The sequence below is a fragment of the Mesoplodon bidens genome (genome assembly GCF_964165515.1).
Source record: "Mesoplodon bidens genome assembly, chromosome: 1".
Lineage (NCBI taxonomy): Eukaryota > Metazoa > Chordata > Mammalia > Artiodactyla > Ziphiidae > Mesoplodon > Mesoplodon bidens.
In genome coordinates this window covers 229990023-230062111 of record NC_138176.1, presented here as the reverse complement: position 1 = coordinate 230062111, position 72089 = coordinate 229990023, and the positions used below count along the sequence as shown (strand labels likewise).

Here is a 72089-nt window from a genome sequence, read left to right as displayed (position 1 = left end):
CAATGAGGGATCACCTCACACCTGTTAGAATCGGCATCATCAGAAAATCTACAGCCAACAAACTCTGGGGAGGGTGTGGACAAAAGGAACCCTCTTCCACTATTGGTGGGAATGTAAATTGATACAGTGTCTATGGACAACAGTATGGAGTTTCGTTAAAAAAACTTGAAATAGAATTACCATATGATCCGGCAATCCTACTTCTGGGCATATACCAGAGAAAACCATAAATCAAAAAGGCACATTCACCACAATGGTCATTGCAGCTCTATTTACAATAGCCAGGTAATGGAAGCAACCTAAATACCCACAGACAGACGAATGGATAAAGATGTGGTACATATATAAAATGGAATATTACTCAGCCATAAGAAGGAATGAAACTGGGTCATTTGTAGAGACGTCGATGGATCTAGAGACTGTCATACAGAATGAAGTAAGTCAGAAAGAGAAAAACAAATATTGTATATTAATGCATATATGTGTCACCTAGACTAATGGTACAGATGAACTGGTTTGCAGGGAAGAAATAGAGACACAGAGGTAGAGAACAAACGTATGGACACCAAGTGTGGGAAGCCATGGGGTGGTGGTGGTGGGATGAGTCGGGAGATTGGGATTGACCTGTATACATGTATATGCATAAAATACATAACTAATAATAACCTGCTCTATAAAGTAATAAAATAATTTCAGAATTTCAAAAAATAAAATTTAACAATAAAACAGAAAAAGTTCTTCCCTTCACACAGATGTATTTATATGAATAAATTATTTCCATGCTTATATCAATAAATACACAAAAGAGGAATAAAATCTAACTTGAACCAGAAAGGGAAAAAAAAACCTAAACCCAACAGTTATACAGAGGAAAACACTATCAGGACACTTGCTCCAGCGGTAAACAATTCTGAAATTGGTCAGAGGTGGGGAATCATCTCCCATACAGCCAGCAACCCACCCCCCACGCAAGGAGCGTCCTCATTGCAAAGCTTGTGGACCGTGCCGAGGCATCTGTGAGTAAACGTGAGCAGAACCCCAGGCCAGCTGCTGCTGAACTGTTCCCACCCTTCCCAGGTAAAACACCTTAATATGTAGAAGGACTTGAAAGCCTAGTGGATGGGCCATGGAGCCACACCAGTGACAGCACGCAGGCCAGCATGGTGAGTGCAGGCCAGCCATGATGGTCCTGGCCCTGGGCGCTCTTCTGAAAGCTTTCCGTTGCCCTGCCTGAGAAACCCGTCCTGTCCCGGCCCCCACTGCTTTTTTCCTTCCTCACTTCTGTCCGCAGAGAAATTCCAGAGGAAGGTATGGGTGACACATCCTCTGCTTTACAGGTGGCAGCCTGGCAACCCCTGCAGAAAGTCCAGCAGAGCCCCACTCACAACGGGCCACCCACAAACCCACAGACCCTCACTCCCTCCCACCAGCACAGACTCGACACTGCTGACGGGGCAGAGAATATGGCATCAGGCACAGCTTCAGGGGCTCTTGCTGCCTGGAGCGCTGTTTATATTGACCTCAACCCAGCCACACCTGCGGAGTTCTGGCAGGCAGGGTCAGGCTGCCAGGTCAGCCAATCCTCACCCCTCAGGAGCTCACATTGCAGAAAATGGACCTTCCTTAATGGGCCAGTTCCAAGGAACAGATGTGGGCTCCTGAGATTCAGCATAGACCAGGGGCTGCAGCTGCGGCTTGTTTTCTAATCATTTTATCTGACCCATGAGTGGGAGACAACTTCAAGAAGACCCTCTCCTAATGAGAGGAACCCAGGTGTCAGGGAGAGGAGGGGTGATGGGTGGAGACAGAGGCCTGGTGCCCCGGCTGCAGTGGATGTGTCTGGAAGACAAAGCAGAGAGAGGCCACACAGAGTGATACCCAGGGTCACAGACCTGTCAGAGCTGCTGTTTCTTAGTTCAAGTCCTGCTCTGAGGTGCTTTGTGTCAGCTGTGAGCGACAGTTGAGCTGTGCGTTCTCTGCAAGGTGGGCTATATGCACGGTTCCTGTGTGCCCATCCCTGCTGGGGTACCTGCCTTGGGGAGCTCCATATCCTGGGAAGGGCCTGACTGTGAGAGCCCCATGGGCTGCTAGGTAGTTTCACAGGTGAGCTCCTTAACCTGGGAGTGGCCTGGCCATGAAAGCCCTGTTGGCTGCTGGGGACCTGCCCAGGTGAGCTCCATATCCTGGGATTGCCCTGACCATGAGAGCCTCGTGGGCTGCTGGGGACCTGGTAAAGGATATCAGGACAGTCAGTGAAGCCACCGAAGATATACATCCAGTAGTTCTTAATTCCTACACCCTGTTGGTCATTCTACCATCCACCAGGACACGGTATTCTGTATTAGACTTCAATAATGCCTTCTTCTGTATTCCATTAGTCCCAGAGTCACAAGAAATTTTGGCTTGTGAGTGGCAGGACTCAACATATAACAAAAACAATAGTGCTGGGCCATCCTGCCCCAAGGGTTCAAAAATTCCCACACCATCTTTGGGGAAACGTTAGCTAAAGACCTAAAAGTTCTATCTCTGTAAAAGGGAACCCTCCTTCAATATGCAGATGACATTCTGATCGCCAGCCCTACTAAGGACGCCTCTGAGCTACCTAGCCAAGAAAGGATAGAAGGTGTCCAAGATGAAGGCTCAAAGATCCCAGGCTAAGGTGACCTGCCTGGGCTTCATTCTCACAGATGTTCGGAGAAGCCCATCCCAGGAAAGGGAACAAGCCATTTGCAGCCTTACCTCTTCTAAAACTAGAAGACAGCTTAGGGGCTCCTGGGGAGGCCGAGATTTGCTACATCTGGATCCCTAACTACAGTCTAATAGCTGGGCCTCTATATGAAACACTGACACGAAAAGATGATGATCCTTTTGAATAGAATCCAGAAGCAGCCTTTCAAGAATGGAAAGAGCAGTTAATTCAGACCCTTGCCCTGGAACTCCCTAATTTAGCTAAACCCTTTGACCTTTACATTCCCAGTCAAAGGTGAATCGCCCTTGGAGCCTTAGTGCAAAAACTGGGACCACTTGAAATGGAGCAACACAAGAATGCCCTTCAGGTAGTATAAACTATGGTCACCAAGGGCTTTGCCTGCCGCCCCATCAGGCCAGGATGCTGGGGGTATCTAAACACCTGGAAATCAGCAGCCCTCAAGGCCAGCTCCCTCCTAAGGGAAAAGGACCCCAATGTGGTGATCCTAACCACCCATCATGCCTTGAAGTTGCAGGGGTCGCTCCGTTGACACACTGACCTCGAGTGAGGAGGCCCTCCAACTCCAACCTCCTGAGAGACAAACGGGGGCAATGGGCCCCCATGACGACTTGTGTGACCATCACTTGACCTGGAGTTTCTCTCAGAAAACAACAAGAGTGTGCCCCGAAAGAGCAGACTACTACTTGCAGGACTTACTGCACCCAGAGGGGAGCTAATAAGCTTGGCGGGGGAACCGTATATCAGGCTTTCACCACAGAAAAGCCTACAGACACCGTGGTGACGGTGGCCAATAAGACCGGCTGGACTCCTGTCTACTTCAAAAGGCCGTTGACTCAGTGGCCGTCATGGTCCTGGATCACCACCAACGCTGGACTGTCTGGGAGTTCAGCGGGCAGGACTCTGACGCCTGTTGTTCTTTGTACATTAATTCAGGGGCCTAATTGAAGAAAGCACAGACTACTCGTCAGAGCATCTAGGCTGGCAGAAACTGTCAGCCTAAGGTGGCCGAACAAATATAGGGCGGGGTAAAACCTGCCCCCCACAGCGTCTCTGTGCATCGCTTTCCTGGACCCTTAAAGGTCATTAGAATCTATAACACTTCCAATGCTGGTGCTCAGGCGGATGAGCAGTGAGGCAGGAGGCCTGGGGACAATCAACGTCACCTGGAGGCTTCTGGGGAGAAGTTCTGCCCCTCCCCCCCAGGTATGAGGACTCCCAACTCAGCATGAAGCAGTTACAGAAGAGGGGTCTGCACCCTCAGCACCCCAAGAATGAGGAACGGGACAAAAAGAAGAGGAGGTGTTTGTCTCCGGCAAAGCCCATTAAAAATTCCTGAGAGATAAAAATAGAATCTGGACAATAAAATAAAGTCTAACCATTTTTTCCTTTGTGCTTTGCCTAATTTCACGTGCTCCTAGGGTTCCACATGCAGAGGTCCCACACCCAGCACTTCAGACCCGATTTCCTAGTGCAAAATGGCTGGGTCGACACCTCAGCTCGTGGGGCCCCATGCAGACTCCGTGACATAGAGCCTGAGCTGCAGCCAACCCGGCCCTCGAGAGCTCCGTCCCCTCCCTCCCGCTGACGCTTCCGGGATCCCTACACAGCAGGCCAGCCCACAGCCCGTGGGGGAGTGCACGCTCTCACCTCTCCATTCTCTTTGCAAAATATAAAGTTTCCTTTGTTTCTGAACCAAACTCAGTCTTGATCTGTTGGCTCCAATGATATTGGGCAGGGGGACCCTTGCTGGGGCCCACTCTGGAGGATCAGTAACAGAAATTGAGAAAATTGTAACTTCAATGAACAGATGTGTGAGCCAAACTGTAATTAACATAGAGCAGTGTATAAGGCTCGGGTAACATAAGATGTTTCTAAGACTTCCATTTGATATTTCCATCACTTTATTATAAGCAAGTTCAGTGAAGACGTTTGTCTTATTTGTCAGGTCAACATTAGAGAAATGAAGTGATTTCTTTCCAAGGATGTACATCTAATACACTTGGCTGAAACTTCAGTCTTGTTTTGAGTGCTTTTCCATTGAGAATTATAACTCTCTTTCAGCTCCCCCATTTCTGAGAAGTATAAAATCTTATAATTTATTATTACCAAAGGGGAAAGATGGGAGGAGGGATAAATTAACAGTTTGGGATTAACACATACACACTGCTATGTATAAAATAGATCATCAACAAGGAACTACTGTATAGCACAGGGAACTACGCTCAATATTTCACAATAACCTATAAGGGGAAATAATCTGAAAAAGAATAGATATTTTTTATTGACATCATCTATCAACGACAGATAAAATGTAACCTAAGGGAAGCCGATGGTGAGCGCTTCTGACCCTGAAGACTTCAGTCATCTAAAGTTCGGACTCTGCCTACTTCCCAAGGCCCTTAATGAACACACGTGTAGTCGTAGCTTAAAAATTCCCCAGTTTGGGGATCGGGGAGGCACTGATTTGGAAAAATCCCTGGTGTTCTCCTTACATGCACGGGACCCTTCCTACAGCTAAAACATGCCTGTCACACGCAGAGGATGGTACACCATTTGATCAGGAAGAGTTTGGAAAAGGCACCTCATCTCCTCATCTCCTGGTGCTCGGGTTCACCCCTCCAGCATCTTTCCTAACAATCTCCTCACTTGGGGATGTCAGCACCGTCAACATCCTGTTGCGCACAGTTTAGGATTTGTCCAGAGGATGAAGCGGAAGGACGAGAAACAATGAGAGACAAGTCCTAGGTGCTTGGACAGGCACATGTCACTCTAATTTCCAATCAGGAAGACGAATTCACCAAAGGCTAGGATTGCCCATGGAAACAGAATAGGGCTAGAGGAAATCCCACTGTTTTGTGGCCAGTTTCCAAAAACACTAGTTGAAAAAATGGAACTCAGGAGCACTAAAATTCACGAAACTGCAGAGTTGTAAATATCTATCGTCAAAAAATGTCTTGAGGTAAGTCACAGAAAAGGACTTGTAAGCAAGGGAGAATGGAAGGAAACGGATTTGAAGAGGTAGAAACGACTCACCATTAAAGCACAAGCAAAGTGGTTGAACACTGCCAACGATGCAGCTGGCCAAAGAGGGCGTATGCATTTTTTCTGAATATATTCAAGGAAAGGGCATACACCCTTTTTAGCCAACCAAACAGGTGGGCACTGGAAATCAATATTACAAAATGTATCATTTCCCATTAATCAGAAGAGCCATCATCATAAAGTGTAGACACCAGAAATTCAGGACAGGGCGAGGAGAAAAGGGAGCCCTGTGAGGCTGATAGTGGAAATGTAAATGGCCAGTGGCCACTCTGGAGAAGTGTACTGTGTTTACTAAAACATCTGAAAAATGAGCTACAGAGCATAGGGCACTTGCACTCATGGGCGTATATCTTGGGAAAAACAAAAATCGACAGGACACAGGCACACCAACGTTTACCACCTCTCTGTTACAAAGAGCCTCCACTTGGATATAACCTAAATGTCCCTGGAAGGATAAAATGGATAAAAAAGATGTGGTACTTATGTAGAGTGGAATATTACTCAGCCGGAAATCAATGAAATAAGGCCATTTGCAACAACTCTGGAGGAGTTATGTACGATCATTCTAAGTGACATAAGTCAGAAAGAAAAAGACACATATCATAAGATGTCACTTAAAGGTGGAATCAGAAATGGTTACACATGAAATAAATTACAAAACAGAAACAGAGTAAAATATGTAGAAAACACACATAAGGCTGCTAAAGGGGAAAGGCGGGGAGGGGTGAGGCATTATCCAGGAGGTTGAAATTAGGAAAGATACCATTCCAAGTACCAAGTTGGTAATCGACAAGGCCTACACGTACCTCAAAGAACTGCACTCAGCACACTCAAGTCACCGGAAAATACTATATACGACTGGTAAGAATCTGAAAAAGAACTTATTGATGTCTCTCAGTATGTGAATCAAGTGGATGTACAGCAGCAAAAAACAGAGCTTTGAAAATCAGCTGTAACCAGTATAATAATAAATTTTAAAAAAAGACAGAGAAAAATTCTTACAAATTTTGCTCAAGGGCTATGATGCAACATGGATTGAACACATCTAGACCCACAGCAGGATGAGATATAAGGCTGGAAACTATTCACGCTAAGAGATATTAGTGAGGTTGGGTGAGGAAATGCAGACCTTTTCAAGTAATACTGCCTGGTACCCAATCCATGGGTCCCAAATCTGCAGGCTCAAGGGAATCTTCCTACAGAGAAAACATGCATGGGAAACCCAGAGGACTGTACACTGTGTGATCGGGAAAGATGTGTAAAATGCACCTCATTTTTGATCTCCTGGTGCTCGGGTTCGCCATTCCAGCCACGTTACTAAAAATCTCCCAACTTGGAGAATCAGCGCCTTTAACCTCCTGTTTCACACAGTTTGCAATTTGTGTGGAGGATGAAAGGGAAGAGGGGGAACCATTGAGAGACTAGCTGTAGGAGTTTTGACAGGCACATGTCACTCTAATTTCCCATCAGGAAGAAAAATTAACCAAAGGCTCAGCCTGCCTCCCCGGAACCAGAATAGGGCCTGAAGCAATCGTGCAAATTTGCAGCCAGCTCACAAAAAAGAGAGTTGATAAATGGAGCTCAGGGGCAGTGCAATTCACAAACCTGAAGAGTTATAAATGATAACTAACGTCCAAACATATGTTGAGGTAAGGCAACAAAGAGGATCTGAATAGAAGGCAGAATTGCAGGAAACAGATTTCAACAAGTAGATTGCAATCGCCTTTAAAGCACATGAAAAGCAGCAGAACTTCGACAATGATGCACTTGGACAAAAAGGGCGTATGCGTTTTTTCCTGAATATATTCAGGAAAAAACGCATATGCACTTTTTGGCCAACCAAGCAAGCGGGTAATGCAAATCCGCAGAACAAAGAAGTCTCACTTCCCACTGGTCAAAAGGGCCATCCGAAAAAATTGTAAAAACAAGAAATGCAGGACAGACCATGGAGAACAGGGAGCATTGTTATGCTGATGGGCGGGGTATAAATTTCCAAGAGCCACTCTGGAGAAGTGTATGCTGTTTCCTAAAACATCTAAAAAACAGAGCTACAGAACATAGGGCGCTTCCACTCACGGGCATATAACTTGTGAAGACTAAAAATCAAAAAGAAACAGGTACCCCAAAGTTTAGGGCTCCTCTGTTTACAAGAACCTCGACTTCGGTACACCTTAAATATCCCAGGAAAGAGAAAAATGGATAAAGAAGTTGTGGTACTTTTGTACAACAGAATATCACTCAGACATGAAATCAATGTCGTAAGACCAGTAGCAGCATAATGAGTGGATTTAGGTACAATGATTCTAAGTGAAATAAGTCACACAGAAAAAGAAACTTATCATAAGATATCACTTATAGAGGGAATGTAAACATCGCTACACATGAACTGAATTACAAAACAGAACAGAGTCACACATTTAGAAAACACACTTATGCCTGCTTAAGGGGAAAGGTGAGGTGGGGTGATGCATAAAACAAGACTTTGAAATTAGCACAGATACCTATCTATAAACCAAATATGTAATAGAAAAGACCTACTCCTTGCTCAGTGAACTGGACTCAACACTCCCTATTCACTGCCGAGGAATATATATGACTAGTAAGAATCTTAAAACCTATGTATTGATATGTCACCGTAGGTGAATCAAGTGTGTGTAGAGTGGCATAAACACAGCAGTGAAACTCAGGTAAATGCCATTATAAAAATAAATATCAAACACAAAACACAAAGACAGTGAAAGAGAAAGAAATTCTTACAAAATTCGTTCAGGGGCTGTGATGCAACCCAGAATTACCACATCCACATCCACAGCTATATGAGACATAAGGCTGAACACTCTTGGGGCTGAGAGGATTGGTGTGGTTGGGTGAGCAAAGGCAGACCCTTTAAAGTAATTCTGAGTGCTACCCACTCCATGGGTCCCAACTCCTCAGGCTCAAGGGAATCTTCCTACAGTTAAAAGATGCATGGGAAACCCAGTGGATGGTACACCGTGTGATCTCGAAAGGTTTCTAAAATGCAATTCATTTTTCATCAACTGGTGCTCCAGTTCGCCATTTCAGCCACTTTACTAACAACCTCCTCACATGGAGAATCAGCACCTTTAACGTCCTGTTTCACACAGTTTCCAATTTGTGCGGAGGATGAATGGGAAGAAGGGGAACCAATTAGAGACTAGCTGTAGGAGTTTGGACGGGCACATGTCACTCTAATTTCCCATCAGGAAGAAGAATTAACCAAATGCTCAGCCTGCCTCCCCTGAACCAAAATAGGTCCTGAAGCAATCCTGCGGTTTTGCAGGCAGCTCAGTATAAAGCGAGATGAAAAATGAAGCTCAGGGGCAAGGCGATTCACAAACCTGCTGAATTACAAAAGACAACTATCGTCCAAAAATATATTGAGGTAAGGCAATGAAGAGGATATGAAAGCAAGGCAGAATTGCAAGAAAAATATTTCAAGAGGTAGATTAGGGTCGCCTTTAAAGCACATGAAAAGCGGCAGGACTTCGACAATGATGCAGTTGGCCAAAAAGGGTATATGCGTTTTTTCCTGAATATATTCAGGAAAAATCACATACTCCGTTTTGGACCAGCCAAGCAAGCGGGCCATGCAAATCTGCACTGCTAAGAAGTTTCACTTCCCAACGCTCACAAGGGTCATCTGATAAAGGTGTAAAAACCAGAAGGGCAGGACAGGCCATGGAGAGTAGTGAGCCCTTTTACGCTGATGGGCGGGATGTAAATTGCCAACAGCCACTCTGCATAAGTGTATGGTGTTTCCTAAAACATCTAAGAAACAGAACGACAGAGCCTAGGGCACTTCCACTCAGGGCTGTATAACTTGGGAAAATTAAAAATCAACAAGACACAGCCACCCCAAAGTTTAGGGCTGCTCTGTTTACAAGAACCTCGACTTCGGTACACTTTAAATATCCCAGGAAAGAAAAAAAAGGATAAAGAAGTTGTGGTACTTATGTAGAATGTAATGTCACTCAGCCATAAAATCAATGTCATAAGGCCAGTAGCAGCATAATGAGTGGATTTTGGTATGAAGTTTCTAAGTGAAATACGTCACACAGAAAAAGAAACTTATTGTAAGATATCACTTATAGAGGGAATATAAACATGGCTACACATGAACTGAATTACAAAAGAGAAAAGAGTTACACATTTAGGAAACACACTTATGCCTGCTTAAGGGGAAAGGTGATGTAGGGTGATGCATAAAACCAGAGTTTGAAATTAGCACAGAAACCATTTCAAAAACCAAATATGTAATAGACAAGACCTACTCCTTGCTCAGTGAACTGGACAGAACACCACCTATTCACCGAAGACGAATATATCTGACAAGTAAGAATCTTAAAACCTATGTATTTATATGTCTCCATAAAGGAATCAAGTGTATGTAGAGCAGCATAAACACAGCAGTGAAAACCACTGAAACTCTATTATAAAAATAAATTTCAAAAACAAAACACTAAGACAGTGAAAGAGTGAGAAATTCTTACAAAATTCGTTCAGGGGCTGTGATGCAACCTGGATTGACAACATCTACACCCAGAGCTGGATGAGACATAAGGCTGGACACTTGGGGCTGAGAGGATTGGTGAGGTAGGGAGAGCAAATGCAGACCATTTAAAGCAATATTGCGTGATATCCATTCCAGGGGTCCCAACTCTCCAGGTTTAAGGGAATCTTCCTACAGCTAAAAAATGAACAGGTAAACCAGAGGATGGTACACCATGTGGTCGGAAAAGGTTTCTAAAGTTCACCTCGTTTTTCCACTTCTGCTGTTCGTGTTGGCCATTCCAGCCGCTTTACTAACAATCCTAACCCATACACTAACACATATCCAAACACGTACACATACACTAACCCTTTGTCATAGTGTAACCTGTACCCTAAATCGAACCCATTCCCTAACCCTAACACTAACCCTAACGCTAAACCCTAACCCTAACCCTAGGACTATTCCTAACCCTAACCCTAACACTAACACTAACACTAAACCTAAACCCTAACCATAAACCTAACACTAACACTAAACCTAGACCCTAACCCTAACCCTAACCTTAACACTAACCCTATACTTAACCCTAAATCCTGACCCTAAGCCTAACCCTAAACCCTAACCCTATCCCTAACCCGTACCCTACGCCTTACCCTGAACCGTACCCTAATCCTAACACGTACACTAACACCAACCCGTGCCCTAACACATACCCTGACCCTAACACGCTATTGTACCCTCACCTGTACGCTAAAACTTACCCGTTCGCTAAACCTAACCCTAACCCTAATGCTACATCTTACCCTAACCCTAAACCTAACCTTAAACCTAACCCTAACCTTAACCCTACTCCTTACCCTAACACATACACTAATCCTAAAGCGTACACTAACACTAACCCCTACCCTAACACGTACCCTGACACTAGCATGTTTCCATAGCCTCATCAGTACCCTAAACCTTACCATTTGCTAACCATAACCTTAACCCTAAACTTAACCCTAACCCTAACCCTACACCTTACCCTAACCCGTACCCTAATCCTAACCCATACACTAAGACTAACCCGTGACCTAACACGTACCCTGACCCTAACACGTTTCTGTACCCTCACCTGTACCCTAAACCTTACCCTTTTGCTAACACTAACCCTAACCCTAAACCTAATCCTAAACCTAACCTTACACCTTACCCTAACCTGTACCCTAATCCTAACCCATACACTAACACTAACCTGTGCCATAACACATACCCTGACCCTAACAGTTTTCCGTACCCTCACCTGTACCATAAACCTGAGGAAACCGTGGTAATGAAGCATTGCCAGTGGAATTTTTGCCTTATTCAAAGTGACCGAAGAGTTTCCAAAGTGGATTCAACCCAATGTGTGAAGATTCTGAGATGTAGCATACAACAGACTCCCCCATGGCCTTCAGAGAGCAGCTCGTAGGATACACATTTTACACATCCTTCACTGTAGGCCATGCTACTGTGCTCAGTGTGGTGAGTGCTGGTTTCAAGTGCCTCTTGTTAATATGCCTTTTTGTGTCCTTAAGGGCGCCCCACGTACTTGACTTCCATTAGATCATCCACCTAAGGAGAGGGCTCGGCACGTAGAATTCCCTGCAGTTCCCAGAAAGCAAGCCCTACTCTCTGTGTAAGAGACAGGTCTCCCCAGGTAACACTAAAGACTCGGCCTTTCAAATGATTCCACCAGTGGTCACCATTCCCAATGAAAGCTGCCCTCGGCAAAACTCCTTTGAGCAATGCCAGGGCTCCACACAGAGTGGGAATTTCTCCTTCTGTAACATTACCTTTTTCTCACCTGCCAGGAAGCAAGTCCCTTCAGATGGCATTTCAAAAAGGCTTTCTGCCTCACGAATAAAAGTCCTTCCCCTTGGCAGTTAGAATGCTTTTTCCTGTCATTCTCAGTTAAATTCCACAGGGAGGAGGGTGTTCAGCTTAAGCTATAAAATCAGCAGAGACCAAAGCCCTATACATAAAGCTCTTTCTTGAGCCAAGCACGAAGTCCCTCTCCACTGAGATCGTTGTCTTCTCAACCATCCTCCTTCAGTCTAGGAAATCTCACATATATTTTACCAGTTGGATAACAGCCTTTCATGCAAACTAAAGGAATTTGCGTCTACTCACCCTAGGAAAGTAAACTGAGTGCTTCTCGTCTTTAGGCTGAAGATGAAGTGTATTTCAGAGCTCTGCAACATTTCACCCACCCATCCTGCTTCCTCTGGTGGGGACTCCATGACAGAGACAGTACACCGTGAGTGAAATCCCGTTTGTCTCCATGTGACAGGACAACAAAATTTACTGTTCCGGAAAGGTGCCTTTTTACATAGAGGAAACATTGTGTAGCCAACACAGGCTTGCACCTCCTACCTGAAGGCAGCTTTGAACTAAGGAGAGGAGACCATTGTAGTGCCGGCTTGCCGGGCGAATAGTAGCCTGTTCCATTGTGACTGAGGAGTCTCACATTCCGAATCAATACAGTGTGTGAAATTTCTAAAATCGAGAGTGCCTCCGAATCACCCATGACCTAAGGAGAGCATCTCGCAGGATACACATTTCACAGAGTGTTTGCTTCTACCGGGTACGTGAAGATGAGTGCATTTTTCAAGTGGCTCTTCACGTCTTGCTTGGACTGTCGATTTAACAGAGCTCTCCAGGTACTTGACCTCTACATGGTCATCCCCCAAAAGATAGAGTGCTGATCCTAGACTTTCTCTGCAATAGAGTGTATGCAAGCCAGAATTCTAGCATTATTCCAAAGTGCCCAAAATGTTTCAATGGCTGAAACGATACAATGTGTGAAATTTCTGAAATCTCGTTTGCATCAGACTCCCACTTGGCCTTCGGAGTGCAGCTCGTAGGACACTCATTTCACACAGTCATCACTCTAGAGGATTCTACCTTTTACGCTGAGATGAGTGCTTCTTCTTATTTTCCAGGTTTTCCCTTTAACAGTGGTCCCCATGCACTTGCCTTACATTTGATCCTCCACCTAAGGCGATAGCTCTGCACCTAGACTTTCCCTGCAGTATCCAGTAAGCAAGTCCTAGCCTCCATGTACGAGAGACAGGTCTAACCAGGCAAGATTAAACTTGTCCTTGCAAATGCTTCCACCAAACGGTCAACGTTCACAATGAAAGCTACCCTCGGCAAAACTCCTCTGAGAACCCCCAGGATTCCACGATCAGTGTGAATTTCTCCTTTTGTAATATTATCTTTTTCTCAGCCATCTGGAAGAGAAGGCCCTTCATATAGCATTGAAGAAAGATTTTCTCCTTCTGAAAGGAAGGTATTTCTTTGTGGCAGTTTGAAGTTTTTTCCCTACCATTCTAAGTTAAATACCACCGGGAGGAGGGTGTTCAGGTTAGGCCCTAGAAGCAGCAGCGACCAAAGCCCTATGCCTACAGCTCTCCTAGCGTGATCCACGCATGATAGTCCATCTCCACAGAGGTTGGTGTCTTCTCAACCATCCTTCTTTTGGCTTGAAAACTCACATATATTTTACCAGTAGGACACCAGCCTTTCAAACAAAGTAAAATGCATTTTTCTGTAGTTACCCTAGGAAATTAAGCTGAGCGCTTTTTGTCATTCGGCTGAAATGAAGAGTGTTGTAGAACTCTACAGCCATTCTCACACACTGCTCCCTCTGTGGATGACTCTTTGACAGAGACTCTCTGACAGAGACAGTACACAGTGCCTGTATTTCCCTTCTTCTCAATTTGAAAAGACAAAAAATATTTTCTGGTCGAAATACAGATCTTTTCAGGCAGTGGAAGCACTTTCTAGCTGACTCACCCTTGCTCCTCTTACAGATATAAACTAACGTGAGGAAACCGTTATTGTGTAGGTCTGCCAGAGGAATTGTAGCCTTATTCCAAAGTAAGCAAAGAGTTTCAAAAGGTGAATGAATACAATGTGTGAAGTTTCTGAGATCTAGCATGCATCAGACTTACCCATGGCCTTTGGAGAACAGCTCATAGGATACACATTTCACACAGCCTTCACTCTAGACGATTCTATCATGTACGCTGAGATGAGTGCATTTTAAAGTGCCTCTTCTTAATTTGCCAGGTTGTCCCTTTAACAGGGCTCCCCATGCACTTGACTTTCATTTCATCATCCACCTAAGGAGAGGTATCTGCACCTAGTCTTTCCCTGCAGTACCTAGTAAGCAAGCCCTTCTCTCCGTGTAAGAGAGACAGGTCTAACCAGGTAACACTAAGGATTCGGCCTTTCAAATACTTCCGCTAAACTGTCAACGTTTGCAATGAAAGCTGCCATTGGTAAAACTCCCCTGGGCACTGCCTGGTCTCCATGCACACTGCGAATTTTTCCTTCTGTAACATTACCTTTTTCTCACCCACCTGGAACACAAGGCCCTTCACATAGCATTGCAGAAAGGCTTTCTGCTTCAGAAAGGAAACTACTTCTCTTTGGCTGGTTGTACGCTTTTCCCTCTCATTCTCAGTTAAACACCACAGGGAGAAGGGTGTTCAGTTTAGGTCATAGAAGCAGCAGATATATAAGTCTTACACCCACAGCTTTTCTCTCATTATCCAAGTGTGAAAGTGCGTCTCCACAGAGGTCAATGTCTTCTCAACCATCCTCTTTGTGGCTAGGTATACTCACATATGTTTTACCAGTAGGACACCAGCCTTTCATACACACTTAAAGGCATTCGTCTCTAGACACACTAGGAAACCAAGGTGAGCCCTTCTCGTCATTCGGCTGAAGACGAAGAGTATTTCAGAGCTCTGCAAACATTCTCACACCCTGCTTCCTCTGGTGGGGACTCTTTGACAGAGACTGTACACTGTGAATGAAATTCCTTTTGTCTCAGTTGGAGATGACAAAAATATTTACTGGTTGGAATGTGGGCCTTTTAATAGTGGAAACACTTCCTAGGCAATTCAGGCTTGCACTTCTTACTTGAAGGCAACTATAAACTAAGCTGAGGAAACCTTTGTAGTGCAGGCTGTGAGACGAATAGTAACCTGTTTCCAGTGTGACTGAAGAGTTTCACGTGGTGAATCAATACAATGTATGAAATTTCTGATATCTAGCATGCATCTGAATACCCATGGCCTAAAGAGAGCAGCTCGCAGGATGCAGATTTCACACAGTAATTGCATGTACCAGCTACCCTAAGATGAGTGCATTTTTCAAGTGACTCCTCTTATCTTGCTTGGCTATCCCTTTAACAGGGCTCCCCATGCACTTGACTTCCATTTGATCATCCACCTAAGGAAAGGTCTCTGCACCTAGACCTTCTCTGCTATATACAGTAAGTACGCCCTACTCTCCGTGGAGGAGAAACAGGTCTAACCCGGTAACACAAAGCCTCTTCCTACGAATTGTTTTCACAAACGGTTTCACTTGCCATTTCATACCGCCCTTGGCAACGCTCAGCTGAAGATCACCAGACCTCTAATTGCAGTGGGTATTCCATCCTTCCTAATATTACTCTTCACTGAAACGTCCGTGCCTGGCCTTGGTACACATGGATGTGAAGAAAGGCCTTGTACATAAGAAAGGAACTGTTTCTGCTAGGAGGGGTGAAAACTTGTGTCTTAACCATTCTTGGTCAAACACCTTATGGAGAAGCATTTCAACTGTAGCCCATATAAGTCTCGAAAAGACCAGTCCTTCCCCAATGCTTTCATCTCTCGGTCACTGGCCTAAGGTCAGTCTCCCAGTCTTCGGTATGTTCTCCCATTCCTCCTAGTAGCTTGCAAAACTCCGTATGTTTTACCCAGTAGGATGCAAGCCTTGCAACAGTCTTAAAGACATTCACTTCTAGTTACCCTAGGGAATTAACCTAAGTCTGTCTCTTCATTTAGCTGAAGATGCAAGAATATTGCCGAGCTCAGGAACAATTCACGAAGTCCTACTTCATTGGGGGATGATTTTTCTGTTTTGTTTTGTTTTGTTTTTTTACAGAGAAGGTACATCATGCCTGAAATTCCTTTCCTCTCACTTTCAGAAGACACATAGGATTACTGCACAGAACACAAGCCTTTTCAGGCAGTGGAAGTGTTTTATCTCCCAGTCACATTTGCATCTCTTAGCTGGATGCAGTTGTAAACTAACACGGGGAAAAAAATCACACTGTAGGTACTTGTTTGAATTACAACTTCTGAGTTCGAATTATGAGGAATCATGCTTCTCTTGCTGTATTCATGTATGTCTGCTTAACAGCCCAAAAGAATACATACTGCTATATTTGACTAAAGATGGCCAGTGTAGTTCATCATGTTTGTCTTTCTTCAAGATTCTGATATTCACCTTCTATAAGCTTCTTGCTGTTCTTCTCCCACAAATCGGCCCTGGTATTGATTGGTAAGTGCACTTGAATCTGGGCTCTTTCTCCTATCCTCTGACAACATAGGTATTCAATGTTTAATGCAAGTATAATCTTTATCAATTGACACCCAGAGGGATTTGCTTTTGTAGCATACTTCTCAAGATGTTAGACACATGCTGTATGTTTTCAACCAGCGCTGCCTGTGAGTTCAAGATCAATTTTCTCTAACTGCCAGTCAAAAGACATTAACAATTTGCCTGTTCTTGTGAAGGCAGGGAAATTTTGAAGAGTCACTTTTCATTTCCTTCTTGATCTGGAAGTGGAGCTTCTCACTCCCCTCCTTGCCTCTCAGATAGAACAGTGTTAGCCTCCATATTCATAGACCATTTCCTCTGCTTAAAATTCTTTCTTATCTTCTAAATCCATTAATCAACTTGAATTCACTTTCTCTGTGAAAACTCTTTAGAACCTCCAGGAAGAATTTTTCTCTCTTGAGAGCTTCTTATTTTGTATTCCTATAGAGAAATTCTCACAGTGTACAGTCATTATGTGTTTACTCAGCCTTCTAGCTCTCTCTAGTCTACAGGATCCCCAGGCAGGGACGTAGTCTTCTTTACCTTGGAACTCACCAAATCTGACCCAAAATGTTATGGGTATACTTACTTATTGAATGAATGAATGAAGGCAAAGTTTGGAAATGAAAAGAGTAGTAAACTCAAAAAAGGTTGCTAGGCAAATACTTCTGTGATCAAATACATATTAGAAAAGTGAAATATAGGGAAAATGTTACATAAGCTACTGAAATTTTGTCTGTTGGAGTGTTTTCATTTTCTTAGGTGAGTATCCATGAACTTTTATAGGAATGTTTCAAAAATTATTTTTCAGCTTTAAATGCTATTTGTTTATTCTTGATTTCATTCATTCATTCAGCAGTTATTTATTGCAAACTATACATCAGAAAACATCATGTTATTAATTCAGGTTTATATAATGTCATTATTAACATATTATTATACTGAAGCTACCTGAAAATATTAATAAAGTGCATGATATTCTGCGCCTTAACATAATAGTGGAAAGACATTGTGCTTTAGGGCTTGTAAGAAATTAACTAGTTCAGGTTAACTGTCTTATTTACTACAGCTATGTATGATATAGCTTTTATATCCTGTATTAATTATTTTGAATGAAGTTAAAAATATAAATCTAGTGGGTTCTGTAAAAAAAGATAGACTCTTTCCTTAAAGGCTCTTTTTATTAATATCTTTTTGAATTGTATTTTCTTAAGCCATATCTAAGTGAAAACTATATTAGCCAAATGGATGAAAAAAATGAACAGAGCATTTTGAATGAATATAAGTATTTCAACATAAGCAAATTAGTACTCACATATAAGGAAACTGTGGACATTGTCCTTTCTTTGTAGACACAGGTACTATGATGGAATCATATTTGTTGATTAATAACTTATATGGGTCAGAAAGTTAACAGTAAGTGGTGAATGAAAAACCTTTGCTGCAGACATCCAAAAATGTTTGAAAACATCAAAGTTAAGCAAATGTTGATCAAAATGAGTTTTTCAAACAAGGACAAGTTGAGCATAAACTGAACATGGTATTTAAAAAATTGCACTGCACATATTGTTAAAAGCATAGGTTGTTTTTTACACTAAATTTCGTATTTCTTGTTATGCACATTTGGTTTCTCAACACATTGATTTACTAAACTTATATCTCAATGTGATTTGTTTATGAATAATTGTTGAACAAGTGAAAATAAATTTCAGAGTCAGGGGAAAAATACCGGCAACAAGTTTAATTACTTGTCATTGAATAATAACTGCATTCAGACAATTTAGGATTGAGCTTCTTCTAAATTAAAAAAAAAGTAGAAATCCTTGTTATTTTAAAGTCTTTAAAGAAAAGTCTTTGTTTATTTGTTTAAGGATTACCTATGCTAATTAAGTGATGTTGATTTTGGTTACCTTATCAGCACACAGTCCTCTGCCTATTAGATCATTTTGTGGACTGGTTTGATTTTAGCCAGATTATCCACTGAGTACATATACAAAGCGGGGAACTTTACATTAAAGAAACACTCGGAATGGGTTTTCAGCTGTGTCGACAAGGGGTGACTTCTATCCAGGCCCTTTGTGGCTGAGTTGCACAAAGAGAGTATCTAACATTGACAGAATGCAATCCCAGGCACTCTTCCAAATATTCCATCTGCATGATTTCATTCAATACTGACAGCAACGCTCTTAAGTTGGCTATTAATATTATTATCTTTATTTATTTATTTTACAAAAGAGGAAACTGGGGTGTCCAGACGTTAACTTGCACGACGTCACATGGACAGAGGGAGGTGCACCAGGATTCAAACGCGCAGTTGGACTCCTGAGCCTGCAAACGTCTCTATCTTGCTATTCTGACCCGTCTGTCAGTGCACTAGTCCGTTAGTGCACTACCTCGATTCACAGAACTTCATGTCTCTAACAACTGTGGCAAAACGATGGATGTGCTTTGTGCGGCTGAAGATCTTAACGCCACTGACAAGCGCCAGCTCTCAGCGCGCAGGTGGGAGCTGGACAGGTCCTGTCTCCTAGGTAATGACTGAAGCACAGGCGGCCGATAAAGCACCCTTCTCCCCAGACCCAGAAGGCTGATGTCATTTCCTTCGTCTGGGCGGTTGCACCAGTGACACGGAGGGCTGTAGGGCGGTGTTAGGTACCCGAGAGACCTGCGGCGCCGTATGTCACTTCCTCCCGGAGACGCTGTTTCCTAGCAACTGCTTCCCACCTCCGTTCTTAGTACCGCCTCCTCGCTCACTGCAGAGTTGGTCTCTGAGAGCAGCCAGGCGCAGGCCCAGGAGACGGGCCAACAGCTGGTTCCTCCGGTCGCGGGGAGACATCCGCAGGAATGCAGTGAGTACAGAACGCGGGACTTGCGGGTTGTGGAGAATCGGGGCGGAGGCGGCGCTCGGCTGTGCACCGACCTGGCTGGTGGCGGGTGCTTGGTTGGCCACGCGGGGCAGAGCGGGCAGGGACAGGGCGCCACCTGGCCGGGTCGGAGCAGTCCACCGCCCCGCGCTGCTGAGGGCGGCGGGGAGAGTGAGCAGCCTCCTCCTGGAGCACTGGAAACGTCCACAGGACCATTTAACAGAGATTTTAATGCAGTCCATCGCAGAAGCTTCTTTTTGTTTTATCTAATAGTATTTCAACACTTGTGAGAGGGAAGAGTGGCTGGAAAAATATCACTATTTACGATCTTTTTCTTTCCCAGCACTGTATGTAAACTTAAAAAAAAAATGGTTATGTTCTTAGTTATGTACACTAAGTCCCCTACCTATGAACCTTCAAATTGCGAACTTTAAAAGATGCGAACCTGCATTCTCATGTCCAATCACGTACGTTAGTTCATGTGTATGGTGTACACTGTCACGTGTGTGCGTCCTCTACAAGTGGTTGTGCTTTTGTGTACTTTACAGTACTTTATAGGGCACAGTAGTTCGGTATCTTTATTTCAAGCCCAGGATCCCCGGGAGCAAGAGGGTAGATAGAATTGAAGGCAGCCAGGAAGGAGAACATGTGCCATCAAAGTCAGGCGTGAGTGAAATTGCAGCTCGCCCTCCGTCTCCTATTGCTGACAATCCTTCAGCTCTACCGTCTCCCTCCTCCTCTCCCTCGTCCAGTCAGTAACTCTTCTTGCCTGTTCACTTGATGCCGGCCCCCGTATGCTAGTTGTTGTACTGTACTACTGTTGGGTACCTAAGCTAAATTTGTTGGACTTACGAACAAATTGGACTTACAAACACAATCTTAGAATGGAACTCACTGGTATGTAGGGGACTTCTGTACTTCAGAGGCCCCCAACCCCAGGCCGCAGACCGCTGTTAGGAACGACGAACTGGACCGCACAGCAGTGGGTGAACGGCGGGCGAGTGAGCGAAGCTTCATCTGCCGACCCCTATCGCTCCCCATCGCTTGCATTACCGCCCGAACAATTCCCCCCACCCACCATCTGTGGAAAAATTTTCTTCCACGAAACTGGTCCCTGGTGCCAAAAGAATTAGGGAACGTTGCTGTACTTTATGCTGACAATCGTCTTCTTTGTAGCCTTTTAAATAAGTATGGCTGTTTTGTAGGCTATATTATACTTTTTGAATGGAAGAGAGGTGAAAAAGTTTCTATTTCAATTGGCAACAACCTATTGCACTCATTATTTAAATGAGTGCAATAATTGTAAAACTTATTTAGGATAATAAAATAGTTGTAGAAATATTTTTGGATAACTTCAGTTTGAATTTTATTTTTCTGAAAACAAGTTTGTTGGTAGAATTTGCTTTTTCTTTACAAGAACTCTGTTTATTATTCTGCTACTTAAAAGTGAAGATATAACTCAATGTTCATATGATGCTTTTCTGGTTTTAGTTTGGCTTTGGGGTCAGGGAGGGAGTACTAAGTGTAGTAATGGAAATTCTCAAGCATGAAAAAAAGTCTGATTTGTTTTTTATATATTTCAGCCACCATCAGAGGTTGAATTATCCCTATCATTTGTTAGCCATTTTATAAAATTAGAGAATTAAAATAAACACTATGTCTGATGAAGTTTTTAGCACAACTTTGGCATATACAAAGAGTCCAAAACTCACCAAAAGAACTACTTTCCAGGTAAAGTATTTTTATTTTGAATGATTTTACCAGGTAAACACTGTATTAGGAATATTGGACTTGAAAGTGCTTCCATTCAATACAACAGTCCTATGTAAAGCTGGAGTAAATCTATGTTTCTTTTGAAATTTTGTAGATGATTGTATTTGGGCTCCAGTATTACCAACTCTTCTGTGTGGCTTTAAGACTACCAAACTAAACTCAATACTAGGTTCTTACTATATTAAAAAAGTTAAATTAGCTTTTAAAAGTTGAATAGCAGCTTCTAATTGCCATTTTCATATAAAAATTGTTTTTTTTTTCCCCTGGTGTAACATTATAACATTTAGGCTTTCTCTGTCCAGTCACTACAATTTTGAACTCAGCCTCTAAATTTGCAGTATTGATTACATCTGTTAACAGCAATATGCTGAAAAAAAAGATCATAAAGAATACCAGTTTCTTCCATAATGCCAAATTATAATGAACCCTGTCTAAATTGAGTCCTTCAATTAATTTGCTTGGTGTTGTCTGTCTTCTTTAATTTAACCCAAAGCTCCATGAGGAAAGGAATTGTCTGTGATGCTCTGCATTGAGTCTTAGGGTTGGGTGCATGGCATAAGGTAGGCTTTCAGTGAATATCTGTTAAATGAATGAAACTTAAGTTTTAAGGCAGTTATTAATCAAGCATTATTTGTTTAAAGAATGAATTCAATATATGAGACCTCCACATTTGGGTAGAAATTGATTTTAATTATTTCATTTCAGGATGAACTAATAAAAGCAATTACAGCTCGCTCAGCCAGACAAAGAAGTTCTGAATACTCAGATGACTTTGACAGTGATGAGATTGGTATGTGTGAACATGGGAAAGTAAACACTTCTTTTCTTTTTGCTTCTTTAGTTAGGTTTAGCCCAACTCTGCAAAAAAATCACTATGTTGAAATAATACTTATGAACTCACAGGTTTTATATCTCCAACTTTTTTCTTTTTTCTTTTTTTTTTTTTTTTTTTTTGCGGTATGTGGGCATTTCACTGTTGTGGCCTCTCTCGTTGTGGAGCACAGGCTCCGGATGCACGGGCTCAGTGATCATAGCTCACGGACCCTGCTGCTCCGCAGCTGGTGAGATCTTCCCAGACCGGGGCATGAACCCGTGTCCTCTGCATCAGCAGGCGAACTCTCAAACACTGTGGCAGCAGGGAAGCCCTCCAACTTTTTAATGAGTAAAAAGCCACTCTTAATTTTAAAGAAGTTGTATGATTGTCCTTGGTTTTCTTCTGAATGTGTGTATGAAAATAAAATTTAACTGACAGCAGATTTGCTTGTTAGTGGTAAACCACATTGGAGATAACAAGTTCATCTTTAAGGTCAACCCTATAAGGTAATAAGTAGGGCCCATAGAACTAAACTTTGTGCACGTTAGGATCACTTTTATAATGCTTTTTTATAAATCAAGGGTTTTTTGGCTGTGAAAGGGAATCAGTTTAAAAAACCCAGTATATCAGTACTGTATGGTTAATTTGGTTTCTTTTGATTATGTAAAATATTAATATTTTACATTTCAGGATAAACATACAAAATTCTAAACTCGAAATTCAGTGTTTTATACTTTCAGTGAATAACTCTCAATGTTCTCTGTAAAAGTAATCAGAACAATAGTTAAATCATTGCTTTATAGTTCAGTTAGCATTCTTTATTATTCTTCTCATAGTAAAATCTAATACTGTGGTATGGATGGAATTGCAGTTCCAAAATTTTTATGAAAAAACATTACTAGCAAATTCTTCCATTTACAAATATTATTGATTTTATGAAGTTTTTGAAAAAAATAGAAAAGATTTAGAGTCCAAAATCTAATTTAAATGTCCATGGCTGATTATTACTTTGAAGAACTTTTGAAGGACTTTTCTCAGAGCAAGCATAGTGCTTGGCTTGACAAACTATTCATACTCAATAAGTATGTTTTGAATAAATTAATGAAACTGAAATTTTTATTTTACAAATGCCAGTAAAACCTGCCAAAGTTAGCTGTTTTGTAGGGCTGCAAATCTATTCACAGTTGTAAATTCATTTCCAGTCTTTAAGGTAATCTTTTTGATTGATGTAATCTTCAAAACTTTAAAATATACTATTGAAAATATTTTTTCTCTTCTATTTTTCAGTTTCCTTAGGTGACTTTTCTGACACCTCAGTAGATGAAAATTCAGTTAAGAAAAGGATTAATGATTTTCATATATCAGATGATGAAGAAAAGAATTCTCCAAAACTGTCTTTTTTGAAAACCAAGAAATCAATGAAGGATGTGAGGAAAGATGAGCCAGTCGTCTCTATCAAAAACGGTGAGATGGCACCTGATGGTGGTAAAGGCATGATTGTAAATCCCTTATCTGAATCTCAAAATAAACAACAAGAAACTGAAAAAGAGAAAATTAAAATGGCAACGAAACCTAAAATTCTTCCAATCAAAAGCGCATCTTCAGGTAATTTGTTAGGTTACTGTAATTGCATTTCTTGAAAATTTATTTTAAGGTAATCAGTCACAAAATACTTTTATATGGTAGCTAAGAGATTCTTTTAAATTTTTATTTATTTATTTATTATTTATATTTGGCTGCGTTGGGTCTTCGTTGCCGCTCACTGGCTTTCTCTAGTTGTGGAGAGCGGGGGTTACTCTTCATTGCAGTGCACGGGCTTCTCATTGTGGTGGCTTCTCTTGTTGTGGAGCATGCGGGCTTTAGTAGTTGTGCTGCATGGGTTCAGTAGCTGTGGCTCACGGGTTCTAGAGCACAGGCTCAGTAGTTGTGGTGCATGTGATTAGTTGCTCCGTGGCATGTGGGATCTTCCCAGACCAGGGAAAGAACCCGTGTCCCCCACACTGGCAGGCGGATTCTTAACCACTGCTTATGGTGGCTAGTAGATATTTAAGAAAAAAAATCAGACTTAACTTTTCAATTTTACCGATATAAATAAAAATAATAGAACCATAGAGGAAAACCATAATTCTGATGTCCAGGTGTACATTCAGTATTGTTTCTCTGCTACTGCCTGATAGCTGGCCAAAGTACCTTCAGTCATCCACAGCTGTGGCTCCAAAGCTCCTGGGTTCAGCCTTGCTTAGGCCTGTGAGCTCCAATTTTGTTTTTAGCAGTGGAACTACAATGGAATCTTTTCTAATCCATCTCACGCTCCACACATCAGGATTATAGCAACATTGGAGCTAGTCCTTAAAACAATCATTTCCATACAGCCATTTGCCAGAATATTTTTGGCATTTGTATATTTGAAGGGGGTAGTGGGGGGAGGTGTTGTTGCTGTCATTGTTTAAGCCTCCAGACTTTCCTTAAGAAAAGAGAATCTCCATTTGGTTTCTCTGTTCCCCAGGAAAATCCACTAAAACTCAATTTTCTGTGAGGATGTTCCTGGTGTGATTACAGTAGTTTCTCCACAGTTCTACTGAGCTCTGTGCATAGTGCAGCAGAGATGGAGTGAAGCAGGCACCAACTGCTGTGACATCCCCTGGGCTGTCATGCAGAAACAAGGGCATAGAAGTTTAAGGATTTGGAGTCTTCCAGTCTTTTTCTGTTCTATAGAAAAAAAAAATAGTAGTTGATGCTAACCTTCACAAAAACCTCTTTCCTCCATATCGTCATTAAATATGGTGCTGGTAAGTATTTCATACTTTATGTAATAGCACTGGTAACCTTAGGCAGAGCTATAGTTCAGACACTCCTTTTTCCACCCCCACAATTCCATCCACTTTCAAATGAGGAGAAGATATGAGCAAGCAGGGATACTAGGGGAAAAGCTACTGCAAGTTAATTATGTGTGACCTCAGCCGTAGGGTAAGTCTCACTGTCTTCATGGGGGGGTATGGGGAGGAAACCTGCTCTCCTTTCCTACAGAATTGTTTTAAGAATCTACTGAAGTATGTCTCAAACTATAAACTTCTACAAAAGTGTAAGCACAAGGCCTAATGAAACAGAATTAACTTGCTAAAATGTACCTTCCCAGTGTACTGAGTAAAATCAAAAACGGGGAGAAGGGAAATGTAATGAAACAGTGAATAATCCATTACATCACCATTTCCCAAAGTATGTTCCACAGTTTGTTCATTGGTATTGAGGGGAAAACATAGAGTTATAAGAATTTTAAACCAATTTCTTTATGAACTTCTTGGAAGTGTTAATAAAGACATATGCACGGTGAATCTTCAAGAAAGAGTATGCAGTGTTTCCTAGTCTTAGTTGAGTTTAAAAACCTATTTTTATGGATTACGTTTATTCTATTTGTCCTGATTCTAAAAAGCTTTTCATTAGGTTAATAAGAAAATGTGAGCATATTATAGAAGCTAAAAATTAGTCTGATATAGATAGAAGTATATAATTAGAACTTTATGGTAGATAATCAGCAATAATCCACCCATTTAATACCTTTTTTAAAACCTGTGAGAAATTAAAATGAATGGAGATATACTGTATTTTGACCACAAGATAGCTCAGGATTCTAAATGTGCAATACTGTATTTTTAAACAATCATTAACCATTTGCAATTCAGTATATGTAGGATAAAAAAAATTACCAAAACAAGTAATCATTTACATTTGATTGTAAAATAAAACATTTTGATAATGTATAGATGTATTTTTTTTTCTGAAAATTTGATGATGCTTCTGGAAGTGGAATTTTGGTATAAAATATATTAAAATCATTATTCCTAGGTTATTCAAGTTGAAGAAAAAAGTTGAGGTTGCTGGTTAGTGCCTGGCATGTAGAATTCATTAAATATTTGAATGTATAAATGAATAAATGAATAATTCATTCATTAAAGAAGGAAAGTGGTTAATGAACTTGGCTTTATCCTCTAAATTTTTAGACTTTTTTTTTCTTATAGAGTTTAGAACTTAATATTTTTAATGTGATGAGATATTGCTGAGTATCACTTAATCCTTTATAAAAATATTAGAACCTGAAATTTTCCTTTGTTCTTGCTTGTCTTCTGTAACTAGTACAATAATCAAACTCTTTCACTTTTATCAGGTAATGGTCACATTGGTAGTGATTGTAGAAAGTAATTTTTACAGGTTATGCTGTTTTTATTTTAACTTTAAAGCAGGAGAACCTTGATTCCATTAGCATTGGAGTCTGGGTGCTCCTGCTTTAATCCCACAAACTAGAGTTTATGACTATGGGCACAAGACCTCTTTGTTCCTCATTTTATTTACCTGTGAAATGGAGACAATAGTTGAACCACCACTAGGGGTTTGAGGCAATTAAATTGAGTTCATGTATTTGAAGTGCTTAGAGCAATCTTGGCATAAATTAAGTACTCTATAAATGCTTTTACTATTCATTTTATTATTCAGCATTTGTTCATAAGCAGATCATTTTATTTATCCCACATATTTATTGTGGGTACGATATGTTTCACTGTTACACGCACTGTGATAGTAGCTATCACTGCGGCATTACAAACACCTAGTACCAATCCTCCAATACTGTCTTAGTCCGTTCGGTCTGCTGTAACTGAATACCACAGACTGGGTAGATTATAACCAACAGAAACCTGTTTCTTACAGTTCTGGAGGCTGGAAGTCTGAAATCACAGGGCTCACATGGTTGGATAGGGCCCTCTTCCGGGTTTCAGGCTTCTCATTGTATCTTTTTGTGATGGAAAGGGCAAAGGAACTTTGTAGAGCATTGTTTTAAGGGAATTAATCCCATTCATGAAGATTCTACCCTCATGACTTAATCACCTCCAAAGGCCTCACTTCCTAACACGTCACTTTTGGGGTTAAGATTTCAACATAAGAATTGGGTGGGGACACATACATTCAGACCATAGCAAAGACTTTACAATTTGGTGGGAAGGTGTATAAAAGGTATAGTAAGAACACAGGAAAGTGAGCATCTAAATTTACCTGAGAGCATTAGGGAAGGCTTCCTAGAGGAGCTGATGTTAATAGATATAACTGACAAATAATAGTACCTGTAGTCAGGACTGTCAGATGCAAATGACTCAATTCAAACATCAGTGGAAAGAGTTTATCTCTATGTTGAGCATGGATGTCAGAAGTCCTTGCTTTAGGTGTGATTAAGTGTAGAGAATCGGTATTTCTATATCATCAGGATTCTCTCTTTTTACTTTTGTCCTCCCTCCCTGACCCTCTCATTCTCTCCTCCTGCACTGTCACTGCCCCATTTACTCCATCCCCTGGTCCATTTTTCTGTCATTTGGTTTCTTTGTCTCAGACAGCCCTTCACTTGGCAGCAGAGAATGCCACTAGCGGTCTCTAAATCACATCCTTCTAGCTCCATGGCCTTAAAGGCACGTCCACCAACTCCAAGTAGAAAAATCCTTACCTCCTGACTGCCTGCTGTGGTCAGGGGAAATGAAGTTTCTGTGATAAGCTGCACAGGAAGGAGGGGGCTGCATCACGTGCCCATCATTCTCACTGAGGTATGGAGGAGATATTTATTAACCCACCAGAATCACATGGATAGAAAGGAGGAGAGGATACCCAAAAAGAAAACAGGAGTGTTGGACAAACCAGAACAGGAAATGTCTATATAATCATTGATATTCATTGAGCACTTCCCATGTGTCAGACACTGTGTTGTGTGCTTTGTATGTATTATCTTACTCAAGTCCCATGAGCACTTTAGCAAATCTCAGCTAATTCTACCTATAGGAAAACTGGAGTGTGTGACAGTTATCTGATTCGTGTAAGTTTACAATGCTAATAAGTGTCAGAGCAGGATTCAAATATGAAATATCAGAAATAGGCAACCCATACAGAGAGTGGGTAGAATGGTGGTTATGAGGGGCTGGAGGGAGAGAGAAATGGGAGTTGCTAGTCAACAGATGTAAAGTTTCAGTTATGCAAGATGAATAAATTCTAGAGCTCTGCTTTATGGCATTGTGCCTTTAGCTAAAAATACTGTAATGTGCACTTGAAAATTTGTTAAGAGGGTGGACCTCCTATTAAGTGTTCTTACAATAAAAAAATGACTCAAAACCAGGCATTACACAATATTCTGCTAAAACTGAGGTTCCAAAGACAGGCAAACATTTGTCAGGAGGAGAAAGAGGAAGTGGACATCCTAGGCAGAGGGAGAGCTTGGCTGGCAAGCTCTGGTGGCAGGAGGGATGTGGCACAGCTGCAGAAGGACAGTGAGCCCAGCATTTCAGGACAGATTACTAAGAGGGTGTGTCAGTGATAAGGCAGCACAGGTAGCCAGGGACAAAACCATGAAACATTTTATATTGTTCAGAGGCAATGAGCTTTTTATTCTGTAAGACTGGCTGATGGGGAGCCACTGAAAAATTTTGTGGAGAGGAGTGGTGACCTGATTTGTGTTTTATAAATATCACTGAGGCAGTAATCTATGCAAGAGTAGATGAGGAACTGAGAGTGGGGATGTAGAAAGTGGGATAAATGAGAGAGAAATTTAGCAAGTAGAATGGATAGGGTATTGTGATTCTTTGGATTTTGTGGGAGGAATCTAGGATGACTCTTGGATCTTGGATTGGACATTTGACCAGAGTTTAGGACACACATAAAATTGGCAATGAAACATTTATAGCAGTTCCAATTACGTATGTTTGTAGAATCTTCTAGCAGGATTTATAACTCCACTTATAGATAAAAAGGATAAAGGTATTCATTAGTTCAGTTTTGAAGTTTCATCAGAAAAATACATTGGTAGAACAATGGAGAGATGGATATGTATAACAGGTAAACTTTAGGGAAAAGTTCATGTAAAATGTTTCTTATCATGTTTTGAGGGCTGGAAGTATACCAGCATTAGACTGTTGTTTTAAACTTAGAAGTAATGAAATAGTAACTGAGATATTTTAATAACTGCTGGAGAGGTTTTATGGACTCAGAGAACAGCAGCCCACAAGTTACCCAGTTGTCTGTTCCTCCTTCCAGGGACATTTAGCTCTTCTATTCCCTGTACTGACATCATCTTTATACTTGTAACAGCGCTTACCTTTGTCTTATAATTTTATTTGTTTAGAATCGTCTCCTTTCCCAACCTCTAAATTCCTTGGACAGGGCCATTGCCAGTGTCTTGATTCTGAGGTCCATTAATGTGAGTGATGTGTATGGGGCCTGACAGCAGATACTCAATAAAGGTTTGATGGATGAACTGCCTCATTTTATAAAGGCTGAAACTCAGGCAGTTTGGTTTTGTTCGTTAAAAAAAAATCTTTTTTTTAATACCATGAGAGTTGATGAGTTAACTACTCACAAAAGAGAAGTATATTAGTTACTTCCAGGATGACAGCCATTAAAAAAAATTTATTTGGTTATGAACTATCGCCTCCTTGTACTTTCTGGAGTTCTGTGTAGAGAAGGGTGTGGGCTTCTTCTAGACTCTCCAGGATAGAAAGCCAAGGTGCTTGGGCACAGGAGGGAAGTGTGATGGCACCTGCGGTGTAGGAGAAGCCATGGTCATCTAAAAAAATGTATTTTTTAGTGTATTAAATTGTATTTAATGTATTAAAATATTGTACTTTTCTGCAGAAAATAACAGCAGCCTTGAAGCAGACAACCACTTTAAGCCTTCACCTCAGCCAAGGAGCATGTTGAGAAAGCACAGCCACAGGGAGGAGAAAGACAGGCTAGGAGAAGACAAAGACACTGCCCTCCATGAAGAGTTAGAGGCACATTCTGCGCCATCGTGCCTCCCAAGGCTGAATGGCAGACAACCAGAAGCTGAGGAAAATGTATTCTCTGAAAACCTTGACCCTGAGGTTTGCACTACTGCTAAACTGTGTTTCTAATTCAGGTTTTTGCATCTGATTATGAGAGAAAGAATATTTGTGTGTGCGCGTGCATGTGTGTATGTTTTACACGATTTCTTCAGCAATTGATAAGGAAATACTTTTGTTTTTAAAAATATATTATATTTTATTGGATCTAAAACTCAATTGTAAGACATAGCAAAAATACAGCATTATTTTATGTACTGCTAAGAAAGAAGAAAACTGCTAAACTGTAACATACGATGCATCCAATTTCAGACAAAGTAAAATGTGAAAAAAACTGTTGCCTTTTTGAATCTATGCAACACTTTAATTGCAAGAGTTTTTATTTACATATCTTTGAATTATATAATTTATGGCCAGCATCATTTTATTCATTTGGTTTTAATCACTCAACAAATGTATACTGGGTGTTCACGGAACAGTCCTATATTTTTGGGGATATACCAGAAGGGATGTAGATATGATCCTTCAGGACTTCATCAGGAGTTTACTGTGTATTGTTATTAGGGAAGAACACTTGGCCGCCCGTCTTTACATTTCACTATAGTTAGAGAAGTTCCACCTCACATTTCAGAAGGGATAAGTATGGGAAGAACATTCCTCCTCAACAATCTGCTTGAGCAGATCAGAGAAAAGGAACTAAACAGTACTGGCTAAGCTTCTTTCTTCTGCTCCTGACTCCTCTGTGCTACTGATGTGAGAAAAGATCTGCTCCCTGGGAGGTGGTACAAAAGCAGACAGAGGAAGTCCTTTGTATCACAACTAAACAGATTAAACTCTCCAATTCAGGTCAGAAGTATGAGCACAGTAGGCTCTGATTCCACTCATCCTGTAGGCTAGCTTTACCAGAAAAGCTGGCAATTTGATATAAATTTGCCTGACTTCAATGTGCTATGTCTTAATTTGTTCTGAAAATCAGGTGAAGAGGGGGTGTTATCAAAACCAAACAATTATTTTATGTTTAATAAATTCATCTGGCCAAGTGGACACTGTGTTAGTTCACTGTAGCTGCTGTAACAAATTGCCACAAACTAGATGACTTAAAATAACAGAAGTTCTCTCAGTTCTGGAGGTCAGAAGTCCAATATCAGGGTGTGGACAGGGCCATATTCCCTCTGAAGGCTCTAGGGAAGAACACTTCTTTGCTTCTTCCAGCTTCTGGTGGTTGTCAGAAATCTTTGGTAGTCCTTGGCTTGTAGCTGCACCACTCCAGTCCTTGCCTCCATCAACCCATGGTCTTCTTCCCTGGGTCTCTGTGTCTCCCCTCATTTTTCTCTAAAAAAAGACACCAGTCATTTGATTTAGGGTCCTCCCTACTCCAGGAGGTTCTCATCTTAACTAATTCCATCTGCAAACACCTTATTTTCAAATAAGATCACGTTCGGAGATTTGGGATAGACATGAATTTTGAGGGAACACTCTTCAAACTGATAGTGATACCTAACTTTAATTGCTCTTTGTGATGTATTCTATATCCCTTGATTAAAGAAAAAGGTATTCCTAAAGTTTTTAAAGTAACATTATATTATGACAGAAAATTTAATTGAAAAATATCTACCCGTAATCCCACCACCTAATAACAACTATATTCATTATTCTTACTCCCCTTTTGGGCTGTTTTCCTATACTTGTTTTTATATTTGTCATCTTAACATTCACAATGTTTTGTATCATGCTTTTTTGTTTAATCTCTTAACATTAGGTCATGAAGTGTTTCCATGTTGCTGGGTGATCTTGAGACTATGTTCACCTTAATGACTATAACATAGCCCATATTGTAGAGATATTATCTTGGTTGGGTATATTAGATACTTCTGGTTTTAATAGTCTAAATTTTCCTTATTCCTCATTATAAAATTTTCCTGACCATGCTCTGAATCTTCTTTAAACCCACATTTTCAGGGATTTCCCATTTATTTTGTGTCCAACCCTTCTCTCTCCTATGTCTATAATCTTTGGCTCTGGAAGAGTCTATTTTCATCCACATTCAACTATGCTGAAGCCTCTCTAACTTTGTATAAGCTTTCACATGACACTGTACCTCTCTCCCTATTGCCTTACCTTCCTGCAAATGTCACAGCTGGGTATCAAAAGGGTGACATTTTCTTTCTCTCTACAACCTCACTTCCCACCTTTCCTTTGTGTGTGCGTGTGTGTGTGTGTGTGTGTGTATGATGATATATATCTATGTTTATATGTTAAATTAACTCATTATTCCTGGGATAAAATCTAGTCAATCATGGTAGACCATTTTTGTGTGGGATTTGATTTTTTAATATTTTGTTAAGATTTCTACATCAATATTTATGGAAGTTGTCTATAATTTTTTCCTTATAATGTTGTTATCAGGTGTGAGTATCATATGAATTGGGGAGTGTCTCTTCCTCCTTTATTTTCGAAAAGTTTGTTTGGTATGAAACCAAAAGTTTAGTGTCATTTTCCCCTTAATTGAGATAATTCACCAGCGAAATTACCTGGGCCTAGAATTTTCTGTGTGGAGAGGTCTTTGACACTAAGTTTGATTTTTTTTTTTTTTTGGCAAATATTTGGTATCCAGATTTTCTCATCAGTTTGGTAATTTATATCTACTTAGAAATTTGTCCACTTTATCTGAGATGTTGAATTTATAAAGTTTTTTGTGATACTCCCATATCCTTTTGATGACAGTAAAATTATCATGATATTCCATCTTTCATTTCTAATATGTAGTTTGTGTTTTCTGTCTTTCTTGTTAAATTTCGATAGGCATTGCTCAGTTTTGTTAAAACTTTCCTAAGAACCAGTGTTGGCTTTGTTAGCTTTCTCTGTTGTTTGTTTCCAATTTCATTGATTTTCACTCTTTATTATTTCTTTCTTTTATTTTCTTTGGATTTAATTTGCTTACCTTTAAGTTAGAAAATGTGTCCATTCATTTTAAGCTTTTCATCCTTTCTGTCAAAACCTTTGAAAACTATAAATTTTCCTCTAATGCACTGATTAGCAGCACTCAATTTTTTTGATGCCATTTATTTTCATTATCATTCCTTTAAATATATTTTCTAATTTCACTGTGATCTCTTTTTTGACCAACTGGTTATTTTATGGTGAATGATTTTATTTCCACATATTTAGATCTTCTCTAGATATATTCTTGCATAAATTTATAATTTAATTTTATTATGATCAAAGAATATATCTTATATGAATTCACATTTTTAAAAATTGTTGAGATTTTTTTTTATGGCCCAGACTAAGTGTGTCTTGTGAAAGTTTCATTTGTATTAACAAAGAATGTGTGTTCTGCAGGTGTTAGATATAACGTTTTGTAATTTCAGTTTGGTCAAGATGGTTGGTAGTGTCATTCAGATCTTCTCCATTCTTACCGAATTTTTGTCTAGTTGATTTACCATGTACTAAATAGAGTGTGTTAAAATCTCCAGTTATGTTTGTGAATTTCTCTGTACTTCCTTTTTGTTCTGTCAGCATTCCATGACTCTGTAATTAGACACATACACATTCATCATTATTAGTTCTTGACCCTATTTAGCATTATGAAATTTTTGTATCTCTGGTAATGCTTCATATCTTGCAGTTTGTTTTGCCTGATATTTCAACATTTCAGTATTTGCATGGTATCACTTTTTACATCATTTTCTTTCAAACAATTTTTTCCTTTTTCTTTAAATGACTCTTGTAATAGCAGTTTGGTACTATTTTTTTATTAAGTCTGACAATCTGCTTTTTAATTGCGAGCTACTTATGAATTCATTATTCCATTTATGAGTGTTTAGTCCATATACTTTTTAAAAATAAATTTATTTATTTTATTTATTTTATTTTTGGCTGCATTGGGTCTTCGTTGCTATGCACGGGCTTGCTCTAGTTATGGCAAGTGGGGGGCTACCCTTTGTTGTGGTGTGTGGGCTTCTCATTGTGGTGGCTTCTCTTGTTGTGGAGCATGGGCTCTACGTACACAGGCTTCAGTAGTTGTGGCCCTCAGGCTCAGCAGTTGTGGCTCACGGGCTCTAGAGTGCAGGCTCAGTAGTTGTGGCTCATGGGCTTAGTTGCTCCACAGTATGTGGGATCTTCCCAGACCAGGGCTTGGACCCGTGTCCCCTGCATTGGCAGGTGGATTCTTAACCAATGCGCCACCAGGTAAATCCAGTCCATATACATTTAATATAAGTACACTCAGGGCCAATTTGTTGCTGTTTGTTTTCTATTTATTTTATCTATTTTTTAAAAATTGAAGTTGTTGTTCCTCTATAACTTCTTTCTTGACTTTTTATTCAGAGTTAATCACATAGGTTTTAGTTTTCCATTAGTTTTCTCTGTTGCCTTTTGACTATACCTATTCACGTTATATTTTTAGTAGTTGTCTTATGGATTACAAGATGCATCTATAAATGATCAGAATAGAGTTGACACTGTATTGTTTCACATTTAAAATAGAAACCTTGTAACAGTATAGTTCCATATACTCCCTCATCCATCATGCTGTTGATATCATGTATATTACACCTACATATGATATAATTTCCACAACACAGAGTTATAACTTTTCTTTAAAGAGCCTTTTAAACTTTTTGTCTTAGACTTTTAAAGAACTAAAAGAAGAAAAGAATAAACATTTATAGTTTTCTTAGATATATATACCATTTCTACGGATCTTCATTTCTTCCTATAGATCCAGATTACCTTCTAGTGTTATTTCCCTTCAATCTTAAGAACTTATTTTTGCATTTCTTGGTTTACCAGTGATGGATTCTCTCAGTCTTTGCTTATCTAAAACATATTCACTTTATCTTCAGTTTTGAAGGATGGCTTAGTTGAATATACACTTCTTGGCTGACAGTTTTCTTCTCCTATCCTCAGCTCTTTATAGGTTTCCATTGTTCCTGGCCTCTATTATTTCTGTTAGGAAATCAGCAAAAATTTATTTTGCTATCCTCATTATACAATGTTTTGTTTTTTCTAGTGGCTTTCAGAATTATTTTCAAGATTTAATCTTTTTTCTTTGAATTACAGCAATTTGACTATGAGGTACCTAGATGTGGTTTTCTTTATATTTATCCTGCTTGGGGTTTTTTGAGATTTCAGGATTTGTAAACTGATAATTTCCATGCAGATGGGAAGTTAAAATTATTTTTTCTGCTTTATTTTCCTTCCTCTTGTTTGTAATTGCATGTACACTGAAATTTTTGATATGTCTCACTGATCTCTAAATTTCTTTCATGCTTATTTAATCTTTTTTCCCTTTGTTTTTTTTAGATTGAATAAGTTGCATTGTTCTGTCTTCAAGTTCACTGCCTTTTTCTACCATTCCTGACCTGCTGTTCAGTCTATCAGTGATTTTTTTTAAATTTCAGTAGTGTTCAACTCTAGAATTTCCATTGGTATTTTTTGTATTTTCTGTATCTAATAATAAGATATCCCATCTCTTCAGCCACTATGTATATATTTCCTCCTAAGTGATTGAACATATTTATAATCCCTACTTTAAAGTTCTTGTTTTCTAATTGCAACATCTGGGTCATCTCTGGCTTGGTTACTATAGAGTGTTTTTGTTGTTTTTGTTTTCATGAGTATGTGTCACCATTTTTTAAAACTTTACTTATTAACTTTTTGATTGACTACTGAACATTATGAATTATATGTTGTAGAGATTCTGGATTCTGTTATGTTCCTCTGAACATGTGTTCTAGCACACAGATATTATGGCTAGACAAATTCCCAGCTCTGTCTCCCTTGCCATGGACATTGACTGAAATCTCTGCTTAGTTTTTTCACTTTCTAGCTACTGTGATTTTACAGGACCCTCTGAGGTCTTTCCCATGCCATGCATAGATGAACTAAGTGTTTGAGGTGGATTTATATGCAGATATTTGGGTTCATGCCTTCTGCAGCTCTTCTCCAAATTTATTGGCTGGCCTTCTAATCCTAAACTCTATCTTCTGACCCCTCAAGCCAGTCTAGTAATGCTGCAGCCTTCTACTAAGCTGCACAGTTGGGGGAATTTCCTCAGGAAAAAGGCGACTAACTTGCAAATCTCCTTGGCTAAATCTTCCCTTCTCAGGGTAGACTCCAGTGTTTGAGCCCTTCTGCCATCTGCCCAGATGGTTTCTCTCTATTGCTTTTGACATATAATTTTCTTTGTAAATATTATGGGAAAGAAAATTAAAATTTATTATCTATGCAACAAAATCAAACTTCTTACATTATAATATCATCACCTTTAGACTAGAGTATTATTTTATAAAGAGATGTTTAATTTATGCACACAAATATAATTACTTCATTTCAAATATAATAATTATTTTAATTCAGATATAGGAATTTTGAGGAAAACTAAAGTGTATGAAATCTATGTATTTTTTTTTTTTTTTTTTTTTTTTTTTGCGTTATGCGGGCCTCTCACTATTGTGGCCTCTCTCCTTGCGGAGCACAGGCTCCGGATGCACAGGCTCAGCAGCCATGGCTCATGGGCCCAGCTGCTCTGCGGCATGTGGGATCTTCCCGGACCGGGGCACGAACCCGTGTCCCCTGCATCGGTAGGCGGACTCTCAACCACTGTGCCACCAGGGAAGCCCCTATGTAGTTTTTTATCTAAAATATTTGGAAGTAACTGTCTACTTGGTTTTATAAATTGCTTTCATTTGGTCAACAAGTAATATTTGTTTGAAACTACGTTTTTACCTACTATTTCCTTTATACTTTCTAATAAAGTATATACTTAGAGAAGGAGATGTCAAATATTTACCTTAAGTATTTCTGAGATTTGATTTTAGAGCAGGAGTTTTGAAAATATAGAGGTTTCAGTCAAAGAACTGGAATAGCTCTTAGTGACCTCTTTTATTATTATTATTTTTATTATTATATATATTTTTTGCGGTATGTGGGCTTCTCACTGTTGTTGCCTTTCTCATTGTGGAGCAAAGGCTCTGGACGCACAGGCTCAGTGGCCATGGCTCATGGGCCCAGCCGCTCCACGGCATGTGGGATCCTCCCAGACTGGGGTGTGAACCTGTGTCCCCTGCATTGGCAGGCAGACTCTCAACCACTGCGCCACCAGGGAAGCCCTGACCTCTTTTAATGATCAAGATATAAAGGCTTGAAAGTTAAGCATATTATAACCTCCTTTGACTTACTTTTGGTATTTAGCAGAAAACTAATAATGCAGATTTCAGGGTTATGAAGTAGTTTTAATAATCCTATTGCCCCCCGCAAATCTTGAGAACTAAACTTACTAGTAAATACATTTTCTTTAAATAGGATGCATGGTTAACAAGTCTATCATCATCATCCCTTAAAGAAAGTCTCGGAAATTCCTCTTCACCAGTATCTGGTGAAAAAGCCTCCATTACAGGTGATTATATCAAATTATTTTCCCTTATTTTATTTATGAACTCAATGTTGCTTAGAATGCTATTTGTAAAAGAAATAATACTTTACACAGTTATAGGGAAAATATATGTTTGTGTTTGCCTGAGTTTTAATCCCCAAAATCCAATTTATTAACCATGTGAGTGTAGATGCAGAACTTGATCTCTCAATGCCTCAATCACCCAAGTTATAATAAGACCAATCTCATAAGGCTATTGTGAAAATTAAGTGATACTATGCATTTTAGCCACTAACTCAATTCCTGGCACAAGTACAGTATTCACTAAATGTGAGCTATTATTATGTGGGTGTTGCTGCAATAGTCAGCATAATGGTTAGGTGAACTTTTAGAGTGAGACTAAACTGGATTTGAATCTAGGTACAATTACATGAGACAGTAACTAACCTTTCTGGCCCTGAATGTTGCTCTTTAAAATGGGATTAATAAGAGTAGGGTGGTTGTGAGAATTAAATTAGTTTTAATATATGTAAAGCATATAGAACAGAACCATCGTTAGCACATAGTAAGTGTGAGGTATGAGTAGTTAACATTGTTTCTTTCCTTAGTCTTATGACATATAACTTAATGAGAGCTAAAGGCATAGCTGTTTTTAAGACTGGGATGTATAACTTACATTTATTAAGTGCTTACTATGTAGTATAATTTTTGTCATATTACGGATGAGAAAAACTGAAGTGCAAAGATATTGGGAAACATATCCAAGGTCAGTGATGGAGCCATAATTTGAATCTTTGGCTCCAAAGTCCTTGTTCTTTTCACTGAGTACTTTGATTAGCAGCTCTAAAGAATCCATTAATGATACTTTGAATCATGAGTAGTCTCCAAATATGAATGTATAACTGGAATTATAAAGTGATATTATATCTAGCTTACCTCAAAATGAGTTCCCCAGAAATGGCTGTAATGAAAGCCTCGTAATTAAGACTTTGACAGTAAAGATACAGGTTGGCCAGTAGGTGGATCCTAGTAGAACTGAAAGTTAGTGATCAACGCAGAAAGCACTGGTTTTCTGTTTACACATTCTAAAAGAACTGTTTACACATTCTAAAGTGTGGTAGAGTCAGAATAATAGAAGCAATTCTGTAAAAGCAAAACTGAATCCTCCATGACAGAGTTTAAGCCTGTTCCTTGAGCACTGAAAGGGTAAGTACTAGGCCTTCCTTTCCTGCCCTTTTGGTATCAGAGGCAACACTGCATCTTAGTGGGAGTAAAACTCTAAAGGATGGCTTTATTCTCTCTGTGTGGTGGCCTCTTCTAGAACTGCATTGATTCTTGGTTCTCTCTACATCTGTACAGTATTATAAGTGTATTGTTAGTAACTGTAGTATCTTAGAAATCTGTGCCTCTTGTTCCAGCTAAGAAACACAGGCTTTTGAATAGAATAGATATTGCCATTTCACTTACTTGGTTTATACACCAGCAAGGGCTTGTGGCATGTCTATGGTTTAGGGTTGTTTTTCCATTTTCTAAGGTGTGTCAAATGCTTTAGTAGATTTAGTAGCCATTTTTTTCTTTTGTAGCTCACTTGGGAAAAAAGTTTATTCAAGTTGAATGTGATAGTTTTCTCTATTTATTATTTTGCAAGAAAGAGATTATAGACAGTTTTAATTTAGCAGAAAGCAAATGAATCTGTTATCCACCTTATTAATTCAGAAGGGAGATTTAGTTCTGTTACTCTGTCACAAAATAGATCAGAATGAAGAATGCACTGAAAACCATAATTCCTTGAAATCAATTGAAAATGAAGAGAACTCATTTTTGATAGACTTTGTTACTACACTTGAGAAACCCAAGGAAAATCAAGTGACTACTGGTGACCTTGAAGAAGAAAAGGAGAAAACTGAACTGATTATGAATGATGACTTAACAGTTGATGATCCACCACTATTTCAACTTCAGAGTATCTTATGCACTGAGTCTGTAAAGGTATTTATATAAAATTGTACCTGCTATACTACAGCTTAAAATTCAAAATAGAACTTTTAAATATTTTATCTTCCATGTTAGGTACATCTGAATTATCTGTGGAAATAATGGTATTATACTGTCAAGTGATTCTTATTCAATAGAATTTTAACTTCAGGGGAGGTTTGCAGTGAAAATAATAAAACCCAACATTTCATTAAAAGTTATTAGAGTATATGATCATAATATACTTTTAAATGTTTCAGACATACATACCCAGAAGTGGGTAGGTTTCTGTAGGTCTTCATGTTATAAAAATGAAGCTGTCTGGAATAATTTCTAAGGTTTCAAGTTAGTGAAGGATATTCCTTTGGATATCATTTTTAAATATTTTATAAAATTTAATAAAAGTCTTTAAGAAAAGTTTATCAACATCCATACTTATTTAAATGGATGGACAGGATCATTATCAGGAATATTATTATTATTACCTTGAGAAGATTTGTGATATGCAGGATTACTTGTCCCTACACTATATTGCACCAGAGTACTATACTGTTAAAATTTATGGGGAGCACTTTAGTCTTTATTTCTCCTAAATTTTCATTTTCTTTCTTTCTTTTCTTTTTTTTTTTTTTTTTGTGGTACACAGGCCTCTCACAGTTGTGGCCTCTCCTGTTGCGGAGCACAGGCTCCGGACGCACAGGCTCAGTGGCCATGGCTCACGGGCCTAGCTGCTCCGTGGCATGTGGAATCTTCCCGGACCAGGGCACGAACCTGTGTCCCCTGCATCGGCAGGTGGGCTCTCAACCACTGCGCCACCAGGGAAGCCTTATTTCTCCTAAATTTTCTTTATGCAGTTTCTCCTGCAGTTAATTGGTGGCTATGTATACTTATTACTAGGGGAGATAACAGTTAGCTGAGAACTTGTGGTTGAACAGGACTTTTATAATACAGAGTATTAAGTTTTTATTAAATTTTATGGAGAAGGTTCATTAAGCCACATTCCAGGTATATTGTCATTAACCAGTTTCCTTAGGAAAAAGTGCTAATGCCAAGCTAGGGATGTGTTTACATCTGCTCTCACTTTAGTGTTAGCACCCATCTGTCCGTGTAAAGTAGAAAAGTTATTCCTTAAAAAGAAGAAGGGTACTCTGGAATTTATAGACAGGTCTTAGAAATGTTTAACAGAGGTAATTCTAAATTAGAACAGGTGATTTATATATAACAAGTAAGATTATAACATATTTCTTTCGAATGAATCCTTAGCTTTATTCTTACTCTCTACTGAGTAATCTGAAGTCTGATTAATCATTCCCCTCTAAGGTTTCTTTGTTGGATTCTCCCCATGGAATAAAATGCAGACTCCTCACCACTGGAGATCTCATACGATTCTTCCCGGACCTTATACTCCTCAGCTCTCCCTGCCATTCACTGTGCCTCAGCATCTTTCACCTTTTTTGGTTTCTCAAAATTATCAAACTCTCCATAGAACATCATGTGACCCTTTGTTATTCATCATTTGTCTGAGCTCTGATGTCGAGCCTTCAGGGAGGCCTTCCCTGATCACATTCATTATTGTGGCTCATCAACTCCACTCTGTCACTGTCACTGGACCCTAGTTTATCTCCTTCACGAGTGACATTAGTTTACGTGTTTATTGCCAGTCAACCTCCCTAAAATGTAATATCCTTATTTGTTCCTGGTGACAGAAATACTTGACACATAGTAGATGCTTAAAAGACATCGATTTACTGGAAGATTGGCCTCTAAGTCTAACTGTGATAGATACAGTGAGTAATCCATCTTTGGCTTTTTCTATTTAATAGAAAATAATTCAAGATAGAAATATGAAGAATAAAAAGTCAACAAATAATAGAGCATCCAATGCATCTGGCAGGTAATAAAATTATCATTTTCCCTCAGTTATGGGTTTACATTCCAAGAAAACTAGTTTTAGTTTAACTTCTGTACAGTGAATTTCATTTGGTGTCACTTAATTTTCTTCTTATGAGAACAATGAAGTAGTTACTTCATAGTAAATCTCCCTAGTTGAATATATTCATTTATAAAAAGGAATTGATCAATGATCCTCTATGTTCTACATTGCTCCTGGGATATAGTTTCTTTCTTTTATTTTTCCTGAGACAGTAGATATACAGTGGTAATAAAGCTGAAGTCCAGTATTCACCTTCTATATTAAATGTCTTTGTCCAACACATGAAAAATTGTACTTTAAACTTAGAGGTTCTATGGACTAAGTTGGTTTATTAAAATGATAAGAACTCATAAATGCTATTCAAAACCTTCTGAATCTTTTAAATTATCATTAGTCAAATAGAACAGGGGTCAGCAAACGTTTTCTGTAAATTTGCCATTTAGTACATATGTCAGGTCTTGTAGGCCATATTGTCTCTCTTGTAACTATTCAGTTCTGTTATTGTAGCAGGGAAGACACTGTTGGTATTATGAAAATAAGTGAAAAAGCCAGGGTGCAATAATCTTTATATACCAGAATAGATGGGGGCCAGATTTCCCCACCAACCCTGAAATAGAGGTTACTAGTCTAACTTTATATTTAAGATGGTTTATGTAGCAAAATAACATAAGAAACTATTAAAACCTACTTATTAATACTGTCTTTTCCCATGTAACTTGAGTCCATGTTTGTTAAAAATGTTTTAGTTACAAAACCTAAAAAGAAAAATTGCATTGAAGCTATATAACTTAAAGTAATAAAATTTAAATTATGTTGAATAGGGGTCTTTGTGTACTAAGAACACATCATTTTCAAAGTAATTATAATTTATTAAATTATAATGTAATTTTCAAATATAGTATTTGCAAAATCTAATGAATCTCTCTTCTACCAAGTGCAATTGTAATAGTTAATTTTGATTCATTTGGATCTTTTCAGATTAGTGACCTCTGAGTTCTTAAAGAAACCTGGTTCTCTAAGGAGAACTCCGTTGACAGTTCCCACTTCTCACTATTTAGGGACTTTGAGAGTCTTGGACCAAAAGCCTTCACAGAAACAGAACACAGAACCTGACAGAGCAGATAACATAAGGGCAGCTGTTTATCAGGTAAAAAGGAAAATATTTTAAAAAAAAATTAGAAGAATTAATCACTTACATAAGGTTTGTTTATCAGGAAATAAAATGACCCTGTCAGAGATGATGATTTAATGTTTAATTTATTTCCTTTATAATACCTGAGCAATCCAAAGCTTTTTTTCTTTTTATACTAAATTATCTCCTTCCAGGCTTTGTTTAACTGATCATAGTTGTTCTTAAGGAAAGAGAATATGCCATGGCAATTGATAAAAATACAGCAAAAGCAAAATACAGTTGAGGTACACCTATGTTCTATACTTTTTCTCCTTAAAGTTTATATAGTTATGAACAAAAAGGGTTTTAATTTTTTTTCTTTCCTGAGACTTTCTGCATTTGAGTTAAACTGACATAGAAGAAAGCTGTCCGAATTTTTTTACAATTCCAAAAAAGAAGTCTTTTTTTTTTTTTGTCTTATTTGTTGTACAGAATATTGTACACTTTGGAAAATTGTCCATGTGAATTTCAGAGAAAAATGTTAATATATGTAGTCATTATATTACAAATTATATTACACATATATAAATCATATAAACACATGATTTTCTTAATTCTTGCTCATCTTTACTATTAGAAAATTATCAGAAAAAGAATACTAGTACATATAAAATCTGTTTTATGTTTTGCTTTTTAAAAGTTTTAATCATATATTTCAGAAATAAATAAGAATTCTACTTCATTTGCAAAACTTTGAATATCATATTGCCTTTTTCTTTTTCCCACAGGAGTGGTTAGAAAAGAAAAATGTTTATTTACATGAAATGCACAGAGTTAAAAGAATCGAAAGTGAAAACTTAAGGATTCAAAATGAACAGGTATTCTGAATATAGAAGTGAAAAATATTCTGGATTTTTAAGTCAGTAAAATAGTCTGAATGTTTAGTATTTCTAAATCATCTGTTTTTTAAATGGTGAAATAAATTGTATATAAAAGAATTGATTTCTGATTTTATTTCTCTGGTACTTTATACACTTTTAGTTTGATATAAATATAACTGTTTTACATGAAAACATGGATACACAGAGATTTTTATTATTTATATGTGAGCAATAGCTTTGGCACTACTGATTATGAACTTATTTTTTCTGTGACCATGTACCTATTTCATTATTAAAAATTGACTTTGATATTGCAACTTAGCCAGGAATATAAAGGATCATCAGACATTAACCTTCAGTTTTCCCCTTTTCTATCTTGAGTTTTGTATGTATCTTCCAGAGCAGCCTCTACCTGAGTATTTGCCCCTATCCTTCCCACTGTCTGGAGCTGGGCTCTCATTTCATTCTCTTCTGTACTTCACCCTCTGCCTCTAACTCCTGCCTACAACATGCTCCAGTTCTTTCCCATCTTCTAAAGTAAAATCCCTGAAAAAAACAAAAGAAAAACAAAAAAAAAACACCTTCATTGTGCTTTTAATACTACCATGGATAGAAACATATTTCTCCAGTGTACAGCACTGTGTGGAGCAGCCCTGTAGGGGACGTGCCTGGACACTGGCACTGCCTTTGTAGCATTATCTGCCACAGTCAGTGACAGATACCTCATTTGCTCTTCACATATCAGTGAGGGAGCTCATACTTTTACTTCTAAATTATGTTATCTCTGTAATAAAGTTTATATCATTTAATGCTAAGCAATATTATAAGACAAACATAGAATATTATGGGATTAGATTGAAGTAAGTAAAGTAATAACATACTTGCTATATGTTCACCTACATATTTTCTAATCTGGCACATGTTTTCAACACTTTGGATATGTTTATGCAGTAAGAATTTTATGCTCTGATGTCAGTCAAAACTCAGGGTTAAAACACAAATCTGTAGTTTACTGTGTGACTTGGCCAATTTACCTTACTCTGACGGCCAGAAAGGTCAAGTTAAAGTTAAGATATCAGGAAAGTTACAGGCCAGAAAGGTAAAGTATATAAATTTACCTTTCTGGCCTGTAACTTTCCTGATATTTTTCTTTTAGTGTGATATTGCATTATGAGCACTTTGCAGTACCAATTAGCCTTTTACAGTTTATTTTCATAGCATTTGTTCAGTATAGTTCCAAAAAAAATTCCTTCCCATGCATGGTAGTAGATCAATATCTGATAAATGTTTAAGAAAGGACATTTTAAAATGCAGTGAATAATTCAGATAACATTTTTATCAATTACCTTCTCTAAATCTATTTTAAATAGATTGCTTTGAAACCTAAATTGATGAATATGAAGGGAATTAAAAAATGAATGTATGTATATCTATATCTATCTATATTTGTCTATTTATACACATACATATTACTGTCTATGTAATATTTTCCAAAATAGAAAAGATCTGTTAAGAGAGAAGAAGCTTTAGCATCATTTGAGGCCTGGAAATCCATGAAAGAAAAGGAAGCAAAGAAGGTAGCTGCAAAAAAAAGGCTTGAGGAAAAAAACAAGAAGAAAACTGAAGAAGAAAGTGCTGTGAGAAAAAGAGAAGCACTACAAGTATACAGTGGTTTTGAATATCTTAATTATTTTTAAATATTTGAAAATTAATGATTAACTGTGTTTTTACTATTTTATTATATTCACATTAAATAAGAATGTAACTCTGAACTTTTTCAGTCTTTTGAAAAATGGAAAGAGAAAAAGATGGAATATCTTAAAGAGAAAAGTAAAAAGGAGAAAGAATATGAAAGAGCAAAGAAACAGAAAGAGGAGGAAACTGTTGCTGAGAAAAGGAAACATAACTTGACTGCTGTTGAAAAATGGTAATCCAAAATGATGAATGTTTTGATAGATCTTAAATTAGTAACACTTTAGGCTTTTCTAAAATTCATTTACTTGAATGTTACTAATGCACTCAGTCTCATTATTGCAAAGACACATTAGGGAATCTTTATTATATATTCTCCTTTAACTTGCCAGTGTTTTGACTATCCTACATAGGAATGAAAAAAAGGAAGCTTTTTTCAAGGAAAAGGAAAAAGAGAAAATAAATGAGAAAAGAAAAGAAGAACTGAAAAGAGCTGAGAAAAAAGATAAAGATAAACAAGCTCTTGATGAATATGAAAAATGGCTGGTAGGTGTTATTTGTTAATGCACTGTGTCTTTTAAATGTACCTGTTCTGACTTTTCTGTCCCTAATTCCAGTTCTATTTGTCCCATGACTACTGACCATTTCTACATGGAAGCTACCTTGTTGAATTCATTCTCTCCTACATATATCATAATTTATTTGATCTACTCATTTCTATTAATGATTCTACTATTCCTTAAAACACTCAGGCTTAAAACTTTAGTCATAATAATGTTCCTTACCTACATCCCCACATTTAGTCACTTACCAGTCATGCCCATTCATCCTTTGCAATGATTCTTCTACCTAAAATTATAAAAAAGTGTACTGACAAGTGTACTACTGAAGGTATACCAGGTTAATTTAGGTGGAACTTGGTCCTGACACACAGTAAAATTGTATTTAATGAGAAAGTTATTCCATTTTTTATTTTCTTTTGACCTTTCTGATGACCTCAAGGAGAAGGTCTTATTTAAGTGGTTTTTTAATGAAAGCAATCAAGTATGAATGTTGGGAGAAATGATATGTAGCAGGACTTTATGTTCTTTGTTTCAATGTACTTATGTTTATAGTTACTTTTCAGTGATAGCAAGCAAAATACTGTTTTCTGTTTTAAAATATCAATAGAAATATGTATTTTATTCATTTATTTTTGAATAAGGAAATAAGTAATACATTTCAGATGCATAAGTACTTTATGTGAATAGTTATCACATTCACATGTTCAGCAATCAAAAAGTGCAAAATTTCTCAACAGGGCTTAGGGTCCAGTAGGGTTTCTTATCAAATTTTTTGAATTCATGTCTATCAGCAAGTTAAAAAAAATGTCATCCAGAGTATTTTTTTATTTGCATTTCTCTGGTTAGGATTGAGCTTGAGTATCCTTTCATTTGTGTGAAGATAATTTGTATTTTTTTTCCTGTAAAGTGTCAATTCATAAACTGAACATTTTTTCATTAGTCTTTTTCTTACTGATTTCTAGAAGCTTTTTTAGGTACTAGGGAAATTAGCCTACCATTTCTGATATGAGTTACAAATTTTTTCCCATTGTATTGTTGGTCTCTCAACTTTGCTTATATCATTATTTTAGTAAATTTATTTATTTATTATTTATTTTTCGCTGTATTGGGTCTTCACTGCGCACAGGCTTTCTCTAGTTGTGGCAAGCAGGGGTTACTCTTCATTGCGATGTGTGGGCTTCTCATAGCAGTGGCTTCTCTTGTTGTGAAGCATGGGCTCTAGGGTGCATGGGCTTTAGTAGTTGTGGCACGTGGTCTAAGTAGCTCTGGCTCACGGGTTCTAGAGAACAGGTTCAGTAGTTGTGGCACATGGACTTAGTTGCTCCACAACATGTGGGATCTTCCTGGACCAGGGCTCAAACCCGTGTCCTCTGCATTGGCAGGTGGATTCTTAACCACTGTGCCACCAGGGAAGTCTTATATCATTTTATTCCATGAAGAATTTAATTTTATTTTCAGGTTTCAAATCTATCAGTCTTTTTTTATGGCTTCTGATTTTCAGGTGTAGTTGAAAGGACTTTCTCCAAAATTTAGGGTCAAAGCTGCCATTTTTCTTCTAATAACTTTATGATTTTAATATTTAACATTTTAACATTTGCTCTACTTAGAATTTATCCTAGTGTATGATGGGAAATATGATTCCATCTTTATTTTTTCCACATACATCTTTCATAAAACAACACATCTTTTACCCACTGATTTTAGGTACTGTCTTTATTATATGATACATTAGATCATTCCCATATTTTCAGGTCTGCTTGTTTCTTAACTTTCTGTTCCATTGGTCATTCTCACTGTACATATTCTAGTACGACACTGTTTCATCATCAGGACTTTATATATTTTCATATATGTTTGGGTTAATCTCACTTCATAACTCTTCATTCAAAGTATTTCTGAATATTCTTGGGTTTTTTTTTCCACATACATTTTAGAATCAGTAGTAGCTAGAGACACACACAGGACCCAAATCAGGCTATTTAAAGATAGGATAAACAGATGTAACACTTAGGAATAAACCTAGGAAATGTGCAATACCAATATAAAGAAAACTTCTGAAGGACACAAATGAATACCTGAGAAATTAGAACAAAACTGTCCTTGTATAGAAACAATCTTATAATAATGCTATAAAGATGTCAGTTTTCCGTGAAGTAATTTACAAATTTAGTGCAATCCTAATAAAAATACAAACAGAATTTATTGTTGTTTATGTGTTGACTTTAGTACTGCTATAATGCTAAATCCATGCAGAGAAACAGTAATAAGGCAATCAAAATTAGTTCAGTCGTTTGAATGAGGATAGTAGTGTTCTATGATGATTTCCTTAGATTAAACTTTTAAATAATGCTTTGTTCTAAGAAAAATAAAAAATCTTCTTATATTAAGGGGACATATGCTAATTCTGCTAGTATCTTTTAGAGTAGTAACTGAATGTAAATGTTTCAGTTTTCAGTTTTATTTTCACATTGTCTTGAAAATGAGATAGAATTTCCTTAGTAACTAAGTCATAGTTAGGTACAGAATGTTTTATTACAGTGGTTAGTCACTTTCTCATTCTAATCAATCCTCTGGAAAACAAAAACTCATCAAAGACCTAAGACAAAATAACTTGCTTTGGTATTCAATATATCCCTACAATACAGCGCTACCTAAAAAAAAAATCCATGTACAACATGTTACAGCTCTATTCCCCATCTTACCAGTTTCTTATTGAAATTTGTTTACAGGGAGAATGGAAAAATACCCCTATAAAGAAGAGCTAATTACTTCAATTTTCATGTAAAGTAACATCTCAAAATTTTGATGTAAAACCTAGTTTGGGGAGTAAGCAATTGATGGGTCACTGTTTTAGGTGAAAATTGTAGCCAAAGATCAGGTAAGATGCTTCTTCAAGCTGGTTCCCAGATTAATTCATAGTTACCTTTAATAAGAAAATAAGCAAAAGATTCAGCCCCCAGCAAACAACAGACAGAAGGACTTTTTAAGTAACCTCTTTTAATTATTACTCAAGATAACATTGATTCATGTAAATTGATATTAAGTTTGATAATTATTTGCCTATTTCCTGCCCTCACTTTTTAGCACCTACCAGCAAACTCAAGGTTGTGTCCAGTTCCTCTCTCTCCCTATGTTAAATGGAATGGACAATGAGGTTTTTTCAGTCAGTTTCTGAGGACACTGTATGGTCACTGCTTTTCTCTCATCTAGCTAGAGGGCCTGCCTCTCTCTAAAGTAATAAGATGATTGACCGTGGTCCAATTACAGCTTTTATTTTCTCAGTTAGGATTCTGAAATGAGGTTCTCTGTTTATTAGAAATAGCAAGGATGAAAACATTCTCATGATGAAGAGCAAAATGTTAAGACAAAAAGAAAAATTCACACCTCTCTTCAATCCTTTTGTTATATGTGAATAATTATATGTTAATGGAACCTTACATTACCATATTCTCCTTGTGACATTATCAATTCCATTTATGTACTGATGAAAGAAGCATAGACACCTAATAATTTACCAAAATACCACTCCTCCCGAGCCATTCAGCCTGCAGAGGCAGGGTTGTCCTAGTGTTCCGTGACACCACTGCTCTTTGGAATACAAGGAAACCACTAAACTTTATAGTTTTAGCAGAAACTTGAAGAAACAGAGAGACAGTCCAAGCTGCAGGATGAAAGGCCAAATGCTATTAACATTTCAAGTATTCCTAGATCATTGTTTAGATTTCATATTAATCCTCAGATACTCAGTCATTTCTTGGAAGGGAGTATAGCAGGGAAATGAAATGGTTCTAAAATTCACCTGGTATCATAAAAATGTGAGATGATGGAAGATAATATTTTCAAAATAATATGAAGCAGGACTGTACCAATCAAGCAATGAAATATGAACTTACCATTTCACTCTCCTGTGAATCTGCATTCTTCTACCCTCCTGGATTATTCCCATCAAGTCTCAGGATAAGTAATCTTAATAAAAATAAACTTTCTTAATTCTTCATTTCCCTCCAGCTATGATCCTCATCTTTTTTTTTTCTTTTTTTTTTTTTTGTGGTACATGGTCCTCTCACCGTTGTGGCCTCTCCCATTGCAGAGCACAGGCTCCAGATGCGCAGGCTCAATGACCATGGCTCATGGGCCCAGCCCCTCCACGGCATATGGGATCTTCCCAGACCGGGGCACGAACCCATGTCCCCTGCATCGGCAGGCAGACTCTCAACCACTGCACCACCAGGGAAGCCCCTCATCTTTTTTAATAGCTGAACTTCTGGAAAGTTTGTTTACACTTCCTTAGTTCTTCATATCCTTTTCTTCCTCAGTAAACCCCCATCTTATCCCTTTTCTGAAACTAAACTTTGAGAGTTATGATTTTGCCAGAGCATCTGGCCTATGGTATGTATTCTTTTCTGCCCTGTTTCCTAGACCTCTGGGCATTCTGCACAGTCGATTTCCCCTTCCACTTGAGCTGTCTCCTCCTCTGCTGCCACGTTCCCCAGTTTACCTCTCAGCATTCTGCCTTTCTTCTCCAAATCACCTGTTGACAACTCTTTTTTTTTTTTCCAAACCTGTGTTCTAAATGTTACCATGGCCTGCCAGGCCCTGTCTGATCTTACACATATACCTTGTCATTCTCATCTGGAACCCCGCTCCCATCTCCCACCAGGCTTTATTCACACTGGCTCTCTGGCTTCCTCTCCCATCCCAAGTTTTCCCCACTTGTCAGAGTCCTCACACACACTCTTCTGTCTGCATGGGGTGCCCTCCCCTCAGTGCACATCACCAGTGGCTCCTCTTACCCATCACGTCTCAAAGTGACTTTCCCTGAATCCACTTTTCTTTGAAAGTAAGTACTTCCTTTCATTTTTTATCAATCACAACATCTTGTTTATATGTTTCACAGAAGTTCACACAATTTGGAATTATCTGTTGTTTATGTACTTGTTTATTAACCATCTATTTTGAAAGTTCCGTAAGGGACAGGAACAGTAACCTGTGTGTTTGTATTTTATAATCATTTCAGGCATGGCTCCCTGTATACTTCTTGACCCAGAGTAAGATCTCAATGCTTAACATTGAATGAATGAGCACAAATTACAGTATAGTACAAGTAGAATAATAGCCTCAGAACCTGTTACCTATAAGGATGTACTATATAATACAGAACACAAATTAATGGATGCGAGGCAATAACAGTTGGGATTATTTGTGACATTTGGACATAAAATCACTTCAAACAATTACTTTACTGCAATACAAACTTCAAAAGATTTAAACATTAATATAAAGTGCCAAACAATAGAATACAGCATATTAATAATACAAAATAAAAAACCAGTATATTTGCTGGCTGGAGGGTAATTTCCTACAACTTTGGAGATTAAATCATTATTGTCCAGCAAAGTCGAATATATTCATACCCTACAAACTGGCAATTTCACTCCTAGGAATATACTTGGAGAGAAAATCTTAGCTTATAAGCACAAGGAATCAAACAGGGATATTTACAGCAGCATTGTCTTTGTGTGGAAAAAACATTAGAACATCATGTCTTCAACACAAAAATAGATCAGTAAACTGTGATATGTTGATATACTGGAATTCTGTGCATCAATGAACTAGAGCTACAGCTCCATATAGATGGATCTTAGAAATATGGTCATAAATAAAAGACAGATGCAAAAGAATATATAGCATGGTACCTTTTAGCATAAACTCAAAAAACCTGCAAAACAAAATTATTTGTTATTTGGTGATGAATACGTGTGTGTGATAAAGGTATTAAGGGATGCACTGCAACTATAAGCACTAAATTCAGTAATGGTTATCTCTGGGTGGTGGAGAGAAAACAGATATGGTGAGGGAGTGGGTACAAGGGCTGCACAAGTGTTGGTCATGTTTTATTCCAAAAGGCAGGTAGTGGGTACACAAATTTTGACTATATTACTCTTTAAACAGTTTAGTTCTCTATGGTTGAAATATTAATATTTTGGTAAAAAATTAAGGACTAAAAATAATGTAGATAAAATGCTGCAAGGATAATATTTATTATATGAAAATATGTAAATTGCTAAAAATTACAAGCACCAATACCCATACAGTTAGAAGAGTCAAATAATAGAGCAAAAATTTCACAAAAGCACTAAAGAAATGAAAATGTGCTCAAGCTCAATAATGAGCAAAGAAACATGAACCTCAATATTCAAATATTTTTAAACACTGTGAAGTATCCTCTGCTGCCATCACATATTCAACCTTTGCACCCAGTAAATTTATTTCTGAGACTCTGTTCTCAGAAAGTCATCACTAACTTCTAATAATTATTCTCTTTGAATTATAGAATTACAGGTCTTTTTTCCCCTATTTTACATAATTCTTTTAAAATATCACTTTTAATATTTAAAAAATTAAGTGGTGCGTTAACGCCTATTGATAGTATACTCATAAATTAGCAATATTCCCTAGCTGCTATTACTTTATAACCAATTAAGCTAGCAAATGACATTTAAATACCTTATAATGATTATTTTGTTCTTCAGCAAGCAACTTGATTTGAAAATAATGGTCATATTTGTATATAACTTTATATATAAATAGTTTTGTATTTTCTCATTAGGAAAAAAAAGAAAAGAAGGGAAGAACTGAACGAAAACCAAAGAAACATCATCCCTTTCTTGAAAATGAGGCACTTCCTCCATGGAGCCCTCCAAGCAGAACTGTGTTCTCAAAAGTGTCTTGATAATTCTTATTCTTGCATTATTTAGTTATTTATCAGTTCACCAATTTTAGCCAATCTAAATTTAAAACTGTTCAATTATTTATAGTTAGAAGAGTCTATTTTAATTAAATGCTGGTCACTTCTGCTGACAATGAAAAAGATGCTTTAGAGTTTAATCAGTGAAAGCATTGAAAGCATTTTGAACTGTAGATAAACTGCTTCAAATGAAGAGCTAATAATCAGATTGCTTTTATCATTGAAATGCATAACCCTTTATCATGTCCTGATAATTCTTATAGTCTGATGATCCATGATCACTTTCCCTAACCTGTTCATGTTATTAGTATGTTTATTCTCCAATATAAAAAGAAAACCATCTAGGTACCATAATCATAGAAATAATTGATTTTGTGAATGATTGCACATCTAGATTCGGGTTTTAAAATGAATGGTCACTGGGGTGTATGCAAAGAAGATGCAAGAAATGGTTAACAAAGACCTAGAAGAATTAAAGAAAAAAACAACTGGAAGACTTTAAGAACAAACAGAGATGAACAACACAATAACTGAAATGAAAACTACACTAGAAGGAATCAATAGCAGAATAACTGGGGCAGAAGAACGGATAAGTGATCTGGAAGACAGAATGGTAGAATTCACTGTCATGGAAGAGAATAAAGAAAGAAGAATGAAAAGAAATAAAGGCAGCCTAAGAGAATTCTGGGACAACATTAAACACAAAAATGTTCACACTATAAGGGTCACAAAGGGGAAGAGAGAGAGAAAGGACCCAAGAAAATATTTGAAGAGATTATAGTCGAAAACTTCCATAACATGGGAAAGGAAATAGCCACCCAGGTCCAGGAAGCACAGAGAGTCCCAAGCAGGATAAACCCAAGGAGAAACAGGCTGAGACACATAATAATCAAATTGGCAAAAATTAACGACAAAGAAAAATTATTGAAAGCAGCAAGGGGAAAAAAACAATTAACAAACAAGGGAACTCCTATAAGGTTAACAGCTGATTTCTCAGCAGAAACTCTACAAGCCAGAACAGAGTGGCATAATATACTTAAAGGGATGAAAGGGACGAACCTACAACCAAGATTACTCTACCAGACAAGGATCTCATTCAGTTTTGACAGAGAAATCAAAAGCTTTACAGACAAGCAACAGCTAAGGAAATTCAGTACCACCAAACCAGCTCTACAACAAATGCTAAAGGAACTTCTCTAAGTGACAAACACAAGAGAAGAAAAGGACCTACAAAAACAAACCCCAAACAATTAAGAAAAAGGTAATTGGAACATACATATTGATAATTACCTTAAACATGAATGGATTAAATGCTTCAACCAAAAGACACAGGCTTGCTGAATGGACACAAAAACAAGACATATATATATGCTGTCTACAAGAGACCCACTTCAGACCTAGGGACACATTCAGTCTGAAAGCGAAGGGATGAAAAAAGATATTCCATGTAATTGGAAATCAAAAGAAAGCTGGAGTAGCAACACTCATATCAGATAAAATAGACTTTAAAATAAAGAATGTTACAAGAGACAAGGAAGGCCACTACATAATGATCAAGAGATCAATCCACCCATCATAGGAGCACCTCAATACATAAGGCAACTGCTAACAGCTATAAAAGAGGAACTCAACAGTAACACAATAAAAGTGGGGGACTTTAACACCTCACTTACACCAATGGACAGATCATCCAAACAGAAAGTAAATAAGGAAACACAAGCTTTAAATGACACAATAGACCAGAGAGATTTAATTGATATTTATAGGACATTCCATCCCCAAACAGCATATTACACTTTCTTCTCCAGTGCACATGGAACATTCTCCAGGATAGGTCACATCTTGGGTCACAAATCATGCCTCAGTAAATTTAAAAATTGAAATAATATCAAGCATCTTTTTTGACCACAACACTATGAGATTATAAATGAATTACAGGGAAAAACACATAAAAAACACAAACACATGCAGGCTAAACAATACATTACTAAATAACCAAGAGATCACTGAAGAAATCAAAGAGGAAATCAAAAAATACCTAGAGACAAATGATAATGAAAACATGATGATCCAAAACCTATGGGATGCAGCAAAAGCAGTTCTAAGAGGGAAGTTTATATCTATACAAGCCTACCTCAAGAAACAAGAAAAATCTCAAATAAACAATCTAACCTTACACCTAAAGGAACTAGAGAAAGAAGAACAAAGAAAACCCAAAGCTGGCAGAAGGAAAGAAATCATAAAGATCAGAGCAGAAATAAATGAAATAGAAACAAAAAAACAATAGCAAAGATAAATAAAACTAAAAGGTGGTTCTTTGAGAAGATAAATAAAATTGATAAAGCATTAGCCAGATTTATCAAGAAAAAGAGGGAAAGGGCTCAAATCAATAAAATAAGAAATGAAAAAGGAGAAAAAACAGACACCGCAGAAATAAAAGCATCTTACAACTAAGCATCTTACAAGCTGTAGTAGTTGTTTGAATACTACAAACAATTCTATGCCAATATAATGGACAACCTGGAAGAAATGGACAAATTCGTAAAAAGTTATAACCTTCCAAGACTGAACCAGGAAGAAATATAAAATATGAACAGACCAATCACAAATAATGAAATTGAAACTGTGATTAAAAATCTTCCAACAAACAAAAGTCTAGGACCAGAGAACTTCACAGGTGAATTCTATCAAACATTTAGAGAAGAGCTAACATCCATCCTTCTCAAACTCTTCCAAAAAATGGCAGTTGAAGGAACACTCCCAAACTCATTCTATGAGGCCACCATCACCCTGGTACCAAAACCAGGTACTTCAAAAAAAAAAAAAGAAAAGAAACTTCAAAAAAAAAAAAGAAAAGAAAAGAAAATTACAGACCAATATCCCTGATGAATATAGATGCAAAAATCCTCAACAAAATATCAGCAAACAGAATCCAGCAACACATTAAAAGGATCACACACCATGATCAAGTGGGACTTATCCCAGGGATGCAAGGATTCTTCAATATATGAAAAATCAATCAATGTGATACACCATATTAACAAATTGAAGAATAAAAACCATATGATCATCTCAATTGATGCAGAAAAAGCTTTTGACAAAATTCAACACCCATTTATGATAAAAACCCTCCAGAAAGTGGGCATAGATGGAACCTACCTCAAAATAATAAAGGTCATATATGACAAACCCACAGCAAATATCATTCTCAGTGGTGAAAAACTGAAAGCATTTCCTTTAAGATCAGGACCAAAACAAGGATGTCCACTCTTGCCACTATTATTCAACATAGTTTTGGAAGTCCTAGCTATGGCAAACAGAGGAGAAAAAGAAATAAAAGGAATCCAAATTTCAAAAGAAGTAAAACTGTCACTGTTTGCAGATGACATGATACTATACATAGAGAATCCTAAAGATGCCACCAGAAAACTACTAGAGCTAATCAATGAATTTGGTAAAGTTGCAGGATACAAAATTAATGCACAGAAATCTCTTGCATTCCTTTACACTAATGATGAAAGCTCGGAAAGAGAAATTAAGGAAACACTCCCATTTACCACTGCAACAAAAAGAATAAAATACCTAGGAATAAACCTACCTAGGGAGACAAAAGACCTGTATGCAGAAAACAATAAGACAGTGTTGAAAGAAATTAAAGACGATACCAACAGATGGAGAGATAGACCATGTTCTTGGACTGGAAGAATCAATATTGTGAAAACGACTATACTACCCAAAGCAATCTACAGATTCAATGCAATCCCTATCAAATTACCAATGGCATTTTTCACAGAACTAGAACAAAAAATCTTAAAATTTGTATGGAGACACAAAAGACCCCAAAGAGCCAAAGCAGTCTTGAGGGAAAAAAGTGGAGCTGGAGGAATCAGACTCCCTGACTTCAAACTATACTACAAAGCTACAGTAATCAAGACAATATGGTACTGGCACAAATACAGAAATATTGATCAATGGAACAGGATAGAAAGCCCAGAGATAAACCCATGTACCTATGGTCAACTAATCTATGACAAAGGATGGAAGAACATACAATTGAGAAAAGAGTCTCTTCAATAAGTGGTGCTGTGAAAACTGGACAGCTACATGTAAAATAATGAAATTAGAACACTACCCAACACCATAAACAAAAATAAACTCCAAATGGATTAAAGACTTAAATGTAAGACAAGACACTATATAAAACTGTTAGAGGAAAACTTAGGAAAAACACTCTTTGACATAAACCACAGCAAAATCTTGTTTGACTCACCTCCTTGAGTAACAGAAATAAAAATAAACAAATGGGACTTAAGTAAACTTAAAAGCTTTTGCACAACAAAGGAAACTATAAAGAAGACAAAAGACAACCCTCCGAATGGGAGAAAATATTTGCAAATGAAACAATAGACAAAGGATTAATCTCCAAATTATACAAACAGCTCATGCAGCCCAATCTCAAAAAAACAAACAATCCAGTTAAAAAAATGGGTGGAAGACCTAAATAGACATTTCACCAAGGAAGACATACAGATGGCCAAGAGGCACATGAAAAGATGCTCAACATCACTAATTATTAGAGAAATGCAAATTAAAACTATAATGAGGTATCACCTCACCCTGATCAGAATGGTCATTATGAAAATAGCTGGAAACAATAAATACTGGAAAGAGCGTGGTGAAAAGGGAACCCTCCTACACTGTCAGTGAGATTGTAAATTGATACAACCTCTATGGAAAACAGTATGGAGCTTCCTTATAAAACTAAAAGTAGAACTACCATATGACCCAGCAATCCAACTACTGGGCTTATACCTTGAGAAAACCATAATTCAAAATGAGACATGCACCCCAATGTTCATTGCAGCACTATTTACAATAGCCAGGTCATGGAAGCAACCTAAATGCCCATTGACAGACAAATGGATAAAGAAGATGTGATACATATATACAATGGAATATTACTCAACCATAAGAAGGAATGAAATTGGGTCATTTGTAGACACGTGGATGAACCTAGAGACTGTCATACAGAGTGAAGTAAGTCTGAAAGAGAAAAACAAATATCGTTTATTAATGCATATATGTGGAACCTAGAAAAATGGTACAGATGAACCAGTTTGCAGGGCAGAAATTGAGACACAGATATAGAGAACAAACGTATGGACACCAAGGGGGGAAAGCAGTGGCAAGTGAAGGTGGTGGTGTGATGAATTGGGGGATTGGGATTTACATATATACACTGATGTGTATAAAATGTATGACTAATAAGAACCTGCTTCATAAAAAGATAAATAAAATAAAATATAAAATTCAAAAAAATAAATACGAGTCCTTTACATATTTGTCAAAATACCTCAATCTTTAACATTAAAAGGGTAAAATTTATTGTTTGTAAATTAAACATATATAAATATAACTTGAAAAATCTGAAAAAAATATATCTTACCTTATGCCTTAGGGGAGTTCAGTCAGTCTCATAGTTTTGAATGAACTTTTCTTTGCCTATTTACTTGTCTGGTGCACTTTTTATCTGACACTCCACAAGAAGGCAAGCGCCATGAGGGCAGTGATTGGTCTGTTTTGTCACTGTTGTGTTTCTAACACCAAGGTACTTAATCACTATTTATTGGATAAATTAATCATGTCTTCTACTGTCAATTAGAATAAGATTTGAATCCTTTCTTTTATTAGCTATGTGACCTTGAACAAGTTGTTACTCCCTCTAATTTTCAGTTTACCTTGGTAAAGTTGGGAAAATAGAAGTACTCTATTTTCATAAGTTTGTTATTTAGTGTATGTAAAACCTTAGCAATATATGAAATTTTTATTGTTCTTATTTTTATCTGGTTGATATGGAATATATTTGAATATTTAAAAGTTTTTTTTCTTTTATAAATGCAAAAATGAATAATAGAGAAAGTCTAGGGAAAAGATAAAGGACAGAGAAGCTTAAAATAGTAATAAAAAAGGAGAAGGATACGTTTCAGGGAAAACAATAAAGAGTGTGTAATAGAACAGACTAAGTGGATTTCCACAGCTTTATCATGTTTATTTCTTTGGGAGAATGGGAGTGTGCCTCCACACAAATTTTTACCATGGCTAGATCTGTAGCTCAGTGAGAGGTCCAGCAACACTCCCAGAAGGATGACTTCCTGTGGTTGTGCCTTCTGAGTGATCCAGTCATGTTGATTACAGGATCACCTGCCTGTGACCCATTACAATAAGTAATATCCGCTTAATCCCCCCAACCCAACACACAGCCCTGACACTTGGTTCCCTAGCTCTCAAGGAAATAATATCTCTTATGAGAAAGAGAGAAGACAGGTTTAAATTTATATGTAAATAGTAAAATATTGTCCTGGAGCCAAGGACAATGTTTAATTGTATTGTCTTAAAAAATAATGTACAATATGAGAGTTGCGAGTTAAGTTTTATTTGGGGCAAAATGAGGACTTCAGCCCAGGAGACAGAATTTCAGATAACTGAGAAACAGCTCCAAGGAGGCGAGGGGGGAGCCAGGATATACAGGACTTTTTGCAACAAAGGACAGGTAGTTGCAAACATCAAAAGATTATTGTTAATTAAAGAAAACCAGATATCTCAAGTTAAGGAATTTAGTGCTTTTCTATGTATGGGAAGATGCAAGAATCTGGGATCATTGAAATCATTCCTTTGATATGCATCTCAACTCTCTGGGACCAGTATCCTGACATATCCTGAGCTTCCTCAGGGTTCACCACAGGGAGTGGCTGCTAGATGGCAGGTATTCTTTTCAGCCCTGAGTTTCCTTGGCTCACTGGCTCACATTGGATGACTGCAATAGTTATTGACTGTGACATCCTTTGTTTATTGATATGGCAGGAAATATTCCATTTCTTAGGTCTCCTCCTCTTGGTCAGGAATTTGACCAATATTTAGAAGACATTTCATGACCAAATTTTGTCCCATGGTGCTGGGAGCCTCATCCCAGATCAGATGAATATTCCTTTTGATATGCCACTACAGGTGTTAATTTTCAGATTAGGCCCTATTGATAATTAAAGATTCTCTAGATCCTCATTCTTACTAATCTAATTTAATCCAGGAAATGTTTTCCCTAGTTGCATCTTCCCATATCTAGAGTTACAAGATTACAACCGTTGATCGCATACAGAACTACATATTTGATCAACTGCTTCAAGTCACCTATTCATCATTATTTTTGTTAGAACCTAGTAATAATAATTACTAGTAAACCTAGTAAATAACCTAGTAAATCAGGCAAAATACAAATAATATAACTAATAACATTAATAGAGTTATAACTAAATATTTAAGCCAAGAGCTTCCCACGCCAAACCAGTTTTTGAAGAGGTTGTCAAGACTAGGGAATGGGTCACTTAAGGCAGAAATCTGATTTTTCATACAGGTCATTAAATATGTTATATTAGAGGATTCATCAGCTATGAAAACACAGCATTCAGTTTGAATTATGGCACAGGTGCCTCCCTGAGGTACTGTAAAGATGTCAAAGGCCATGTGGTTTTGTCGCACTGCTTTTCACATCATAGAGACCTCAGAATTCAGTAGGCTAATAGCCTGGTAACTATCATTGAGTACTATAAGAGACAATGATCTTATGAAACAGACAGGATATGTCATGCAACTAGTAATACTGACAAAGTCATAGTGCAGCAGAGAGATACAATCATAAACAATTTGGGAACAAAGAACAAATTAAAGCAATGATTAGTATAACTAGTTATAATCCAGTTGCAATAAACCATCAAGTCCACAGGAAACCCAGCTGGAGCAGCCAAATTCTGGCAGGATCAGGTAGAGAGAAAAAGATAAATGTTTTATCTTTGTTTACAAAGGTATACCGTATCAACTTGTTGAAGGTCATAGAATGAGAGAAAAGTTTTTCCTAGAAAACAAAGATTAAGGCTAGTATATTTCCCAAAGTCATAAAGTTATCACATTCATCAGTTCATTTAGTCTCATGTAATTGATTCCTGTTGATTTGGATGAAGTAATCAGGTTTTCTGTCATTTGTTAAATAATTCAGTGGGGTATTATCTAAAGGCCATCAGAAACTTATGTTCGTTTAAAAAGTTCTTTTTATGAGTCTTCTTGAAAATCTTCATTTTGTAAAAGCATCAAGACAGAACTTAAAATAGCATGGTTAAAGATTTGAGTACAATTCAATTAGTAGGAAACTTGGATATTTCTGTGACATATAACATTTTAAAATAACTAGAATTATGACATTATATCAAGACATATGAGATGTTAGGGATTTAATATAAATTTTGGATATGTATATTAATAATATGTATCCTTACACTATAACTTAAGGTTCCTCTCCAATAACTTGACAATGTTTCTGAAGTAATTAAACATACCAAATACACTTAGTTGGTTTAATATTTATCTCATTTGAATATTTATGCCCCTTTGAAGCATCCCAGAGTCAGCTGGAGACTAAAAGAGCTTTATTAGATTTTAAGAAGTTTGTTAAAAATACCAAAAAGGTTTTAAAACACAACGGGATCATAGATCACTGTGAAACAGTACTTATTCATTTAACCAAAGTTGCAAAATAATTAAAAGAAAACAACATATATGGCTCACTTAAGGGCACAGAAACTCAAGCAACACAAGTTGCTTTATACATTTGCATGGTGTCTATTTCTTATGTGGAATTGTCTGGAACCAAAAAGTACAGGGTAAATGCAACCTTTCAGCAATATCATTAAGAAATAATGTCCTACGTGTTTTCTGACATCACAATTATAACTTTCAGGATAGAGTCAGGAACACAGGGCTACTAGACATATTATATGAAGGTGTTCACTACACAAATTAGACCCAACACAAATATGGTAAGACCTGGAGAAAGGAGAGAATGTCAGAGAAGGGCATCAACCAAGAAAGTATAAAATTAATGGTGTGGGTGGACATGTTGGACCTTGCAGGAAGATTCAAATTGTAGACTGGAACATAATGATAATTAGAAACAAATAAAACTACCTCATATCCCAATAGTTACATATTTTAAAATATACTTCAGGGGGACTTCCCTCGACAGAAACCATTTTTAAAATTTATTATTTATTTATTTATTTATTTATGACTGCATCGGTCTTCGTTGCTACACATAGGCTTTCTCTAGTTTTGGCGTGCGGGGACTACTCTTCATTGCAGTGTGCGGGCTTCTCATTGAGGTGGCTTCTTGTTGTGGAGCACAGGCTCTAGTTATGTGGGCTTCAGTAGTTGTGGTATGAGGGCTCAGTAGTTGTGACTCATGGGCTTTAGAGCACAGGCTCAGTAGTTGTGGTGCACAGGTTTAGTTCCGGCATGATCTGCAGCATGAGGGATCTTCCCGGACCAGGGCTCAAACTCATGTCCCCTGCATTGGCAGGCAGATTCTTAACCACTGTGCCACCAGGGAAGTCCCCAGAAACCATTTTAAACTACACAGTGGTCATCAAACAAGCCCACTGGGTATGATGGAGTAAGGCACAAGCAAGAGCACTCTGTGATCATGTCATCACACAGGATCAAAAGAGAATTATGAAATCACAGAAATGAAGAAATATTCTCCTAGTCTAGCTAACAAAACTGACTTGTTTCCTTACAAGTTAATTTTAGCTCCAGTCCAAATAAACCAACCAGTTCTAAGACATACTTTTTCCTCAGTAAAATGTAATTCCATTCTTCACACCTTCTTTACTGAAAACACACATTCTACTTTCCTACTGTACATTGAAATGTTTCCAGAATATTCCTATTAGTTTTAATTACATGTTTAAATTAGAATCCTCAACTCTTAAGAACCTTAATTTCTAGTGAAATTTAAGAAGTAAGCAGTTATGAACAGTTTTTTACATTAGTATTCTGTAGATTGGTGAACATAAATATCAATGATAATTTCTAAAACATTTGTTTTCTTATAGAGAACATCTCAGGGTGGCACCACACATTTTCATTAATAGTCCTAAATACTTTTAGTCTATTTAGTAATTGATGTTTCAATATCTTATTTTTTTGGAAATTATCTATTCAATAAACTTCTCTTACTTAACCTAGCATAACTCTAGAACTTTGGATTACCAAATATGTAAAGATCATTTTAAGTAGACATTTAAAAAATATAATTATTTTTAAAGAGTTTACCCAAAACTTCTTATCTCATTTACATTTAAGGTCTCATCATATCAAGTTAGTTTCCTTGCAACAGATATACTAAGGTCTTATTTGCCTTCTGTCAAGCCTAGGCACAGTAAAGTATTACACTTCATGTTGAAAACTCTAACTACATGTCTATATTCATTAGATGAACAAACTTAAATTTTAATACCAGGTATCAACTTAATATTGACTTTTTCTCAGTTCAGATGACCCTGAAAGTCATTTTGGCTGGTTTCTTTATTTGTAAGCCCTTTCTTTTAAATTCAATAGAGCTCTTTATAAATTCAATTTTGATAATATTTTTCAGAGGTAGAGATCTCATGTATAATGCGTTCACAGACATATAATATAAACAGGCAAAACTAGAGATCTCATGGCTTTACTTAGAAACAGTCATGAAACAGGTATTTCAATATGAAATTACTAGTTTACAAACAGTTGGAATACATTAAAGTTGCTTTCTCAGATGACTAAGACTTTACTGTTTGTAAATTTTCCCTGAGGGAGCACTTTCAGTAGTTGAATTTTAAAATTGCCACCTTTTCCCCCTTGGTTTCCGGTTTTGTCTGATTGAGCTAATTATAATTAGGCTCAGTCTGAGGCCCTTGTGGCCTGTATTTACATTCTGGTTCTTATTTTATGAGCTCTATGTTCTAGAACTTAGAGTTTAATTTATCATGCCTTCAAAGGTTTGTATAAGGCATTCAGCAAATACCTTCATTTTGAGTTCACAGGTTAAGCTCAGAGCAAAATTACTATTTTCATTTTTACTAGCCCTTGATTGTTAGTTCCCAGTTTTTACCTATTTGTATGGCTCAGGTAACTCTACTGGTTTCCTTTAGTATGTTTAATATTTTCTGAGGGGCAATATATATGCCTTGTCTTCTAATACATGCAGGGTAAGTACCTCCCAGTGAAACATGCCTATCCCACAATATAACTAATCAAAAGATATGTAATCACCTTATATAAAGCCCATTTAAATATACCCACTTCATACACTTTCATCTCAATTCTGTCAACTTTTATACCTTTAACTTAAACTTTTATTAGGATCCAATCAACAAGCTTTTCTCTTACAGGAGGAGTTCTAAAAGTTTTTCTTCTTTTTGCTCCCTGTCCATTTCATCTATTTTTATATAAAAAGCCCTGGGATACCCAGAGTAGGTTTGAGCCAAGGAACTCAGACACTTGTGCCTAACTGTTGTCCCAAATAATTGCTGGTCAAGTATGTCAAGTGTAAATTTTTTTTTTCCTAGCCTGTTAACTATATTTTAAAACTGGGGTAAATAGAACAGACTCCTTTGGTTTTTAATGTTGGGGACAATTAGGGGGTCCCTTTTGGCCAATTTAACATTAGGTAGTATTAAATCAAAACCTTCTGTTTAAATCACATAAATGTCCATTTTATTTATCCCATTTAAATAACCATCTACAGTTTTTTTATTCATTTGAGAAAATTCCTTTAAAATTTCCAGCTTGCTGGAAATAGTATCTAGACTTTCCTTACAGGATTTTTCCCTGTTAACATTAATTATTCTAATGCTTATATTAGCCTCCGTAGGACCCATTGAGGGACGGCAAAGACCACAAAAGAAGCTTCCCAAACCAGTTTTTCTTATTTGTTATAAACTAAAGAAGTTCTTAGGTATAGATATATTTCTTTTTTTTCCACTTTTAATTTGCTTTTTGTTTTTATAGGTACTGATAAAACACCTATTTATAATGAGAGCACTCTAGATTCACCAGTTTGTTAGTTTCTCCAATTTTAAAAGGATCCATCATTTGACCATTAATAAAGTATATATATTTATAGTGATTCAAACCATTAAGATATAAGAGGTTTCCCCATAAAAGCGTGGATGAGGATGTCACCTAAGTAAAATCCAGAGAGTTTTCTCTCAAATAGCATGGAAGGGGCCAAGTTTTCAAAACACAGGCACACAGAATGTCCTAGGAAGATCAGGTAGAACATTCACACCTTAAAGACACAGGAAGAGAAATGCAAATTTCCCCCTAGAAAGCCTTTGTTAAAGTCAGAATTCTAAGAAGACATTTTTATCAATCAAGCTTTTTTTTTTAACCTTAATTAATTTAACTGGGTACACAATGAAAGATCTGGGGTGTTAGTTGAAGGTTGGTTTTCTGACGTCCCTTGTTTCTGTGTTTGAGAGATTATCTCTAATTTTAAGTTGAATTTGTTACAGATAAAATTTACTAGTGAAGTTTTGTGGTGAGCCAGTGTGCTGCTTGTGAGCTTAACTCCCTTAGGAGTCACCCCAGAGTCATTTTAGCCCTCTCATCTCAGTTTCTCCCTTCAGTGGTCTAAGACCACCGCGGGTGCTCGGATCGCTGAATGGCCAATTTTTATCTGGGACCCCTGGTCGAGGAAGTGTTTTAATTAATGAGTAGGTTCCCCTATGAGACCACTGCACGTTATTAGGCCTCTGCCTCCGCCACTCCCATAAATTTCTGTCACCTGAGAAACCTGTAACTGGCCGGGAGCAGTCTTGTTCCTTTTCTTCGAAGCAAAGCTCTCATGTAATATCTTCACTTTTATCCTGACAAATTCTTCCTTCCTTCCTTCCTTTCTCCCTTCCTTCCTTCCCTCTCCCTCTCTCTCCCCCTCCCTCTTTCTCTCTTTCTTTCTTTCTTTCTTTCTTTCTTTCTTTCTTTCTTTCTTTCTTTCTTTCTTTCTTTCTTTCTTTCTTTCATTGTTTTAAAATTGGCTGCATTGGGTCTTCATGGCTGCACTCGGGCTTTCTCTAGTTGTGGTGCACGGGCTGCTCATTGCAGTGGCTTCTCTTGTTGTGGAGCACAGGCCCTAGAGTGCTTGGGCTTCAGTGGTTGCAGCAGGTGGGCTCTAGGGTGTGTGGGCTTCAGTATCAGTAGTTGTGGTTTGTGGGATCTAAAGCACAGGCTCAGTAGCTGTGGCACACGGGCTTAGTTGGTCCGTGACATGTGGGATCTTCCTGGACCAGGGATCAAACCCATTTCTCCTGCATTGGCAGGCGGATTCTTAACCACTGTACTACCAGGGAAGTCCCAAGGGTACATTTATAATTACAAGTTGTGATAAGTGTCATGAAAGAAAATGATAGAAAGAGAATCTCAGGAACTTTAGGTTGAATTATCAGGGGAGGCCTCTGAGGAAGTGCCAGTTAGACAGAGACCTGTGGATGAGAAGAAGCTAGCTGCTCAGGGTATGTGTGTGCATGTGTGTGTGTGTGTGTGTGTGTGTATCTGTATCTGTGTAGGGGAGGGGTCGGGCAAGAAAGGCTGGAGGAGAGGAAAGTCTCAGCAGAGGGAAGATCCTGATTGCTTTGTTTTAGGAAGTGAAGGAAGATGTGTGTTCTGGCATGTAGTAAGTGAAGGGGAGAGTGCTATAAGATAATGTTGCAGAGTTAATCAAGGAGCCAATGTGCAGGATCCTAGAGGCCATGACTGAAGGTTGGATTTTATTCTCAGTTCAGTGGGAAGCACTTGTTAAGATGAGCACTCTAGTTGCTCTTTGGAGAATGGACTGCAGAGGGGAAAGAGCTGAAGCAGGCAACTAGTTAGGAGATTCCATTATAGTTCAAAAAAGAGGTAGTGAGGGTCAAGGTGATGGTTTTGGTTATAGAAGTGGATGGATTCCAGATATGTTTTGAAGACAGACAGTAGAGGATTTGTTGGTAGACTGGAGTAGGGATCAGGGAAAGGGAGACTGAAAGGTGAGTCCTAGCTTTCTGGAGTCACTGGGGCAATTTTCTCAGTCTGCATGGGGTTGAGAGAGATTGAGTGGGTTGAGAATCAACTTCCATTTGTGCATGTTAAATTTGACATGTCTTTGGTTCCTTTAATTGGAGTTGTCAAGGAGAAAGTTGGATTTGTGAGTATGGTGTTTCGAAGAGAGGTATGAGTTAAAAATAAGCTCACACAGACCAGTGCTTCTCAACTCTGTGAGACCCAGTCCTGCCTTTATATAGCATATCCTGAAAAATTCTATTAAGCCAGCCTAACTGAGGAAAAGCGTCCGATCAGCCTCTTACCCAATCACTCAACCAAGTCCACTCAGTCTCCTACAACTGAGCAAACCTTGGTATCTTTCAGCCAGGCCTACCCACTCCCGCCATTATCTTGCAACTTGATGGGTATTCCCCGGTATCTTTCAACTAAGCCCCCCCCACCCCACTATCTTTCACGTGGGTGGGTATTTACCTGGTATCTTTCAACCAGCTCCACCCCCACCAGTATCTTTCAACTGGGAGGAGCCGGGTACCTGCTACACCACTAAATAAAACTCAGGATCATCAACCAACACTGGAGATCCGAGAACCAGGAGAGACATACCCAAATTTGTCTGGACTCTCCCAGGAAGTGGATGGACACAAGTAGCCTCTGCTGGTACCAAGGGTCTGGTTCTTTGTAGAGTTCCTCAGGTGAAGGAAAGAAGTCCACTCTGGGTCCCTTAGTGGTCACCATAACTGTTGACTTAAAAAATATATACAATGTGGGAGTTGTGAGTTAAGTTTTTTGGGGGGCAAAATGAGGACTGCAGCACTGGAGACAGCGTTTCAGATAGCTCTGAGAAACTGTTCTGAGTAGGTGAGGGGGGGAGCTAGGATATATAGGAGTTTTGCAACAAAGGACAGGTAGTCGGGAAGGTCAAAAGATTATTGCTAATTAAAGAAAACCATATATCTCAAGTTAAGGAATTTAGCACTTTTCTATGTATGGGAAGATGCAAGAGTCTGGGCTCATTGAAATCATTCCTTTGATATGCACCTCAGCTATCTGGGGCCAGTATCCTGACACACGCTGTGTTTTCTCAGGGGTCATCCACAGGGAGTGGCTGCAGTCTGATGGCTGCTAGATGCCAGGCATTCTTTTCAGCCCTGAGTTTCCTTAGCTGACTGGCTCATGTTGGAGGGCTGCAATCGTTGATGACTGTGACATCCATTCTTTATTGATATGGCAGGAAATATTCCATTTCTCAGTATTATAAAGAATGTGAAGTATGCAACTAGGAAGCAAGTTTTAGATCACACTTACTCTGGAAATCTTTCCCCCACATAAAGGAGAAAGATAAAATGCCCCCTTCCCACTGTGGAAGCATGGCAGAGAGACTTACAAGAGCTGACCAGAAATATTTAGGAATTTAATAAGAAAGACCAGAACAACTGAGCCACTTGCATAGAAGTATGCTATCTCTGAGGCAACAAGCAGGCAATGGAGGGGAGGGCTATTGAAGAGGGAAATGCCTGTAGAACCAATTTATATACACAGGTCTGTGTGTGCAGGAGCAGCAGTGACAAGGTTTCTAGAAAGAGATGAAGAGATGTACCTAAAATACAAAAGTGAAATTTCTGCCACTGATTCTATGTTAAGGATATGAAACATAATATATTGAGACTCAAGAAGACAGAATTTGTGAACCAGATGGTGAAAGCCCAATAATAGGTAATAAGATACAAATTTGGCCAGGACAGATATGTCATGTAGTCAAATTCAGCTGATGATGTGTCATCCATTTCCAATGATTCTCTATATGTGTGTGTTTGGGAATAGAGGGGCAAGGAGGGAAGATGGAGTGCTGAGGATTAATACCAGAAATACACTGTGTAGTAATTATGGCTGTTATACATATTTTATACTTTTCTACAGTAAACTATATGTAGTTTTATAACCAAGAAGGACCCTATGGGGTCTTCCCAAAACAGACCCCCAGCCAACCCACCCCCCACCACCCTGACCCCATGTCCTCCACCTGCCTCTTGTCTGTAGAAAAACTGTAGCCTCCTAGGCCTTCCCTGAGTTCCAAAGAGTAAATTTAATCAGAGAAGTGAGAAAATGCAGAAAGAAAGGAAAACAGTCAAGCAAGACAAAATAATAATACTTTAGCCATTAAACAAAGTGAAGGACATTTAATTCCTCCTCAAGGACTATAGATAATATTCTGAGCCATGTCCTTTGAGCTGTTTTGCAGATACTAAAACACCTGCCAGGTGGGCAAAGTTAACTGTACGCTGCCTGCAATCATGTAGACCCCAGATCGGTTGGAAGCAGAAGATTGATGATTTTTACTCTTGATTACCTCATCACCAACCAATCAGAAGAGTGTCCACGAGCTGATCATACACCCCACAACACATTTCTCTGTCTTTTCAAACCTTCCCCTGAAAGCCTTCAAGGAGCTTGGATCTTTTAAGCACTAGATGCCCTGGACTCCTTGCTTGGCGTCCTGCAATAAATGCTGCACTTTCCTTCACCACAAGCCAGTGTCAGTAGATTGGCTTTACTGTACATGGGCAAGTGGACCCAAGTATGGTTCCATAACAGTTTCATTCAGTTGTGTAGTTTCACTCATATTTAATTTATTGTTTTATTTTCTTTATCCAAGTAAATGAACCTTTCCTGAGATTTGTACATAGTAATATCCAAATCAAGTAGATACCAGATGCCCATTTAGCCAAGAATTACCCCTACAGATTTTTTTTTCTTTGACAAAGCTTATTTCTCCCTTATCCTAGAATTCCAGACTCCTTAAATCTTATTATAGAGGAAAGTAAGACATGGAACCATGGATGGTCCCTGGGGTTATAACTTCCATTCTTGATCTATTTCACTCAGTACACTACCCTTTGGAATCTCACCTGAATCAAAGAATTCATCTCCTATTGCATGTTGATGCCCTACACATATGTGCACGTCTCTCTTTTGATCTCAAGGCCCACAAAAATGCCCATGATTTACTGGATCAATGCCCCCTCTTCCCTGCTTATTCCTCTCTCTGAAACCGAGTTCCCCTAATACCAACTTACTTTGCCAAGTTTATGATTAACCTCTCTATCCAAAACGTTATTCTTTTCTTGTCAATTCTAATCTTCTCTCAAGATTGAAGAGTATCAAGAAAAAGCGGGATTGAAACTGAGCAGGACCCTGTGGGGGTCCTTGGGTACAAACCCTTTCAGTGTCCACCTTTTCTTGTATGTAGGAAATAAGATTAATTCAGCCTCCTTAAACTTCCCTGAGTTCCAATGGGCAGATTCAAAGAGTTGCTAATCAGGGAAGTGAGGGTATGCAGAAACAAGAGGAGCAGGTAAAAAATAAGAGTGCAGCAGTGGGACAGAGTCCTGGTTCCTCCTTAAGGAATACACATAACAATATAATATCTTTGAGTTCTTCTGCAGAAACTAAGGACCCCAACCAGGTAAAAGATGGTAACTTCAGGCTGAGCACAAGATTCTTGGAGCACTGCCCTCTTATCTCACCACCAACCAATCAAAAGAAAGTCACACATCCTGAAGCCCTCATCCTAAATTTTCCTGTAAAAACTTCTCCCCTAAAGCCATCAGGGAGTTCAGGGGGTGGGGGTGTTTGAGCACAAGTCACCTGGTCTCCTTGCTTGACCCTGCAATAAGTCTTTCTCTGCTCCAAACTTCAATGTTTCAGTTTGTGTGTCAGGCACATGAACTTGCATTCAGTAATATCTCCATACCCATTTCCTCACCTACCCTCACAACTCATTCCCAGACCTCAGTCTCTCCCCTCATTTCTTATCTCAGCAAATAACTTGGCAAAACAGCCTCCAAGTCCCACAAAAAAGATCCTTAGAATTCCTCACTGACTGCTCTCTCTTCATCATTTTTTATTCGTCTCCAAGTTGAATTGATTCTGTTACCAAAATCTGAATTAAGTTGTGTGGGCCCTGCTGGAGTCATACCTGGCCAAGTCTCTCTGCCCTTGTTGGAGAGGGTTTTTTTCCACTTGGGTTTGATCAGCCATATAATGAAACAAAAGCTGAGATGGACACTGCACAAGATTTATTCAGTGGCCAAAGAATGGGGAAGTGGGAGCTAAGTTGACAGATCAACTTCTTGCCCACCTGAGAAGAGGGATTTAATTTTAAAGAGTAAAGATTAAGGGAGGAGGAGTGAAGCTGATAATGGGGAGGTCTGTGCATTAGCCTACCAGGGAAGGGACAGGGCTTCTTTTGAGTGAGTGTTGTGCCTCCCTTCTATCCTTTTATAGTCATTTAGCCCACTCCTGGCCACTGGTACATGTATCATTTAATATGCTAATGTAGTAAATTCAGCATGTAATGAGACTCAGGGTCTGTTGGAGGTCAGATATGTCTCCATCTTGGTTCCAGATGGTTCTATCTGGGTTTTTTTGTTTGTTTGTAGCTTCCTTTCTTATCTCTGGACCCTTTAACTTAAAGATTTATGTTAACTCCTACTAAAAGTGGGATGGCAGGTTTTGAGCAAAGACCTGGAGCAGCTCTGGCAAAGATCCTACTATCTTTATGGTCTTCAATTTGTCCATTTCTCTTTCTCTTTCTCTATTACTATCACTTTTCTTATCATATGTGCTTCCAATCTCCTGTCCAATCTATTCTCCTTATCTCCTCCGAAAGAAAACTTTCCTTAAATGTAAGTCTGATCATGTTGCCCCATGATTAAAATTATTCAGTGTTTCACCATAATTTTAAGATAAACTCTAAATTCCTTGCCAGGGTACACAAAACTATGCATAATTTGCATTCATAATTTGAATTATCCATCTCTTTTTACTTTCCTCCTTCTCCCTACATTCCAAAAGTGCCCTAAGAATGCCATACTTCTTATTCTTTTGAACATTTTCTTGGGCCATTTTTTCTGCTTTGAAAGAAATCTCTTCTCCCCGCATTCCAAAAGTGCCCTAAGAATGCCATACTTCTTATTCTTTTGAACATTTTGTTGTGCCATTTTTTCTGCTTTGAAAGAAATCTCTTCTCCCCATTTTTGATGGTACAATGGCTAATGTCCCATTAGGATTTGGCTTAGACTAGGTAAAGTGCTTCTACTCTGTTTCCACATAACACCAGGAGCTTAGATTTGTCATGGTATTTATCGTACTGTGTTGTAATTGTTGCTCTACTTATCTGTTTCCTTCATTAGACAGTGAGTTCTCTACAATCAGGGATTATACCTTGTCTTAATCTCCTAGCGTTCAGTAGATTGTCACATTGTAGGTATTCAAAAATTTTTAGTATCATGTGACAGTGGTCAAGTAGTATAGATTAATTCTTGACTAGCATGCAAAAGTTTCAGGAAGGGCCCCCTAATCTCATTAATACAAGGACAAATTAGGCATAATTTAACTGAAATATATATTGCATGCATATTCAGTGTATCATAAAATTTAAAAGGCAGACAATATTGTTCTATAAAGCTAATCTATTTTTTCATTGCAGTTTCAATTGAAGAAATAAATAATAAGTGCCTAAGATGTACAAAATATTCTAGAGGTTGTATGGATAAGTAAAACAGGATCTTACAATCTAATTGTCTAAGAGAATTAATACAATCATGGTGACAGCACTGATGTCATACAAAGGAAGCATGCACTGGGTCATGAATCAACCAAGTGATTGTACCAAGATGACCACTAGGGAATTAGGACCCAGACACTGTAATTATTCAGGTAGGTGATAGGTAAGGACATTCATCCTTAAAAGAAAGGACTTCATCCTGTGGAGGTGTGTACATTAGGATAGAATCAGAAAGTAACTGATGCTTGGGGGACAAGTTTGCAGTCAAGATTCTGGGGTTATGGCTAAGACTTAGGTCCAGCTCTGTGTATCAGGGACATTGATGCTAAGCAGAAAATCCAATCAGAACACAAGAGGAGCCTGGGCAGAAGTTTAGAAC

The 72089-nt window shown here is 38.1% G+C and overlaps 1 protein-coding gene across 3 annotated transcripts; it reads left to right on the top strand.

Annotated features, from left to right (window-relative positions):
• Positions 1 to 19408: 19408 nt before the first annotated feature.
• Positions 19409 to 52571, top strand: MAP9 (microtubule associated protein 9). 3 transcript variants are annotated; one of them, XM_081224789.1, is made up of 14 exons: positions 19409 to 19516; positions 21115 to 21262; positions 22010 to 22094; positions 23406 to 23723; positions 29775 to 30004; positions 37271 to 37364; positions 39169 to 39329; positions 41138 to 41208; positions 42226 to 42394; positions 43147 to 43236; positions 44739 to 44900; positions 45021 to 45166; positions 45345 to 45477; positions 52105 to 52571. In XM_081224789.1, exons 2-14 carry the CDS (start codon positions 21188 to 21190, stop codon positions 52225 to 52227), a joined length of 1857 nt encoding a protein of 618 aa, XP_081080915.1. In that variant the 5' UTR covers positions 19409 to 19516; positions 21115 to 21187; the 3' UTR covers positions 52228 to 52571. The 3 variants fall into 3 exon arrangements, with proteins under 3 accessions (XP_081080915.1, XP_081080914.1, XP_081080916.1); XM_081224788.1 differs by having other exon boundaries at positions 39094 to 39329; positions 52105 to 52570; XM_081224790.1 differs by lacking the exon at positions 52105 to 52571 and adding an exon at positions 48224 to 48269 and having other exon boundaries at positions 39094 to 39329.
• The last annotated feature ends 19518 nt before the right edge of the window (positions 52572 to 72089 follow it).

Excerpts from the sequence above, each read along its gene's own strand:
- MAP9 (XM_081224788.1), top strand. The coding sequence starts at position 21,188 with ATGTCTGATGAAGTTTTTAGCACAACTTTGGCATATACAAAGAGTCCA. Across the intron at positions 22,095-23,405 it reads CTTTGACAGTGATGAGATTG|TTTCCTTAGGTGACTTTTCT; the intron begins GTATGTGTGAAC and ends TCTATTTTTCAG. Across the intron at positions 45,167-45,344 it reads TTGACTGCTGTTGAAAAATG|GAATGAAAAAAAGGAAGCTT; the intron begins GTAATCCAAAAT and ends TATCCTACATAG.